The following is a 72,089-nucleotide window of genomic DNA, read 5'->3' as shown; positions in this document are numbered from 1 at the left end:
TGAGCAGATCTTGGGTGTCAGCTCTGCCCCCAATCTCTAAGAACTCAGAGGAAGCGGGGATCCCAGGCGCTCTAACTCAGGCAGTATCTTAGGCAAGCTGAGCATACCTGCTCAAACCTCTGATGTCCTGGAATTCCAGCCGGATGCAGTGAAGACACAGTGTCAGAGGCTTATAAATTTATTCTTCCCCCAACCCCTCTTCTAATATCTCAACACCCATAATCAGCTTGAAGAAGTTAATGAAGAGTTGGCGCCCCTATTCTTTGGGCTTGGGGACTGAGGTGGTTAATATTGGGCTGTCTTTCTAGAGAAAAGTAATGATTTTGGTGGATCAGGGAGGATTAGCTAGGATTTATTGCATAGCCATAACTTACTGGTAGAAATATGTATAATTGTTATTAAGATGAAGCTATAATTTCTTAAGTTGTATATAATTTACTTTGATTTCAAATTTAAGGTTTTTATTGGTACAAGCTTCTTATTAATATAAAAGTGAGTTGAATATTGTTACTATCATAGGCATTGCACCTGTATAACACATTTAGAAATACAAGGCTTAGACCCAGTCCTTCTTTAACTTTTTTAACTTATCTGAGATGGTTAGACTGTGAGTTAAGGGCCTATAGCAAATACATGGCTTTGGGTTTATTGTTAGGGAGTTTTCTATATTTTCTTTAGAAATAGCTGAGAGGAGTTAACAGACAACAGTCCAGATAGCCTTACATGGATAGTTGGTTTTCAAAACATCAGAAGTCCACAGAATCGACGTGAAAAACATTTCTGTATTAATGTTCATTTTGATTAGAGACCTGTCTGCTCCTGACAGCTTCCTGTCTTGGATTCTAAGAAGAAATTGAGCATCTTTGGAGTTACTCCAATTGTGGTGAGACAGCCACTAGGCAAGAATTGCCTCTTTCTATCTACAGACAAAATACTGTCCAGAAAAGCACACACTTGCAGAATAGTTGACTGATTATATCTGCCACGACAGAGTAATCAGCCCTTAATAATTCTGCATCACTAGGTCTGTCAGATGATCCTGGGCCAAAAGGCTGAATGAAGATCAGATGCTCCAACATTCTGTAGTATAGGGACTGTCCAGGTGGGTGTTTATCTGTCTCTACAAATTGGCTATGTTTTAGAAGCTATGCTTTGTGCTTTCCATAATCTCAGTTAACTCAGTCATTCTGGGTTTCTGATGGGGTTGAAAATTTATAGTCCCATAGCCAATTCTTGCTATTTACTTTCAGAGAAAAGATGTGAGAGGATAGTTTTCAGCTGACATTCATTCTAAAGCCAAGAAAAAAAGCCAGGTTAAAAACTAAGTCTTTTATTTAGGAAAGATGTCAGAGGTTCTGCTTAGTCAACAAAATGATGGACTGGGTATTGGGTCTATCTTGCACCTTACTGACATAAATTAGTATTGTTATGCTCTAACTGTATTTTGAGAGAAAAGTTTTATTTTAACAGGAAGTGTGATATGTAGGAAGAGCTAAGGTGGGAGGAGTACAGAGAGGAGGAGAAGGAAAGAAGGAGCTAGGTGATGAGAGAGAAAGAGAGAGGGGGGCCAGACATGGAGGCGGATGCTCATATGTCTCTGCCAGTCAAAGATAGTTGATATATCTTGATTGGGTGTTAGGTTACACTTCTGATTGATATTGAGCATTACCAAACTTATAAAGCCTTTGGTTGACATAAAAAAAATTGTATAAAAGCAAAAAGGAGAAGGGGGTATGGGATAGGGGTTTTCTAGGGAGGGGAAATGAGGAAAGGGGATGGCATCGGAAATGTAAATAAAGTATCCAATAAAAAAAGCACAAGTACCTAGCTTCCAAAATTATACAATTTGGAGAGACATATGACAGCCTGGTCAATCCCTCACTAAAAGCACTGATATTAAATCAGAATCTAATATAATCATGAGTTTACTATCTGGACCTCAAATTGTGTTAACTAATTATCCTAAACAGTTTGTAATAGCAGCTGTAGAATAGCTGGGGTTCAAGCCTTGTACTGTTAAAAATGTTGCATATTCACAATGCGTGTCTAAGAGTAACTATTAATTTCAAATTTTTGTCAATATACAAGTAAATATAAAAACTAAAATATACAAATTAAAATTTAAATCTATATCAACATAAATTCTGTTTGGATGTTAGAAATTATAACTTCTATTTTGTCTCAATTGTAAAGATTTGCATCAAGGTATGATTATGGATATACAATGCTTTGTTCAAGAGTCACTTTAGTAATATCTTCTGTTTATTTCTTCCCTGTTAAAAACTAAAACCATTTCTAAATTATCCCTTAAAATAACAACCTATCTATAAATTATAAATTATAACCAGACAACCAAGCCCAAGGAATTGGGATGATACTCTCCACAACTTCTTGCTGAATAGGGGTGAAGAAAATTTTAAAGTCGTGGGAATGGGTAGAAAGATTATAAAATTTTGTTAGACTTAAGGATTCTAGCTTTAGTATCAGCTATCCAGTCTCTGTATGCTTAGAAGGCTCAGGACTTGACTGAAATTTTGACTGGATCTGTCTGAAAGACTGAATGAAGTGAGGTCACATAGAATCACTAGCTATTCCTGAATCTGTATTACAAGCAATTATTGGAAACAGCTTCTGGTACAGCCAGCTGGAACAGCAGGCCTTATCAGCCTCCTTGCAGTTGAATCTTGTCAGAGGTTTATATTCTATGATATATATGAAATCTCACAACAAATATTTTGGTACTATAAAGATATTCATATGAATTGTGCATGATGCACATATTAGTTAAGAATGAATTTTTGCTCTTTGCTTTAGCTGGTGAAAGGCAAATGTGGTTTTCATGAGTTAACTTAATCAATAGCCAATTATAATAAATAATTCATGTCATGTGAAGGATGGCCTGAAGAATTTTAAAGATTCCATAACCAACAAAATTTATTTTTTAACATTAGCTGAAATTTGGGCTTCAAATATTTTTATGTCAAAGCCAGTTACTGAGCTATTCCTGTAGGGTTAGTGGTGTCCAATGTCTGCTCTGGCACAGGGCTCAGGCAGCTTGGTGAAGCAGGATGACTTAGTTTTTACTGAGCATACCTGACACCATCTTTATGCATATGTTGGTCTGTGGGGAGCACTCCAGTGGTTGGAGAAGCACATTCTGAGGTCATAGTGACAGCCAGAGCTGAGTTGGTGGTCTCTAGGCCTGCAGGGAGGACAGGGCCATTTGGTCCTCAGGCTCTTGGGAACCCATGCACCACTGGGAGCCATGGAATAGCTGGGAATGGAGTAGGGGCCAATGGACTGCATCTAGCCCTTTCTGAGGGGGAAAAGAGGGGCTCCGGCTGGATCCTGGGGGTTTAGTCCTTGGCTTATTTCTGGGCGGCTGGCTTGCCTTGGTGGTTGTGACTGGGAGCAGAGAGGCCTTGTACTGGAAATTAGAAGCAGCTCTATAGGCAAAGTCCTTCTCTATGGCTCCCCAATGAAGATTCCAGTGAAAAGAGACAGTCCATGTTTTATAGGCATTTATTGTCATGGTGGAAAGGGGATGTGAACAACCTTATACCTCTTCTCAGTGTGGGCCTGAGGTTAAATACCTTTTGCATGGAGGAGTGTTTGGGAATGAAAGCTTAATTAGCTAAGCCCTGAAGGCTTTTAGGTGCCTCATTAAAATGGAGCTGTCTTGACTCTTGTCAGGATCCTAGTGTCTGGGAACCAGACAAAATGTCTTCTGTCCCTTTAGGGTCACTGGGGTTTCTAATTTTAGTTCAACCAGGAACCAGTCTGCCTTTCATAGTCCTACAACTCCCATATGTAGGAATCATCAAATCAAGTTAACTGTCCTGTTTGATGTTTTCAAATTTTTCTTTTCTGTAGTCTCTATTTTCTACCTTTGTCTCCGTTCCCTTACAAGCAGCCTGTCTGTTTCAATAGCAGCCCTTATGATCATTTCCAAGTTCAAAGTCTCTGAGACAAATAGAGGCCTTTGACAAGAATCTCACATAAATGCCCACTAGTGGCTGTCTTCCTTTATTCTAGTTCTGAAGCTTGCACAACTTGGAGAGGAACCATGTGGAGGTAGAACTCAGATTCTCTGAGAAATCAGTTCTCCCTACCTCCTAATCTTACATCACAACACCTGAGTATTTCATTCATGAATCTTCAATTAATTTTAGAAAGTGAATTCTTGCCCCATGTTGGAAAACCATGCCGTTTGTAGTGGTAATTAATTAATCTGCGCTAAATTCCTATTGGGTAAGAACACCTCCTCTACAAACTCCCAAGTGCTTCTGATTCATGAATGAAAGACACACACATGCTAGCTTATTTTCAATATGCCTAAACTAGCTAAAGGTACTTCTCAACATACATGTGGCTAACTCATTCCCATCTGATATTTCTGACTTAATACTTACTAAATCTATATTTTATCTTTATTGCTCTAGACCCTGCTGGGAAGCCTCCTAGGACTGCTTTCCTATTGCAACTATATTTTGTATCTCTCTCTGTCCTGTACATTTCCTGTATAGTCCATCTCTTATGCTCTTGACATGGGGAAGTGCTTTTCAACTTTTCTTTGCATTGATAGATGAATTAATTGATTTTGTTTAAAGCAACTATATCAAATAAGTACTGCTCATATGAATGTGGGTAAGGCATTATTCACTGGTAAGTTCTCTGTCCTGTAAAAATGAAGGCAGACGCCCACAAATGGGCCTCCTACTCTCCAGCATCTATATAATATAGAGTTCTATATTTCTTAATTTTTAAAACTCAGTTAATTTTGTAAAATATTTGTGCATTTTTCCCTGTGAGTTCACTGTGTAATAACACATTCAAGTCCAGAAGCAATATTTGATATTTCTCCTCCATATTTCCTATCTCTAATATCCTCCACCTGTTCTTGTTCCTACTACCTTTTTATTGTTTTTCCAGAGGCATAGGTAGGTAGATGAAGTAAAAAATAATCTTGGTGGCATGGGAAATTCTTATAGATGTAATATATTTCTAGGAGAAATAAAAAGAAGACCAGAAATCTAAACAAAAACATTACAAAAAAAATAGGAGCTCCTAGGGAACTCATGAAGTGCGTAATCCAAAGTTCCACTGAAAAAAACATCTACTTGGGACAATTCCATTCCTGACTAATATTTTAATAACCCATTAATTTGTCTCTCTGTGATGCTCAACCTTTTGTCATTTTCAGAAAACATTTTCAGTGATTATCAGAAGGGAAAGCTCACACCCTGTGCCCATGAGCTCTGAATATTAAGTGTAACCAATTAAACCAAGCTGTCTAGCCAAGGGGAAATACTCAGATTTCTGTGTTTCTTCAGTCTGAATTTGCCTGGAAGTTTTGTGATAAACTAAAACTAAATAATCTAAAGTGTGCTTAAATAAAGTTTAGAAGAGCCTGTAGTTGAATAGTTGGTAGCTTAGTGGGTTGGAAGATTCTGATTTTGTGTAGGAAAACTTTGTAGTGGTATGAGAAATATAAGGATGCTTATGCCTTTGTTCATAAGTGACAAAGCTCTAAGATACCAGACCTTTGCTTTCATAGAGATCTCAGGAAGCTGCCAAGATCTGTACAGGAGAAGCTAAAAACTGTGATAGTACTGCAATGGACCAAAATCTATGACAAATTTGCTTTTTTATGCAAGGCCAAATGTAGGGCGGTGGGCTGTGAGAAGCAGCTGGGTGCTTGGTTGAGAATGAGCTTGGAACCCCAGACCATTATTGGATGGCAGGAAGGAGTTCCCTCTGCTCCCAAGCCCTGGTTCTTTTCACTTAGCTTCAGTCCTCCAACAACCCCTCCCACAGAGAAATTTAATGACCATCAGTCACTAGGAGTAGTCCCTCATGCTCTCCCATATGCAGATGAGGTATCTCCAAGCTCTCAGGTCAAGCCAATAGGCATTATCTGCTGCCAGATAATAACCCACCCCACCCCAAATAACCCACCCCAAAACTGTATATAAGGGCTCTATTTAGGGGAAGTAAAGTGCTCAAGAATCATCCTGGTGTCTGAGAGTTTCTCTCACAAGAGCTGTAACACTTGGAGAGAGATCTGCTCTTCTGGAACCTGCCTGAGACACCAAGATGCCTTCTAGCCTGCTTCTTTTTTTATTGGATTTATTATTTACACTTCAGATGCCATCCCCTTTCCCCATCCCCCCCTTAGAAAACCCCTATCCCATGCCCCCTTTTCATTTTTGCATTTATACACTTTTTAAAAAATGTTAATCAAAGGCTTTATAAGTTTGGTAATGCTCAATCAGAGGTGTAACCCACTACCAACCGGCTTCTTATCAGCTCAGCCCAGACATGGACAGGCTCTGCATGGAGAGATAGGTGCAGTACCTGGGAGATACCTGACAGAGACAGCAGAGGTGAGCGGGCAGAGGCAGCAGCGGGGTCAGGTTATCTATCTCCTCTCCTGCTCTCACTCTGTGTTCTTTGGCCTTCACCTCCCACATCAGGCCAGGCCAAGACCTACAGACAGTGGAGACACAGACAGGAGGCAGTGCAGAGACAGTAGCAAGCCCTCTCTGCTCTCACCCTGTCCCCAGTTGGGAGATTGTTGTGGAACAACCTCCAGAACAAGGGACCAACAGCCAAGGAGATTATATTTCAGGAAAAATTCTAGCCTTCAATATACTTTTCCTGTTGATATTAAATTTATAACACTCATTAGGGATTGACTGGCCCCTTTGAGCAGATTTCTGCAGACTTATGGAGATGTACTATATTTAATGATGGTATATATACAAATAAACAATTATTGTAAAGAATTCTAGATTTGATTCAAATAATTTTAGAAAGAAAGATTTTAAAGAAATAGTCTCAGTTGCTAGAAATATGTAATAATTTAGATTCAAGTATAGAATATAACTACTCCTCAAAATAATAAGCAAATGCTACATAGTGTGGGAAGCCATGGCAAGGCCTTACTCTTGGCACACACTCACCCTTGGCTTTCCTATCTACTATTCTTCTTTCTGCTTACCTTCCATGATTCACTTGTCAGTTCTCAGAACTTCAAACAAGGCCTCATAGCAACCCACCTTAGTAACCCCTCTTCCTGATCTCTAGATTTAGCCAATATCCTGCTACATAGATGTTTTTAGAACCCCTGGTAACAGAAAGGATTTGTGAAAGTAACTTAGTTAGACCCTCCAGCTGCAGCTAGCTTCCTCCACCTGCAAAGCCGCCTTTCCTTTCCTACCCCTCCCAATATACTGTTTTTAGAGTATATAACCTGTGTGAACAATAAAAATTTTGCCAGCTTGATCAGACTTCTTGACTTGCTGTGCCTCCTTATTTTCTCATGCATCTCAGTCCTCTCCACAGGGTCTACGGGTCTCACTTGATTGTCCAGCTGGCCTGGACAACATAGTAAGAAATACAGTGAGCTTTCATAATTACACTAAAAATGGAATTAGCCTTGGGCTATTTTGTGTTATAAAAAAAACATATAGATCCAAAGATAAAGTCACAGGCTTACACTATGATAAGGCAAGGCCATGTTAAAACTGTTGCTTTGAATGTATAATGAGTATGTTCTGCCTTTATCTTAATATCAACATCCTTCTCTAACTCCTATTCTATGTAATATTTCATCTCTGATGAAATTTTCTAAAGAGCTTTTTTTTGTATTAAAAAAGACCAGAGAATAGAAATAAAGATGGGGGCTGAATGGTTTGGCTTGGGGAGCTTTGCTCTGTCCATGCATCTATTCATCCATCCATGCAAATGTGTTTCTCTGTTTGTCTGTATGTATGTGGGTAAAAATATATGTATATGTGTAAGTTTGAATGAATACTTGTGACAGATTAAATGTTTGAATGTGCATGTGTCTGTGCATAGTTGCCTGTATTAAGCATCTTAATTCTTTTCATTTCCTTCCTTTTTGGATCACAAAGATTTACCCATTTTAGCCAGAGAGGCTTCTGGCTGATTTTCGAGAGAAAGGAGCATCAGCCATAAATCCTTTCACTTAATTCCCTGATACTAAAACAGTATGTGTTAATTGCAAGATATTAGTGCTTATTAAAGCACAAGAAAAAAAGAGTGAAGATAGAGTTAAATTTTGAGTCTATAATGAGGCATAGAACAGTTAAGAAGAGTTAAGTTCTTACTAGAGATCAGTATGAAAGAGTTAAGTTTCCCTAGTGCTTATTTAAAAATAAAAAAGTAAATAAATGACAAAGAGTTATGTTTAATAAGGCACAGTGTTAAAGAGAAAAGAAGCCAGGATTTTTTTAACCATAGAATTAACAGGACAGTTTTTAGAAATTTTAGAAGTTATCACCAAGCATTCAATATAGTTTCACAGCTAGAAGGCCAGAAACCATTAGTCTTTAAATTACACCTGGAGCCCATGAGTCTTTGAAGCAAAGTCAGATGATGTGTCCTACTTCAATCCCATTCCAAGCTGGCCAGACTTCTAGCAGAAAGAGAGGCATGACCATTCTTATTCAACACATCATCACATTGATGAAGCAAAATTGAGCATTTCTGCCTTTTCTCCCTATGGTCACTGTATGGAATTCAAAATATGACTTCTGAGAAAGAAAAATTATGCAGCAGGTACAGTACATGAAGTGCTTTACTGTCTTACAGATGACCCTCCTAGAAGCCTGTTCTGTAGATGTGTACCTTCTCCGTTATAGATTATTTCCTTCTCCAGTGTATGTGGAAATAATTCTACTAGCCTTGTGAAAGACATTAGGTAAGAGAATCCCATTGTGATGTTGGGAAAAAAGAAGAAAATGGTAATAAAAATAACTACAAAGACAAAAATGTGACTCAGATGTGCAAAGATACACTAGATGTATTAAACCCTGGGTTTTCACTGCAGCACTAGAAAATAAGTTTACTTTGACTAAAGAAGGCTTTATGATTTTCAAGCATCATGTCCCTATTTCTAATACAGAAAAAGCTTGGAAACATGTTTTAATCTTCAGTTGTCCATGGCCATTTGTTAGACAAGTTGTTGCCAGGAACAACTAGAGGAAAGAAAGAATTGCTGTCCTTCCATGGAATGTTAGAAACATTGGTCCCAGGGAGAGGATCTTAATGTATGCTCTGTCTGACAAACCAAATCACTCTACTCTTTGTAACATTTAAATGAAAGAAATAATTTTTTTTCTCCATGATGCTTGCATTTTTTGCTTCTGAACATATGCTAGGATTTGACACTTTTGTTTCTGTTTTCCAGTTAATTTTACACAAACATCTGGACACTACACTATCAATAGAATCTAGATAATGAGGTAAATTATGAAACCATTCCTTATATAGTTGCTTACAGCTTATAAATTTTAACAAAAAGTGTATCAATGCAATGAATTTCTTAAGAAAGATAATTGTATTGTGACTCTTACAAAAGGCATATATAATTGAGAATTATTTAACATTACTGGAAATGGAATTAAGGAATTATTTTCAGAATATCTTCTACAAACAACATAGAGCATTCCAAGTAGGTACAATCACTCCATATTGCATGATATGGAGAATAAGTGAAATTTAAACAGTGTGGCTCAGAAGTCAGATTACTCTGTTCTGAGCATCTGGGACAATTCTTGCTTCCCATTGTGTTTGTTAGGCACTATCCCTTAATATCATACTTTTCTGATTATCTATTTCAAGGGCTATGCTAGATAAAATAAATCACTCTTATCTTAATGGTAAATATTATTTTTGGAAATGTCTACATGTCATAACATGAATTGCTCTATCCTTATGATCCTTGTGACCATAATAATTTTCCCTCAAGTAGACCCCCATCACATTATAGTTATAGGTCTCTTCTTGTTGACATTTCACCATCTCTGGGATTGATTTCTGTGTCCTTGAGGCTTGACCTAATCTTAGACACTTGGCTTATGGCTGTGTAGTAAAATATAATATAAAAATTAAATAATAAAAAACAATTTAATTTGAAAACTGATAGCACTGGGCAAACTGTAGTGGTCTGAATGTTACTGACACTATTCAAAAGAAGCAATCCTGTACTAGAAGAAAATTCTTACTGTAAGCTGTGGCTGATAATGCTAGTTGTCACCCCGTGACTTCTGCAAACACTGTCTTGCACAGGATTATGCTTTCAGCATTACAATTGACATGTTGGAGTGATTAGCTATGGCTGCTAGTGAAAATCATCCCAGCTTGGCTTGATGACTTTCTTCAGGTTTATATAGAAAAGTAAGCAGAATCAAGATATTCTTCCCTGAGTATCCAGCCTCTTCCTCTCTGCATTGATAAGCAACTCTGTCCAAGGTAACATTGCCTCTTAGAAGTGTAGCATTCATATGTCTTAGTAGTATGATGGAGAAAGGCTTCATATATGTGGCTATGGAAAACATGTTCATTCCTCTTTGAAAAAAAACCTTCTGGTACAGTGTTGCGGCCCAGGCTGCCTCATGTTGCGTACCAAAAATGTTGCAGCCTGAGCTGCCCCACTCTTGGGGGCTAAAATGTCACGGACCGCTCTGTCAGTGTTGGAACCCGCACTGCCAAAATTCTTGGGGGTTAAACTGTTTACAGCCCACACTGCCCCAAGTTGCTCCAGTCTGCAGGTCAGGGTTCAGCAAGAGAGAGAGTGAGGATGGACTCAAAGAATGGAGACCAGACAGAGTGTGATTCAATCCTGTTTATTCTTCAGTCTCTCTTCCTAGTCCAAATCCCAAGTCTTGAGTTCCTAGTCCCTAGTACCTAGTCCCTAGTACCTCCAAGTTCCAAGTGGCTAATACTTCTTCCTCTGAGTTCTCTAGTCCAAGTGTCTTCTTCCTCAATGCCTAATTCCTACTCTAAGTTGTACTCCAAGATGTACTCTCTAACCTAATTCCTAGTTCCAAGTTGTACTGAACTCTTCTGTCTGCCTCTTGCCTTTTACATGTCTCACTTCTAAGCCATGCCTCTAAGTCATGCCTTTAAGTCATGCCATTAGGCCTTGTCTCTAAATCTGATCTCTAAGTCACGCCCTTAAGTCTAGGCTCTAAATCACAACTTTAAGTCTCACACACCCAAGGGAAGATCCTGGGTATCTAAAGCAAGATGTTATCAGAGTGTGCTCAGCTGTTGTAGGCTGATGTAATCAAGTCTCTTGCCAGGGTATATGGCTCAAGATGGCTGCAAGGATGATAGCCACCTTCTGTTGGCTCCCCAAAATACAGCCTTTTATAGCAGCTTCCACATTCCAGGAACTATCCCATCAATCATGATTTGCAAATAACCACACAGACTTCATTTGATTTTCAGAGTAATATCTACATATCAGTGAGTACATACCAGTCATGTCCTTTTTGGTCTGGGCTACCTTGATTATATTTTCTATTTTAATTTATTTGACTGTAAATTTAATGGGGTTCAAGTTTTTAATAGCTGAATTGTATTTTGTTATGTAAATGAACCACATTTTCTGTATCCATTCTTCAGTTGAGGAACATTTGGGTTGTGTTCCGCGCCTCTTTTCGAGTCCCCTTTGCCCGTGAAAGAGACACGTGAGGCAGTGTTTGGGTAGTTACTACAGTGAGGCTTTATTCTTGTATCAGCTGAAGCGGAAGACACCAAGCCCAGAAAAGGCACTGCTTATATACACCCTAGAGTGGCGTGTTCACTTCTGATTGGCTGTTCACTCATCACCCCATTTTATGCCCTGGGATGGGCAGTGGCTTGGCGTGCTTTTGCCTCTTGCACCTGCACAGTTTAGTTGTTTACTTGTGGGAGCACTGGATGCCCGCACCATCTTGTAATGGTGAATGTTGTCACGCTCACCGCGGCTCCTAACATCTCCCCCTATCAATTTTATTAAGATGGAACAGCCTTTTGCCTATCAAGCACGGCACCAACTCAGTGAGGGAAAGCAGAGGCCTGATCCCCTGTGCAAAATGAGATATTGTAATGGGTTTCTTCTCTTGTCGTCTTGCAATGAGTAATACTTCCCATACCCATCTCAATGCCTTTTGTCGGGAAAGGGAGCCTCCGCTCTGGAGTGCCCAGCGGCCGTCTGTGCACGGAGAGGAGGTTTTGGCATCAAACCTTTGTGCAATCAGGCATACTTTCAGGAAATCTATCCACACTCGTGGAACATTCCTTGTCGAGTACCCACTCACAAACACCTCTAAATATTCAGGTACCACAGTTATTCAGGCAAGGGCTGGCTAGACTTAGACCTTTCATCGACCCAGTGCAATGGGCTGAACCCTTGGGGTGCATCGACTGAGGGTCTCAGTCATCAGTTACTTTCTTAGCATAGATAGCCAAATTTCAGGGGAAGATCCTTGCTCCAGGCTATGAGTGCTTGGGCGATAGCGACCTTGTCAAGTTTTTGTTGGGCTCTGAGCTTGCAGACCAAGCATAACATGAACACTAATACACAACATAGGGCTGCACCAAACAGGCCTATCCCCACCCTTTAAGAAAGAAAGAAAAGGCAGATGTAAGCCAAGAAGTAAAATCACCAGGGGTAACAGGGTCCACTCGTGTTCCATCAAGGCTCAAGATCCGGATCTGCAATTGCTGCTGCATCTGGTCCAGCTCCCCAGTCCAATTCCCTTGTAAATAAGCAGAAAAATTATGGCTTTGAATAAATGTATCTTTCATAAATCTCAGAGGTGTAATACATAGATGTGGGTTTGCTGACATGCAGCTCATCTGAACCACATCTGTGAGTTGTTCCACATGGGCTTGGAGCAAATCAGCTCTCTGATTGACCAACAGAATGCCTGATGCCAAGTGTGCATCCACTTTCTGTAGAGTGGTCAAAGCCTCAGAAGTCTTTTCTGAAATTTGATTAACAACAGTAGCTGCTGTAACTTGATTAGCCATGGCTATGCTGGCTGTCACAGCTGCAGCTGCAGAGATGGTAATAGCAATTATAATGGCTGCAGTAATGCCAAAGTCTCTTTTATGTCTTATTAATGATGTAATAGGGAAAGTTTCAGGATCGGCTTCTACTGGGATGGGCACAAAGGTAGGCACGTGTACAACCAAGGCTAGGTCTAGTGATCCATTCCAGCATTGTGCTAAAAAGCATGTAACATTCTTACAATCCAAGATATCAGATTTATTTTGAAAGTTGGATAACATAAAGAAAAATGGGGGGTCCATACACACCGACACCGGTTGTGCAGATGCATTCCTAAACACCTTATTAATTTTAATGTTATCCAAATGGCTAGAGATATTAGATCATGTAGCTGAAACATTTTGTACCTCATGAAATATACCATTCAACAAGGCAAAGGCAGATACACTGGCACTAGCTCCAGCCTCATTACTCAACACCCAATGATAATAGGGCCAAATATTTTCTATGCCAGTGCTCTTACCTGTATTATTCAGCTGTAGCTGTCTCCGATCTCCTGGGCTGAGAAATGAATTAGAGATGCTGCCAGGGGCATAGGCCGGAGGCAAGGGCGGGGCTGAGGGACTCAAGGTCTTTCTTAGTCTTATCTCAGGATGGTTATTTTTTGCATAGGCGGCTGCCTCCTGCTCTAGGCTCTCTTCCTCTCCTTGCGTGAGGTCTTCCTCGGAGCTGCTAAGGTCTATGGCGGCAAGTTCCTTAATGGGGTAAAGGGGGGTCCTTTTGACCTCCACTCTCTCTTCACCAGCCGGTGAAGGGTCCTTAACCTTAACAGGCCCTGCAGTGGCCCCTGTTCCTTTTGAGTACTCTTTTCTTTGACCAGGCTCCTTGGCCTGTCTCTGTTGCCCAGGCTTTTTTGCCTGTTTCTCCTTTCCAGGCTCCTTGGCCTTGTCTTTTTCCCCAGGCTCCTTGGCCTGATGCCGGCTAACACGCTCTGTTTCTGATACCCTGGAGTGGACCTCTCCTGAAACCTCTTGACTTGCCCTAATAGCTGTGCTGCAAGCTGGATCTTCACAACACAAATAAGCTAAAAGCAAAAACAACACAAGCAAGAGGCCAACTAGCTCAGTGGAGGCAATGAGTGAAAATCCGCTCGCAACCAAGGCTTTCACCCCAAACATACCTCTCAGAGACATACCTCAATCCTGTAGTCTTTTAACCCGCCCCAAATCTCAGGGGTTCTCTGCGGCACCTTGAAATTCCTGGGTTTCGACACCAGATTGTTCCACACCCCTTTTCGAGTCCCCTTTGCCCGTGAAAGAGACATGTGAGGCAATGTTTGGGTAGTTACTACAACGAGGCTTTATTCTTGTATCAGCTGAAGCGGAAGACACCAAGCCCAGAAAAGGCACTGCTTATATGCGCCCTAGAGTGGTGTGTTCACTTCTGATTGGCTGTTCACTCATCACCCCATATTACGCCCCGGGATGGGCAGTGGCTTGGCGTGCTTTTGCCTCTTGCACCTGCACAGTTTAGTTGTTTACTTGTAGGAGCACTGGACGCCCGCGCCATCTTGTAAGGGAGAATGCTGTCAAGCTCACCTCGGCTCCTAACAGGGTTGCATACAGTTTCTGAATATTATGAATAAGGCTGCTGTGAACATAGAGGAGCACATGTCTTTGTGGTATGGTAGACTGTCTTTTGGGTATATTCCCAGGAGAGGTATAGGTAGGTCTTCATGTAAAAGTATTTCCAATTTTCTGAGGAACCAGCAGATTGATTCCAGAGGGGTTGTATCAGATTGCAATACCACGGGCAATGGAAGAATGTACCCACTGCTCTGCAAACTTGCCAACATGTGCTAATACTCAAGATTTAGGTCTTGGCCATTCTGATTGGTGTCAGGTAGAAACTCAGGGTTATTTAATTTGCATTTCCATGATGACTAAAAAACGTTGATCATTTCTTTAAGTTCTTGTTGACCCTTTTAGATCCCTCTGTTGTGAATTATCTATTTAGTTCTGTAACAATTTTTAATTGGGTAATATGGTGTTTTGGAGTCTATCCTCTTGGATTATTTTTATATTTTGGATATTAGTACTTTGTCAGATGTTGGGTAGTTAAAATTTTTTTTCTCATTGTTTTGGCTGCCTTTTTCTTTTATTTAGAATCTCCGCTGTCTTACAGAAGCTTTCAGTTTTATGAGGTCATAATTATAAACTATCAGTTTTAAAGCCTGAGCTACTTGTGTTCTCTCCAGGAAAATTGCTCTTGTACCAATATGTTAAAGGATATTTCTCACTTTCTCTTCTAATATATACAGTGTTCCTGTTGCCAGGTAAATGATTTTATTTTGAAGTCCTTGATCCACTTGGACTTGAGCTTTGTGAAAGTTAATAAATATGGATCTCATTATATTCTTCTACACGCAGACTCAAAAAGACTTACATGATATGTTCTCACTCATAAGTGGATATTGGCCAAAAAAGTACAGAAAGCACATTATATACTTCAGTGTTAAAGATAAAGAGTGAGGGATTATATTCTATGGAGGAGTGTTGAGGTGTGGGGGAACATGGTATTTCAGTGGGCCTATGCTGGGGCATCACTTCCCCCTAAGAGAACAGCCACAAGATAGTATAATATAAAATGGAGTTTATTCAGGGAACAGGGAGGGGTGTGAAGAGGGTAGTAGAAGCAAAGAAAGGGAGAGAGAGAGAGAGAGAGAGAGAGAGAGAGAGAGAGAGAGAAGAGAAGAGGAGAGGAGAGAAGAGAAGAGAAGAGAAGTAGAAGCTATCGATGAGCATGTGGAGGGGGGAGTAAATAGAAAAGTAGCAAGGGGACAGAGCAGGAGCGTCAGGCCTACCTGGCTGAGGCCTACCTGGCTGTTGCAAGGTAACTGTGGAATGAAACACAACAGGATGTTGCAAGGTAACAGTGGGGTGGAGTTTAGACAGAATGCTAGCATTCTATCATTTTGGTTTAATTAAAAAGAAAAAAATAGAAAATGCAATGGCATAGTAAGAATGGGGACATTGTGATATCTGACTACTTCTGCCTTGTTTTGGGGGCAATGTGTCTCTAGAGAACATAGAAAAATGAGTATGCGGGTGAGTTTGTTCAGTATTAGGAGAGTTAGCTGTTTCCTGCTGTCCAGCAACTGTGGAGCCATCTGAGTATACGTCAAAAAGAAAAGATCCAGTAGAAGCGTCTGTTTCTGAGAGGAGTGTGGAACATCTAGAAGTTCCTTTTCTGGAGCTGTCCTAGATGTAGTAAGCAACTGGACTTGATAAGATTCTGGAAACACATTATTATAGGTAGAAAATAAGATTAAGTACATTTGGGAGAAAGAATTTATTTTTCTTAAGATGCACAATTGAAACCCAGAGGAATACCGCCTTTTGGAATAGGTAGTATGTGGGAAATTTATGCAGATGTACTTAACTGGATGGAGCTTATTTGGTCCATGAGAGATAGATCTGAGTGGGTTTCCTGTAGCTTATAAATTTACAAAAGAGATAAGGTGAACAGTCTTTAGGATGAGCCTTTTGTTGAGCCAAAGGAATAGGAATTTGTGATTGAAAAGTTGGACCATATAGTGGAATGTTCCATTAGAGTTAGGCAAATTTATAGGAACTCAGAAAATATTAGGACAGTGGCATAGCAAGAAGAGGAAATGGGAAGCATTTAATCAATGGAAACCGAGTTTGTGTAATTAGGTAACAAATTATATCTGTGAAAGCTTTTTCCAGCTGGCGAGCTGTAGTTATCTTAGCTGTCAGTGTACTCAGAAGTCTGGGAAATGAACAATAATCTAGCAGTTATATTATGTAAAATAAGACAGAAACCACTAGCCAAGAGTTCCCTGTGGTCTCCATGGAAACATGGGCAGAGTCAGTCTGTCTTTCAAGCACAGAAGATGCAGGGCATTTTCTCTGTGGAATGGAAACACATGACAGGAGAATTGAATTACTTTGATTTAGCTAAGTCATTTGACTCAGGGTATCCAGTTTTGTCCACTGTGTTGTTCAGTGATTATCATATCACAGTCCAGACAATATCTTGAGACCTTGTGGGAGAAACTGTAAGAGGCTTCAGGAACTCTCTCTCTCTCTCATTATATTAATAATTATCAAACTTCTGACAAAATTTCAGAATATATCAATTGGTTATATCTGAATAGAGCACACTATGATTCAATGGCAGTAATAAAGACTATCATCTATGAAGACAGGATAGGAATAAGAATCTTAAGTAACTTTGACAAATTGTCTAAGTAGAGAAAAGTACTTATTTCTAAAAATGGTTTGAGAATAAATTAAAAGAGTGTTAAGGCACAGATTCATAGAGAGGAAGAACATGAAAAAAGGGAGAATGTGTGGTCCTTTTGGAAGAGCTAATTCATGTTTTAATTAGCACTATTTTATAATTGGGGTAACACTCTCTGTAATTAATACTAGATGAAACTTTCTCCAACACTTAACTTTCTATTATTCCCAGAGAATAATACATCTTACAAGTTAGCTATTCTTGAAAATGTCATTTCAGATTAGAAAGTAATACTACTACAGATAGACAATCCTGGAGAAAGTCGTGAATGTGACCATGGGAGTCATGCAGGTATAAATGCTCCTTCTGAGTGAGTGGACAGAAAGCACCATAAATAGTACAACTGGGACCCTAATAATTTTTGTGTCTCACAGCAATAAAGAGAGTAGGATGATTCTAACCCCATGAAGCTAGATACCAGGTTTGATCTGCTTTTCCTGTTTGGAGATTTCTCAATAATCCAGAAAAAAAGAAGGTGACTAAAAAGGAGTCAAAGGCTTCAATACTTTTATGTGTTGTGTAAAAGTGGGCTGACACTGCTAAATCAAATGTTCTCATTCTGGGGGGGTACCACCACACCAAATTTGGGGGTCAAATATAACTTCTTTACATGAACATCTGAAAACAGTGATATTTATATCACAATTCGTAGCAATAGCAAAATAATTGCACCAATTTAATATAATGAAAATATTTTTGTTTTGTAGTCACCAAGGGATTTTATAAAATGAGACATTAAGAAAGTTGAGAACCACTTTCCCTATCTATGCCTGAAAACAGTTAAAGAGGTTAGACTGTACCACTCAATTTCTTCTTGCCAAATACTTTGATTGACCAACCACAAGCTGTGACTATCTATCTAGGTTATCTGGTGTGAAATTAAGGTCATGTATTTCCTCTCAGTCCCACACTCCAAAAATAATAAGACTTAGACTCAATAATTTTATATATATATATATATATATATATATATATATATATATGTGTGTGTGTGTGTATTTACCTTGGCTATATACATAGGCTCATCTCTGACTAGATCATATCATAATAGAAATAATTTATTCTGATTTACATTCTGAAACATGGCTGGTCACCTATGCACAGGTGTCACACAGCCATCTTGTCAGAACTTACCAGGTGACTCTCCAAGGCCTGGATCTATCCCAAAATTGTTTCTGTCTCCTGGTTATCCCACATTCTACTCTGCCTCTTCCTGTAGGCCATAAGTTTTTAAATTTATAGTTGCCACATTCAATCCAAGACAAGATACTATTTCTACAGTCTGGGCAAAGGCAAACAATCTCAATTTTTTGTATTTTTTTTTCTGCCTGGAATAAACTTGTTGGTTTTTGATGTACTGAAAATAAACTTTAGTATGTTTGATTTGAGTTCAAGGCAGGCTGAGTCTGGAATCAAGATGTGATCAAGTGAGTTAGCATGGAAGGTTATAACTCTTTATAGAAAAAAATAGGGTAGTTAGTATCTAAGGGGATTTGAGTATTTGTTGAGAAGTCACAATTCTACTAGAAGCTCTTCTAGATATATCTGAAAGAGACCTCAGTAAAAGAGGCATGAACATGTTTAATCCACTGTGCTGATATACACTTCTGTACTTTACTTAGGTCTCTATATGGGATATACTAAAATACTTCTATATAATGAAAATAGAACTGCAAGACAGGAACTGTTAAGCTAGACTGTCTGGCAGATAACAGCTATGGATTTGCAGATGCCCTCCCTATATATGTGTGCCTTTTCCACTGCAGGTGCTTGTTGCGGTAATATTTTAAAATGGCGACACCCAATCTGGCTTGTGCTTAATCAGCCATCTTCCTGACTAGCCTAGGCCTGAGAATACGTCGCTGCTGCATGGCTCAGGCCACCATCTTGGCTCAGAGACACTGGCCCTGCCACCCATGAGATTCCAGCATGGGTGGAATCTTACATGCTGTCTCCACAAGGCTGGGGTGTGCCCAGTCCATCTCACCATCTATGCATTACCTGATAAAAATGAGACTCTAATGATTAAAAATTATCCAATAGCTGTATATATTTAGTAATGCTCAAATATCAAGATGCCCACATAATTGGAAGTGTTAACCAATTAACTAACCTAATTATAAGTTGTTACCCAGGACTCCTCTTGGTACATGCATGGTAATCCATGGCTCCTACATCTCTGTCTCCCCAGCTTCTGTCACTCTTCTTTCCCATTGTGTGTACAAAGAACTCATCTTGTTTTGCAAAAGCAACTATGTTTTAGAGTTTATTTGATAATATGGATGAAGGAAATTAAAATTTATAATAATAATAATAATTTCAGGGTCTAAAATGTTTGCCAATTGGGAGAATTGTTTCAGAATATTTAAAACTTTGAGCTTTCTCTGTAGCACCAGATCAATCAGTCCAGGGGGGAAATGAATTAACCCTTTCAAAGGAGACGTAACAGTTTTCCCAGAATTGTTACTCTAAACCTGAGTTGTCTAAAACTTGGGAGCTTATGTCAAATTGTAAAAGCTCAGATCCCAAAGTGAGACAAGCTGCCACAAACAACTAATAAGGGATAAGATTTAAAAAATATATTGATTTAAAAGTTGGTAAAATTAATCAAAAAGTACACATGGAGGAACACATGGCTCAAGCTAAATATGTAGCCTAAGATGGCCTTGTCAGACATGAATTGGAGGCCTTGGTCCTGTGAAGGCTCAATGCCACAGTGTAGTAAAATGCTGGGGCAGGGAGGCAGGTCTGGGTGAGTGAATGAGGCAGACACCCTCATAGAAGCAGGTGGGGTGGGATACAGGTTTTTTAGTGGTGAAAATGGTAAAGGAGATAGCATTTGTAATGTAAGTAGAGGAAATATTCAATAAAAATTATAAAAGATGCTAAAATCATGATATTTACCTTGATGTTATATATTACACTTAATTTCAGTGTTTGCATTAGCACATCAAGGTGTTAGTGAGCAAAAAGTGTAGCAATATTAATAACATTGGTGACTACCTATAGGACATTTATTTTATAAGAAACATATAAATGAAAGCTTTCCATAGAATGAGACTTATGAATACTATGACTGAACTCTGAAATTTTATTTGTGGGGTAGTACTCAGTGTAGCTCTAATTCCAAATATGTGATGATCAGAAAAGTAAAACACAGACACTTGCTTGTTTTCTAACATTTCAATCCTGTATTCAGAAAACACTATTGAAACTTGAGGAACAAAGGATAAAATGTAATAGAATAGATGGCCACATAGAATTAACATCACTGTGGTTCTTGTGTTATATTTATTTTGTTGATCTTTGCTTATATGAGTTTAATTGCACAGCTAAGTGTTGACTCAGTCACCTGCATGATGGCTTTGCCATATATGAGCACCTGGGATTTACTTATATGGTACACATATTAAAAAACAGGCATGCTTGTATTTGCATGAAATAATGGGGGGCTGTGGAAGGTTGTTGAATTCTACTGACCAGATTACCTAGAATGTAGGGAAAATTTTACATCTATGAGAAACACTATCTTAATCAGTCAGTACATGGTACACATAATGGATATTTAAGTTGAACTCTTAAATTCTGAAATGACTGGTTTGCATGCCTAATTCTTATATTATATCTAACAAGCTACATTTCTTCTATATACAGAAGTAAAACTATTAAGCACAAACACTTTCAGAGTGTCTAATATAGATTATTGAGCTGATGGAAGATGAAAGGTAGATTTTCTGAGATATGATTACTCTGTAAGGGCATTCTTTTTCTAGGAGATGTTCCCATATTCAAGAACACAGAGATCCCTTAATTAAACTCATAAAGTATAAGTATAAAAATATAGAATGGCATATTGATAATAGTGATTGAAAGGAGATTTGAGAGTAGACAATGATACTTTCTTTTTTCAAATGCTCAATATTCATATCATAATAATTTGAACATGAATTACACTGAAGAAACCAAATTGGTTGTGACCACAATGCAGACATGTGTTTAACCATATATAGAAAATTACATACAAACAAGAAATTACTGAGTATACACATATGTTTAAGCATTTATTTCTAAAGTAAATACCTCATAAAATATTTCAACATTGCTATGACATTGTGAGATTCTGTTTGCAAAGTGACTATATTTAAAGCAGGGCTTAAAAGTATTTTTTTTATATTCCAAGCTTCTCTTATGTAATGCTTTAATAGTCATAGACATATCATGTATTAATATAAATAGAACACATAACTATTGAAATTGGGGGGAATTGAAAAAGGTAAGTAACACAAAGTCAACTGCTAGCTCGCATGGCTGTCTGTAGTCTCAATCAGAAAATCCAAAAATTGGAAATTTTCTTTAGAAACAAGTGTTTCTCTAAAGGTCCAAGTAGCCAGATAGATGATCAGCCACCAGGTACAACTGGCTGGGTTTGTCTATGGAGGCAGAGCCCCAGTTAAATTACATTTTCTTCTGTTCTTCTCTTTGACTTATTTTAACATCCAAGGAGGAAGGAGGGACAGATGAATCACAGTCTTTGATGAAGATATCCAAATTTATAGCATGGTTTGACTTCCAAGCCTAGCTATTAGATCTCTCCTGATTTGTTCTTATTCCATTCTTTATTAGAATGCATATATTTCTTGAAGCAGAAATAAGGGGACCTAATAAAAGTGTCTGTAGCACACTATGTCTGTCAGATGATTCTGGGCCAGAAGGTTGCCGATCGGATGCTCCAACGTTTTGTAGTATAGGGACTGTCCAGGTGTTCAGTAGTCTCTATAAATTGGCTAAGTTTTAGAAGCTATACTTTGTGCTTCCCATAATTTCAGTTAACTCAATCATTCTGGATTCCTGATGGGGTTAAAGACTTATAGTCTCATTGCCAATCCTGGCTATTTACTTTGAGAGAAAAGATTTGAGAGGACGGTTTTCAGCTAACATTCATTCTAAAGCCAAGAAAAAAAGTCAGGTTCAGAACTACATCTTTTATTTTTTAGGAGGGATGACAGAGGTTATGGTTAGTCAACAAAATGATGGACTGGGTATTAGCTCTATCTTGTACTTTACTGACCCAAATTGGTATAGTTATGCTCTAATTGTATTTTAAGAGAAAAGTTTTATTTTAACAGGAAGGATGATATATAGGAGGAGCTAAGGTGGGAGGAGTAAAAAGAGGAAGAAGAGGAGGAAGGAGAGGAGGATGAGAAGGAGACGAGGAGCTAGGTAACAAGGGGGGGGACATGGAGGCAGATGTTTAAGTGTCTCTGCCAGTCAAAGGTAGTTGGTATATCTAGGGTTGGGTATTACGTTACACTTCTGATTGTATGGGCATCTTGTTATCGATCATTACCAAACTTATAAAGCCTTTAATTAACATTAAAATAGTATAAAAGCAAAAAGGGGGATGATATAGGAGTTTTCTAGGGAGAGGAAATGGGGAAAAGGGATGGCATCTGAAATGTAAATAAAATATCTAATGAAAAAAATGGGAAAAAGAACAGGAGTCAATAAACAGAAAAAAAAGTCACATCCTTGGTCAAAATATGACACACATCTCTTCTTGCTCAATTCCACACACAGTTCCTTGTCCACAGTGAACCATCCTAAGTCAGGTCTTAACTGTCCAGACCCCTTTAGCATTCCTCTCCTTCAAGCTTTGATTAGAACAGCAATTTAAACTCTACTTTTAGCATTCAACAACTTTTCTATGTTACATCTTCTCTGTCTAAGCTGGTATTTTAAAATGACATCAACTCTTACCTATAATATGAATTACATATTTATATCTTCTAGTAATCACAATTTTAATAATTTTAATTTTTCTAGTATAATAAATTGTTTCTATACATCATTTAAAATTTAATCTTAACATTATGAAGAAATTTAAAATGTCATTTGGGAAACTAAGAAGCCTTAATACTGTATTGAAATGTACAGCTATATACATATGAGTCTGAGTTCATAATTAAAGTATTGCTATTTGAAGAAAAAAAGTGTCTGCAGCAAGGGATTTTACATTCAGGCTATTGGCTGTAGTATAGGAATCAGCTGGACTTAGGTATAACCAAAGCCTGACTATAAATTGTCACAAAGAAAGATTGCTTATAAAACCAAAAAGAGACAGAAACCATGGAAGGTTGAAAAGGTAGAGATTGTTTGATTCTAGTTACTCTTGCTCTAAGTCACCTGTATATGATTTCTGTGAAGTAAATACAATATTTCCTCAAAAACTCTTGTTTATACATTCAGATGTATCATTCTTACATCAGTCATGAAATGCTTCTTTATCTGGAAGGCTAAAATATCTGATATATCTAAGTGATATATATATATATATATATATATATATATATATATATATATATATATATATATCTGATATATCTAAGTGCTAAATAATTGCATTGCTACTGTTTTTGGTTGAATCATCTCAACTTTATCTTAACTGACCATCATGTAAGACCCTAAATTATCTCATTCTCAAATGCCCCAAAACAATGGAAATATTTAGAGAACTAAATTAACCTAGGGCACAAAAGACCAGCAATTATAAGAACTATTATTTCCCAAAGAGCAATGAATATGTAAACCATGATTAAAACTTGAATCTCTGAGACATTCAATGTCCACAGGATGAAAACAGTATTATCACTAAAGATAACAATATTATTTTCCATAGAGAGCCTTGAGTAACAAGTAACAGTTCTGGCCTATGTTGCAGCTTGAAGCTTTCAGAGAATCGAAAGGTAACAAGTGAGAACTGCCATTGCCATAAGTCATTCTCCCAATGAATGTATTGCTTTATTTTCCTTATCTTTTGCAGGTAGTGACAAATTTAATTCTGGAATATTTATATGTATTTTATTTTTGTGTTAGTATTTGTGGGGTAGTGGGCTGTGAGAGGCATTTGGATACCTGGTCGAACACAGGCCTTGAATCCCGAATAATACCGTAATGGGACAGTAGGATTTGGCCTTGCCCCTGGTCCCTGGTTTCTTTTACTTATCCACAACCCCTCCCAAATAAACTTTTGTAGCCTTAGGTCACATAGCACAGGTAGAGAGTGAGCATAACTACAGGCTGCAGAGCCTCAAGAAATCTCCATGTTAATGAGATACCTAAAGGGCAGAGGGTGTAGCCAATTAAGCAGTCCTTTCCAGACCCTCCTCCTTGCAAAAAATATTTAACCTAAGGACTGCCCTGAGGACACAGGGTACAACTTCATCCACTTTCCACCATGACAATAAACCTTTTAAAACCATGGATCTCCTCTTGTCTTTTGGACCCACCATGGAGAACTGTAAAAAGGGCCTTCAACCAATGAGGCACTGCCTAATCTCCCACCAGAGGATCTCTCTGCATTCCAGCCATGGAGGCCCACCAACTCAAGCAAGATAGACGAACCAGCTATGACACAGCCAAGCCAGTCATCATGACCAATAGTCTCTACCCTGTGGAGCCCCACAAAAGCTTCTCTCCCTTTTCCCTCTCGGCTGGTCCAGCTTGTATGCCCCCATCTTAGTCTTTCTGTGGTCTCCCAGTGGGACCAGGGAGCCTAAGGGCAGAGACCACCAGTCTCCTATCAGCCACCTTGGTCTGGAGACTTCTGACCCAAAAGCCCTGCCCCCCCCCCCCCTTGCAGGACCTGAGACTGAGATCTCCTCATGCCCAGAGTGGAGCTCAGTGGCTTCTCATAGCCCAGCATTCGTCCAGCTCTGCCTGGAGTAAACTCAGTCAAATTCCCATGCTTCTGTCCCCCTGAGCTGCCTGAGCTATGGCAGACACTTGAGACCCACAACTCAGCCCAACAGGACCCATACATACACATGGGCACCACAGTTCCACAAGTATTACAACATACATAGTTACATTCATTCCATTGTTTCTTTAATGTACGTCCCTTGCTTCTCAAAGATGGTCTTACTGTTCTCCACCTTGATATGGCATACTAATCTTTGAAACTTTGCTTCCTCTCAGCATCATGGGCTCTTAGATACAGTGATTATGGGAGTGTACATGGAACTTTGTTTACTGCCTTGCTTGTTCTTTGCCTATTTGTGTTTAATGTCTTGCTTGTTCTTTGACTATTTGCATCTATTGTATTAGTTCCTCAACCTAGAACTGACCTTAATACTCATATGTAATTAAAACAGTATAAAAGCAAAAGGGAGATGGGGGGATGGGATAGGGCATTTCTTAGGAGGGAAAATGGGAAAACATGATGACATCTGAAATGTAAATACATAAAATATCCAATTTTTAAAAATGAAGCAGCAATTATGGATGTTGACATCAATACTCATATGAGGTTATTGTAAGTTCACCTTTATTATGCGTTTCTTTTTTGTACTGTGAGTACATGCGTATAAAATTCAATGGAAAACTTTATTTTCTGTTTTACTACTGCTTTTCAAAAATTGTATTTTATTATAAAATAATTTGAATAATTCATGTTCTCTATACAAAATTGTATATTCTTTAGAAAAATTTCAAGTTATTTTTTCCTCAAGCATAAGATGTTAATAAAACTAAAGTGCCCAGTATTTATTTTCTATATTGAATCCCTTTGGACAACTTCTGGAATAATTTCCATTGGATTTATGAATAGTTGATGTTCTTAGACTACTTTTGAAATCGCACATACACTAAGAAATGTAAAATCTGTACATGCGACAATTCCTCTTAAAGTTATGGCATTTATTTATTTATTTATTTATTTATTTATTTATTTATAAATACTGATTTTTTGAGACAGGGTTTCTCTGTGTAACTCTAGGTTTTCTCAAAAGAACTTTGTCAGTTAGGCAGGGATTCAACACACAGCCTGCCTATGCTTCCTAAGTATGGGGACTAAAAATGTACCCTATTATGCCCAGTGAAATTTAACTTTTGTAAGTAACATTTGAATGTGTTTTTCAAACCATGAAAATGGGTAGGGATTCTCAATGATTTTAAAATTTTTCTCATCCATTGTATTAATATACTACTGAACATGGAGCCTTTATTTATGTTAAACTAGTCCTGTATATTTAGGTCACATTTGCTCAACCATATTGTAATGAATGTCCCTTTTGTATTCAAGGTTCCTCTCTGCCTCTGTCTGTTAGGCTCTCTCCCAAAAACAATAAAGATTAACCACAAAATTTGGAAAATCAAACAACCATTTTTATTGCTCATTTTAACAGTCACCACTACAAAATTAGAAGACAAGATTACCAATGTCAAGTCAAACAAAAATTCAGAAAGCCACAGAAAATGAATACTTAATATACTTTGTAATATATGGTAATATTATATGTAATATATATATACTTTTCCCTGCACATGGGCTTAGTTTTAAGTTTGGCTTATATAAATATTGACTCTTTCTCAGTAGTACAATCAGGTTTTTTCCATTCTTCCTTGTAGATATTAATTGTACATTTCTTCTCCTCAATGGTTGGTATGTTTTGTATACTTCCCATTTTTTGTTCTAATATTTTTGCCTGCATGGAACTTTTGAACATTGTCTTTATGTGTTGATATAGTCTCTATGAATTCCTATGTCTGATAGTTTTGTTCTGTCTGGAAAGCTTTTTTTTATTTAAGCTTCAACCATCCCTGGTGGTACTAGCCTCTTTCTTTCTTCTTTTCAACAGATCAATAAGGATTTAAGATAGGGGTTAGATGAAAATATCCAATTTAGGACCCAATGTACCAATGTCTCTGGGTCTCCACTCATATTTTATCTGGATACCTCTATTTTTAAATATACTGCAAGAATAAATATTCCTGAAGAGCTACAGGTGATGCATATGTATATAGGGATATCAATATGTAACTAGTACTTCATATTGATAATCTTTTACTTTATATTGATAATCCTCTAGTAGAATATGAGGATACAAAAAAATGTTTGTATAGGATATTGCCCTATCTAGTCCTGGGCTCATGACTATTTTAGCAATGTTAGAAATGGCTACCATCTTATCATGTTAATTCTAATTATAATATTGTTTTCCACTCCCATTATTATGTGATTTTGGCAACTGTGTAGCTTGAAAACTAATAATTATTGTTTTATTTTTCCGGCTTATAACTTATGATAATGAGGAATTGTTTACTACTTGTTAAATATTATTCTTTCTTAAATAGAGAGTTATACATAAATAATCTGGTATTTATGCAATGTCTATTGATCATATGTAACTCTGCTTAAGACTTAACTTGTACTGATTAGCTTGCCATTAGGATTACTCAAGAAGAAGATTGGTTTTCTATATTTTTTGTGATAGCATTGTGTTAATTTGTGGTGTCATTGTGCCATTTTTGGTATCCAAGTTTTTAGTAAACACTTTGCTTAGAAGAGATGTCCTATTTCTTAGAATATAATAATGTGTCTTTCCATTGTTTGCTAGCTATTGAGTTTATATTAACACAATATGGTAGTAATTTGTAGGAGAATAACCAGTAGAAATGATATAGGAATTTTTCTCTAATGCTTTAATATTCAAAGAATTCCTTAATAAGACCATATTGTAAAGTAGAATGTAGAAAGATGAATTTTTGACAAAACACAAGGACTTTATAAGAGGAAAGTTCTCTGTGTTACTCTAGTCCCGATATATACGTGGGGATTGCAATTGAGCAATAGAGACACTTGCTTATTTCCTTGAATTTCAACACAATATACCAAAAACAAATTTTGAAAATGAAGAAACACAGGATAGAATCAGAAGTTGGGCAGAAATAAAACTTATTGTTATGAAGGGTGAACAATACCTTTGAGTTATATTCATTATGTCAATTTTTGTTTATATGATTGTAATATGCATATCCAGGTAGTTTGCTCAGTCACCAATGTTGGCTTTGAAACTTAAGTATGTGGGATTTATTTCTAGAATCCCCTTATTAAATCAGACATATTAGCAGAACATTATATAACATGTGTGAGAGTTTGTAACAATAATATTTCATGGATTTAGCAGCCAGATTTTTTTATTGGATATTATATTTATATTTAAGTTCATAAAATTTTATACATGTGACCAACATTATCTTCATTTCAAGTTATAATATATGTCTTTATGGAACTAGTAATGATGATTATTTAAGCACTGTCAAAACTTGTATTACAACTGTGGTATCAATCACAATTTTTAGGTGATATTAACAGAGCCAAAGTTTTAGTATTTCCTGAGGTAAGATTTGTGACGTCCATGCCATTTCATTATGGCTAATATTATTTAATGAGCTGATGAAGAAGAAGACGGAGACTTTTGCAGGTATGTATTCATTAAAAGGCTACCCATATTTTAATCCTTGTTTTCATATCTCTGTACACAGAGGTGCCTTAAAATAAATTATTGTTAGCAAATTGAAATTAATTGTTACTGAAAAGAGATTGTTGTGTTAGAAGGGTGCTAGATGTACCAGGTGTTCATGTGGATGGTAGGGGTTATGGAGTGTCCTGGATTCACAGAAAAAAAGGAGACCACCTAAGCTTGGGGATTCTTTCTAAGGTTGCAAGAGCCTCAAGGACAAGTTTTGAAAAACTCTTTCGAGAAGAAAGTCACCTAAGGTTCAAAGTCCTATTTTGTACATCTGCTGGAGAACTGGTCATAGGGAACATGAGATGCTCACCACTAAGCCCATCGAGCGTGTTCATACCTCTCTGGAAGAAGGGGACCTCCCTTCTGTCATGAAAGAAAAACCTACCAATCCTCCAATGCTTGTGCAAAGGCCAGAGGATCTGGTATCAGGAAGAGTTAGTACTGTGCTGCTGATGGACACGTGTGAATGAGGATCAGCCAATGGGGCTTAACCCACATAGCAGCAGGTAGCCCACATGATGGATGTCAGTGTGCCCTGATGAGGCAGTGGTAAGCAGCACCTGCTCTACTGGCCCATGTAAGCTGCAGAGGCCTATATGTTGGAGATCTGCATATGCCACAGCTGTGGCTTCTATGGGCACACCTGGGTGGATGCTAGCAATTCCTGAGTCTTGGCATCAATATTGTATAAGAAGGCAGCTCATAGGTTAGCAAGATTATGTCATACCAACACAGACACACAAGAAGAAATTTTATTAGGGAAAACCATGGAAGAGAAGAATGAGGAAATAATGGCAAGGAGTCAGAGGGCTCTGTGTTTTATTCAGTCTGTAATATAGATGCCAGGTAATCATTTGCACCACCAAAGACTGGTGAGGCACACACTGGAGAGTATGCAGTTTGCCCTGGCCACAGACACGAGAAGGTCCATGTCATTTAGTTGTATGCTATTGGTGGATTTGCGATATGACAGTAAAGCATCTTTTAATGCTAACAGAGATTATGTACATAAACTCTTAATTGGACTAAAAGATAGTCGATAAGTGAGGGGAAAATCTAGGATAAAAATGGAGTGGATTTATCCATACATTCAATATTCATATATTAATAATAAACATATGTGTACATGTATTGTACATGAGAACCCAAAAATGATGTCACCAGCATGCAAATGCCTTAGCAAGCATACAATAAATCAGAAAAACTAAGAAGAAATTGTGGTAATATATACATATTTTAAACATTACATTCTTAAAGAAATACATATTTCACTATTTCCTTACTACTAAGAAACACTACAGTTAAGTTGTGTAATTCTGATCAGGGCTTTAAAGGCATATTTTATTTTAAAATTCAACATATTTTTTGTGGTAAACTAATACATATATTTCTAGCATAAAATCAATGCACTTGAAGAAAATTAAAAATCAGATACCATAGATTCAGCAAAATCAGCAACAAGGTGCACATGTTAGCTGAGAGTCATAATTAGCAAGCTCCAGGCAAGACTTAAATTTTTCTTTGAGGTAGCCAAGATTTATTCCCAAAGATCCAGATACAGGGCAACTATAGATTTGAGCTAAGATTTCATGGTAGCAAGCACATATTTCCTAGAGTACACATTCAGCTTCATTGCTTCTAAAGGAAGAATTGGGAAGAGGTAAGTGATAGTTAAATCATCAGCTGAATCTTCATACTCTGAGTTACCTGCTCCTGATATGAATAAATATTTTGTCCCTATGTGAATCTCAGGCATTATCCTTAAAGTGTGCAGCATTGTCTTTCACATCTATTACTGGTTCTTCTACAAGGAATATACTTAATTTTAGGCTTTGTATTGAGACAGAGGTTAGGGATGTGCTTATTTATTCTAAAACTTGAATTATCAAACTGCTATATTAATAAATGTTATCATCAGGCATCCTCATAATCTATGAAAATTTATGCCTATAACAGACCCTAATGGACTTGGAAACCAAAGCTGTTTCTGGACAGAAAAGTTACCATTCTGTTACCATAAATGCCACTCATGGTCCACTATCCAACTTTGGTTTACACTGTTACTGTGCTTTGGCAAATACCAATTTCTGAAGCATGGTTTTTCATTCATTTCAGTTCTTTCCTTTTTGTAAAATAAGAAGAGACATGGCCTTGCTGGGAATAGCAATATATACTGATGGTGTCAGCTTGGGGATATAGACTCACAAAAGAGGAATTTGCACAGTAATTTTATATTTCTCATTTTAGTAGTGGATGGGTAGTGACGTATCAATATATCCTTATTGGCATGCTGTGTTTAAAAACAAGTACTAAGAGACATGTCATTGATACTTTTGTAAATATAATAATTTGCCTGTGGCACCCTGCATAATAAACACTTTGCATCTCTTTAGATTTCCAAAAATTCTGGTAGCCATTTGTGCAAATACACAATGCATGTACAAATACAGCAATCCCACATACAAATGAGGGATTGTTGAGAATGTAGATATACTCTAAAAATTTCTTTCAAAAATTAATATCTTAATATATATTAGTATTATGTAAACAGTATGAATTTAGTATGAGATATAGGTATATTCAGTAACAGTCCTGAAGAAATGTTCCAAATAGCCATCCAATCATATTTATTGGAACATACTAAAAGACATTGAAGTATTAAGAAACACTACAATGCTAGCATTCATTAAATAAACATATGGAAAGAGACATAGGAATATCATGAACATGGAGCAGGAAGAAACATTTCCAAGATCAGAGTCACAATCAGAAAGACTCAGACAGAAATGGAGGCTCCCACATTAAGTTGTTAGGATCTAGGATAAAGAACCAGAAATAGGATCAGCTCAAAGGTACCAAATATTTGCTTTACTCTATGTCAATGTAGACATAGGAACCTCACAAACAGTTAAAATGTAGCTGCATTTGAAAAATCAGTGTCAGAGTCTGGAAGTCACAGAGAGAAATAGAAGCTTCATGTTAAGTGGCAAGATACCAAGTACAGAGATCCAGGAAGAGATTTGGCTACCAGGTAACTTGGATTTGCTTTTCTGTGTGGCAAAGTAAACCGAGAAGGAGATAAAAGAATGTTTTTATTATAAAACATTCCCAGAAAACAAATGCCCTTGAGAAACTGATGCTGGCATCCTGTTGCTATTAATGGTCACAGAATTTTGACAATCTGATCTTTGTTTATACTGTTATTGTCCTTTGGAAACTACAAGATTCTCTAGCATGTTTATTCTTCTATGTTAGTACATCTCTTACTACAAGTTCATGGGTGATTGATATCCTTGGGGAAATTAATACATTGTGGCCAGATGGTGGCAAAGTAAACAGAGAAGGAGATAAAAGAATGTTTTATCATAAATCATTCCCAGAAAACTCCCTTCAAACACTGATGCTGGCAACTTATTATTAAATCCTGAAAAGAAAACATGTACACAGTGATTTTTCATTGTGTCTTTGTAACTGTGGATACCTAGAGACTGACCAAAATCTCTTTTCAACATTCTGTCTTTAGCAATTAGGTCTCCATGGTATTTCATGGATATTTAATAAACTATACTACTTTGTCTGAGGAACTTCTGTGAGTAGTAAAACCTTTCAACAATATATATTTCAGTATATCTCTGGGTCTTGTTGCAAGTACACATAAAATTTTCAATACACATGATGCACTATTGAAAAAATCCACAGTATATAAACTTTTTTTCAAAATTGAATTCTTAATAATACTGTGGTATTTTATGTAGTCACTACTGATACTTTATATAAAATGTTTGTTTGATGAATATGGCATGGACAGAATATTTTACATTAGAATCCAAGCATCTTATTGGTGATACACTATTAGACGTGAATGTACTGGGATTACTAAATAAGAGCATACAACATATTTCCTTAGAGAAGCAGACACAGGCACATCACTATCAGTCAGTAGGCAGGAAAAATTGCAAGATAAGATTCACTGTCAAAAAGCTACACAAAAATCAGAGGCAAATGACTGAGATCTAGGCAGATGTAGCTATAAATAGGATCAGAAATTTCATGTCACAGATTTGCTTTTCTCTTTGTCAACACAGACAGAAAAGAAGGTAAAACAGTTTACCTGCTATCCCCTTTTGATTTTTTGCCTCAGCCAGGGAACCAAGGGAGAAGGGGAAAGATGGGTCAGCAGCTGTAATGACCCTGCCTACATATTAGATCTCTCTTCAGATTGGATCTTATTCCACTCTCGATTCAAATATAAAACTTCGTTTAATCAGAAGCAAGGAGAGCAAAATAAATTTCTCTGCAAGGATTGATTTGATCAGTCGGGCTGCTGGCTATATTCCAGGACTTATTTGTTCCTGATATAGCCTAGCCTGACTGTATGGTGCTAAAGATAAGGAAGAGTGCTTCTGTAACTGACAGCAGACACATTCATAGGAAACCTACAAACACAAGGATTGTTTGTTTCTGATTCCTTGACTCCTGTAAAGGAACTGCAGTCAAGGTATTTGATTTCTTTGTGGAAATAAATGCTTCTTGCCCTGATTATCTACAGCTTGGTATTGCATACTGATAAGAAAGAAATGTACACAGTAATTATCATTATGTCTATTTACTAGTGGATACCAAGTAACTTAGGCTTTTAGCAAGCAAGTCTCTGGGGTAGATCATGGATATTTTTGAAATATTACTACTTTGACTGCAGTATTCCTGAAAGTAGTAAACAACTAACAATTGTTTGTGTTTCTGAAAATATCATAGTTTAATTGCAACCACACATTAAATATGCCACATACACCATGTACTGTTAGGACTATGCAAAGTATATAAACATTGCATTCAACAGTGCATTTTTCTTTTTTTGTCCAGATTTATGTTCCAACATTTCATGAAGGCTATACTACTAGATATGAATATATAAGCAAAAGCTATATTATGAGCACAAAATAGAAGCAATTGTGGAAGCCTACACAGTCACATCACAATTAGCAGGCTGTATCAATTGCAAGATAAGATTCATATTCAGAAATGCTCAGAGAAACATCATAGGAACTCCAGCAAATTCCTTGAACCTTGGCAGAAGGAGACAGAAATAGGAACAGTTGTAGCAATCGACTAACATATTTTTCTGTTTGTGTGTGAGAAAGAACAAAAGGTAAAATAGCTTTTCCTTTCATTCGTTTTCTATTTTTCATAGTCAGTCAGGGAACAAAGGTAGGAAGGGAAGAGAGATGAATTAGCAGCGCTGATTGAGATCTCCAAGGTTACAGCAGGCTTTAATGACCATACCTAAATATGAGATCTCACTCCTGATTTAATCACATTCTATTCTTTATTAGAATACACAAATCCTATCAATCATTAAAAAAGGACAGTAAATAAATTTGTCTTTAGGGATGGATTTGATCAGTGAAGCTGCTAGCTATATTCTAGGACTTATCTGATCCTGGGTAAAAACCAAAGCCTGATTATATGGTGCTAAAGAGAAGGGAGAGTGCTTCTGTAACTGACAGGAGAAAAAGCAAGTGTAATCCTGCAAAGAAAGTGATTGTTTATTTCATAGCCTCATGCTCTGATTCCTTGCTTTCTAGTACATTGACATCAGCACATGTCAGGTATCAGATTTTTTGTGTGCATTCTTTTCCTCATTCATGCTGGGCTATGTCTTCTGCAAAGAAGACACAAGATTCAAGCTTCAGCTTGTGGCAGAGACTAGGAATGTTCTGACATTTTCTTCTCCTTAGATCAACCACTGTGAGAATTACTATGGCAGCAAATGTCCTCAACATACCACCTTGGAGTTTCTGAAAAATCCAAATGTAACTGACAGAGATCCTAATATACCCAGAAACCAAAAGTTCTTGGGACTGTGATGCTTTTAGCTTATTACATTTATAGCAAAAGACATCCAACACAAAAACCTGTGTTTATTCAGTTATTGTCTTTTGGCAATTACTAGATTCCCTAGTATGTTTGTTCTTCAATGTCAGTCATTTTCTGAATCAGGAAAGTCATGAGCCCCATGAGGGGAGAGGCTCTCTTGTTGGCATCTATCTTTTTTTTACACACTGAAATAAAGCATACAGTGATTTTTATGATGTTTTTGTACTATTCAACAACTAGAGACTGACAATATTTTCTCATTGTATGCATTCTCAAATTTGTTAAAAGTTCTCTGTTTCACATCGTGCATATTTATGAAACATTACTTACATTGATTAATATATTCTTCATAGACATAAACACCTTGAAAATATAGTGATCTCTTTGAAAAACATTTTAAATGTTCCATATACATCATGTACTGTTGGTAATTCCCGCATATCAAATTCAACACTGAATTATACTTAATTATTGTACTAAGAAAGACTATAATCAGAGCATATATCATAAGAATTTGTGAAAGTGACATTAGCACATCACAAATATAAAGCAGCAAACATTACAAGATTACAGTCACAGGAAGAAAGGCACAAAAAGAAACTGAGGAACTCTGTCAATCTGCTTGGATCTAGGTTGAAGGAGCAGGAAATAGGAATACCTCAAAGGTTACACTGACTTGTTTTCCTGTTGGTTAATGTATTGAGAAGAATGTAAAAACAGCTTTTGCTGCCATTTACTTTTGATTTTCTGCTTCCATAAAGAAACCCAGTGAGAAGGGGGTGAGAGATGAATCAGCAGCACTGATGGAGATTTCCTAGGTAACCACAGGATTTAATGTCCACGTCAAGATATGAGATCCCTCTCCTGATTGGATCTGATTCCATTCTCCCTGTTTGAATTCATATTCTTTATCAATCAGAAGCAAGGAGAGCAAATCAATTGTCTGCAGGGAGAGATTTAATCAGTCAGGCTGCTGGCTATATTTCAGGACTTCTCTGGTCCTGGATATAACCAGAGCCAGACTGAGTGGTGCTAAAGAGAAGGGAGCATCCTTCTGTAACTGACAGGAGACAGAGCCAGTGGAAAGTTGCAAAGAATTTGCGTGTTTGTTTCATAGTTTCCATTCTCTGATTACTTCTATCCTTGTCTTTTATAGTGACTATCACCCTATAGTAAATTCAGGTATATGCTTTGGAGTGTGATTTCTTTGTTTTAGCCATGCAGGGCTGTGTCTTCTACAAAGAAGATACAAGATTCAACTTTTAGCTTGTGACAGAGACTAGGGACTTTATGCCATTTTTATACCTTAGATCAGCCACTGTAAGAACTGCTATTGCAGCAAAGGTCTTCAACATATCACCTTGAATTCTAAAATAATTAGATGCAACTATTAAACACAGATACTACCATACCCAAAAAGAAAGCACTGTTGTGACAGTGATACTGGTAGCATGTTACCATTAATGGCAAAATGCATCCAACAGTACATCCCTTATTTATTCTGTTATTCTCCTTGCATTTTACTAGGCATTCTAGCATGTTTGTACTTGGAGGACAGTCTTTTGCTACCTAATACCTCATGATCCCTTTAGGGAATTTAGTATATCATGCCCTGTCCATCTCTACCTTTGTATTACACTATGTAAAAGGAAGAAATGGACTAAGTAATTTTTGTTGTGACATTGTTCTTGTGGATATCTAGATATTAATTAATATTAATATCTTAATATTACATGTTGTTTTCATTCTCTCAGTAGAGATAAGATTTCTGTCATATATCCTGGATATTATAAAACTGTGTTACTATGATTAATACACTTCTGACAGTAGAAATCACATTACAAATGTATATCCATTAGAAAATGCCATGGCATCTTTAAAACAAGACATTAAATGTTGCACATGCAGCAACTTTTGTGGTGAATATTCATAGCATATAAACATTGTTATAAGCACTAAATTCCACTTAATATTGTGCTGATGCATGAGACACTCTAGCATTTTTTTGCAAATGGAATATGCATGGATCAGAGCATAGGCAGAATATTACCTTTAGTAGTCTAGCATCTCTTTTAAAGATATACTATTAAACATTTTTCTAAGAAAGGATATAATCAAAATGTACAACAGAAGCAATTGTGAAAGGTTGTGGGGTGGTGGGCTGTGAGAGGCAGGTGGGTGCTTGGTGGAGCACGAGCTTGGAACCCCAGAACCTTATTGGACATCAGATGTTCAGCTCTGCTTCCAGGCTGGTTCTTTTCATTTAGCTTCAGCCCTCCAACAACCACTCCCACAGAGAGGTCTATGGCAAACAGTCAAGAGGAACAGGCCTCAGGCCCTAGAGAGATTTACATATTAATGAGGTACCTGAAGGCCAGAGGGTGGAGACAATTAAGCATTTTTCCCCAGCCCCTATTTAACTCAGGCCTGCCCTGGGTTTGGGGGTGGGGGGGGGTGCATCCAGATCCATCCACCATCCACCATGACATTAAAGCCTGTAAAAACCCATGGACTTTCTCATGTCATTTGGACCGTGCCATGAGGAACCATGGAGAATACTTTAATGAGCCACTGTAGCCACAGCAGCCATGTTTAACTTCCAGCCTGGTGGAAGCCCCTGTGTTCCCAGTCAATTACCCACAGAAGGTGACACAACCAACCCCAATTAGTCAGCATGCATCAAAACTTCAAGTGTCACAGTCATTGGCTCAAAAAGAAAAAGATCGTTTCTGGAAAAATGCTTGGATCTAAGCAAAAGAAGTCAGGAATAGGAACAGCTCCAGGGATCCACTGACTTGTTTTGTGGTCAGTGTAGAGAGAAGAAGGTAAAAACAATTTTCCTACCATCAATATAGTTATTTATTCTTCATTCAGGGAACTAAGAGAGGGAGGGTTGAGAAATAAATAAATCAGCAAAACTGCTGGAGATCTCCAAAGTTACAGCAGGTTTTGATGCCCATGACTGGGTATGAGATCTCACTCCTAATTGGATCTCATGCCATTCTCAATTTGAATGCACAAAAATCCATCAGTCGGAAGCAAGGAGAGTAAATAAATTTGTCTGCAGTGAGAGATTGGATCAGTCTGGCTGCTGGACATATTCCAGGACATACCTGGTCCTGGATATAACCAGAGCCAGACTGAATGGTGATAAAGAGAAGGAAGAGTATTTGTGAAACTGTGAGGAGACAGAGCCAGTAGAAAGCTGCAAGGAAAATGGTTGTGAATTCTCTGAAAATCTAGATGTAACTAACAGACACATATACCTCTTTGCCCAGAAACTAAGCACTCTTGGTCTAGTGATTCTGGCTGCATGTTACCACTAATGGCAAAAGATATTTAATAACTTAAACATTGTTTATAGTGTTATTTTATTTTTAATTTACTAGAATCTCTAGTGTTGTGAGCCGACTTTTAGCAGAAAGCGGCTATCAGCTTTGCAGCCATCTTGAGCCATATACCCTGACATGAGACTTGGATTACAATAGCCTACAACAGCTGAGCACACTCCGATAACATCTTGCTTTAGATACCCAGGACTTTCCTTGAGTATGTGAGATTAAAGGTGTGTGACTTAAAGGTGTGACTTAGAGATCAGATTTAGAGACAAGACCAAAGGGCATGACTTAAAGGCATGACCAAAAGGCACAGCTTACAAGTGAGACATATAAAGGTGAGAGGCAGACAGAAGAGAGATCAGAGAATCAGACACTTTAGAGAGTACAACTGAGAGAACAATTTGGAGTAACAGAGACTGAGTACAACTAGGAACTAGGAGGAATACAACTAGAAACTAGGAACTAGGAACTAGGAACTCAAGACTTGGGACTTGGACTAGGAAGAGAGACTGAAGAATAAATGGGATTGAAACACACTCTGTCTGGTCTCCATTCTTCGAGTCTGTCCTCACTCTCTCTCTTGCTGAACCCCGACCCGCGGACCAGAGCAGCAGCTTGGGCCAGGATACAGTGGCCACCAAGCGTGGAGTGGAGAGGGCCTCAACATTTTAGGCCACCCAAAGTGGGGCAGCCTAGGCCCCACTAGCATATTTTTCTTACATGTCAGTTCATTGCTAAACTACCTGTTCAGAAGAGTCATTGATCCCTTTAGAAATATCAGTCCAATTTCTCACAAAGATTTCCACCTTGATATTGCATACTGCATAAAAAAGAAATATACACAGTAACTTTTATTGTGACCTTGTAGTAATAGATACCTAGATGCCTACACTTTTCTTGTCATTTGTATTCTGTCTTTAGAGTTTTTTGTGTCTGTGTTATATCGTGGATGTTTATGAAACTGTGTAATTTTGATTCAGGTATTCATGACAGTTGTAAACACATTATAACTATATATGAGTCAGAAAATGTTCTGGTCTCTTTACTACCTCAGGTTAAATTTTTCCACACATAATGTAATGTATAGAATATTCACAGCATATAATCTTTGTTTTTAACACTGAATGCTACTTAGTATTGTGCATATGTATGAGACATTCCAGCATCACATGCAAACTCAGTACAGGTAGAGAATGGTATGGGCAGAATATGTCACATAATATTTCTACATATCTTTGAGCATACTTAATTAAATATTATTGTACTAGGAAATGTTATAATCAGAGCAAATAACAGAAGCAACTGAGGAGGGAGATTCATGCACATCACATGTCATCAGCAAAAAAGCAACAAGTGCAATGATGAGTCACAGAGTGTTCAAAAATAAATATCACATCTCTGGCAACTTGCTTGAATCTAGGTCTCCAAGGTTACAGCAGCATTTGATGTCCATGTAAGGATATGAGATCTCGCTCCTGATTAGATCTGAATCCATTCTCTATTTGAATGCAAAACCTGAATTAATCAGAAGGTAGGAGAGCAAATAAATTTGTCTGTATGGGGGGTGGGGTTGATCTGTCATGCTGCTGATTACATTCCAGAACTTATCTTGTCCTGGATATAACCAAAGCAAGACTGAATGGTGCTAAAGAAAAAGAAGAGTGTTTCTATATCTGACAGGAACACTTCTGAGCAGTGGAAAGCTTTAAGGACAGTGATTGTTTATTTCAGAGGCTCCATGCTCTGAATCATTGGCTCCTAGTTCCTCTACATAGACTGTTACCACATGTGAAATTTAGGTATAATATTTTGGAATTTTTTGCCTTATTCATGATGGACTGGACTGTGTCTTCTGCAAAGAATATACAAGATTCAAGCTTCAGCTTGTGACAGACACTGGGGAATTCCTGATATTTTCACATGTTTAGATCAGCCACTGTGAAAGCAACTGTGGCAGCAAATATCCTAAACATACCACCATGGAGTCTCAGAAAAATCAAGATGTAACTGACAGACAGAGATCCTATCACACCCAGAAACCAAACCTTCTTTGTGCAATGATGCTAAAAGCCTGTTGACTTAATGGCAAAAGACATTCTACAATTTAAACATTGTTTATAATGTTGTATTTATAATTTCCAAGAATGTCTAGCATTTTTTTCTTCCATTTCAGGTCATTACTAACTACCTTTCAGGGTAGTCATTAGCACTTTAGGGAAATCAATACATCATCTGATGAAGATTTCTATCTTTGTGTTACATACTGTATAAAAATAAAGAAATGGACCCAGTAATTTTTTATTGTGACATTGTACTAGTGAATACATAGATACCTAAGATTTTCCAATTATTTGCTTTCTGTCTTTAGAGATCTGGTCTCTGTATTATATCCTGGATATTTAAAAACTGTATGCCTGAAAGTAGTAACCTACTTACAATTGTATATGCATTAGAAAATGTTGTGACCTCTTTACAACAAGTTAAATTTTCCCATACACCATATATCAAATGCTTCATTACTCTATTGGTATTATGAAAATATTTTACAAATATACTTTTTTACATTTCAATATGACCATTGAATCCTACAGATTTCTCAAGATCCTAGACCCTCGTGGTCTATAATGTATATTTCAAAATTATTTCTGTTATATTGATTGAAGTAAATCTTGATTATATATATTAATAAAATAATCTTTCTGTTACACAGTTCATCAATTTGTAATATAACTCTACCATATGTAGAGTTCAAACTGGAGAGTTAAATTAGTTTATAGTCTACATGCTGTGAAGTGCAAGACTAATGTTCAGGTGAATAAAAACACCATATAAATGAAAATAATAAATCAGCATGGCTTTGTTTATCTGTAATTCCAGTATGAGATAACAAATTTACATTGATTTGTGATATATGTTTAATGTAATATATGATACAGTTTAATAATAAACTGTATCAAAAATACCTTGGAGATCAGATGTGTGAAAGATGGGTTGATGTTGAATATATGTGCGAAAGTAGAGACAGCAAATTGCCAAGATGCTAAGACTTTATTTTCTGAAGTATCAGAGGGGTTTAGCATTATTAAAAAAAAAAAAAAACCCTGACACTCCATAAGCTTGTAAGCTTACTCCAATTACTTTATTCAAATATTATACAAGGTTATTTGGTGACTGGGGAAAAATACAATTATGAAAATTATCTGGATATGAGAGCTGACCACCCACATAAAGCTCAGCCACATTTGACCGTGGCTAGTCATATTCAAAAGTAACTATTTCAAGTTTTCCAAGAGCAAGATTGGAGTAGCTACAAGTTTGCATAGAGCACTCAGTGCAGATTCTCTATAGACAGACAGTATTTCTTCAAGGTCCAAACAGTCTTAAAACAATTTCTAAGACTCTACTAATTGACCCAAATATAGCCAAGGTCTTGGTGAAACGTTTCACTCAAAGCCAGACATAAAAGCTTTACTACATTTTGACTAATAGCTAGACATAAAGGCTTTACTACACATATCACTACAGGGATATATGGGAAGTTGATTTTTGCCCCTTCATGCCTATGTACACATGTAACTTCCATGCACATATTAACTAAAACATACAGTTTCTACATCCCAACATAATGATGTGTCTATGTTTTTTGAGATAAGGTACTACTTTTGTTGGCTTCAGTGGACTGAAACTTTCCCTAAAGAATGGTTTGGCTCCAGTTGACTTGGGCCCCTCTGTACTGAGATTCAATGAAGCTTGACTTTTATTTATTATTTTAAAGAACAAAATTTTATTCCATCAAAGTATTCTTTAACCTTAAAAAGTGAGAGTATACCTTGCTTATAATACTTTGTATACAGAAAATGTTTATCAAACTGTGAATGTTTACAGTTTTCTTCTGTTAGTTGGGTCAGTATTGGCTATTTAGGAGTTTCTTATGAATTGGAGATGTCTATAACTATAGGAACAAAAGTAAAATATAAAGATTTTGGAATGGCATGGACTTAATATGTAACAGATTTGGAAATTTAGGAATTTCATGATAGTGAGATTCTAACCAATGAATTTGAATATTTTAAATGTTTGGAAGTGATATCTATAGTTTAAAATTTTTGTTTATGGCTACTTTTAGATTATTTTGGTATTATTTTCTGAAAAAATTTATATGTAAAGGAATTTCATACTGAATTCATCTAAAAATTAATGACTCACATTAATCAGAGTTCTTGCTTCCTAACAGCCCAACATCTATAAAAATTCTGGTGTATTATATTAATTGATATTAGTTTTCTCAGTATGATTAAGTGATTTTATAACAGAGTTACTAGTGAGTCTATGCTATCTAAATATGCTATCTAAATAAAGTTAGGACAAGAAATTAACCCGAATTTTCATTTTAACAATTACTTATGTATTTATATTGATGTTCAATTAAGGAATAGGATCTTTCTAAGCTATTCATATTCCAACTAAAGCAGTATTACACTGCATTAATAAACACAGATACTATAATAAAGATTTGAAAGGAATATGTTTTTTATTATAAGCCATTATTTTATATAAAAAGTTGAAAATAAAATTAAAAATGCAAATATACTGCTTTTTATTGGATATTTTATTTACATTTCAGATGTAATCCACTTTCACTCGTCTCCCAGGAACCCCCATTCCATCCCTCCTCCTCCTGCTTCTATGAGGATATGCCACCACCCATCCTTACACTCCCACCTTCCCACCCATGGGGCGTCCAGCACTGGACCAAGGACTTCCTCACCCCCCTATGCCTGACACTGTCATTCTCCCCTACATATATAGCGGGAGCCATGGGTCCTTTCCTATGTGCTCCCAATCTGGTGGTTTAGACCTTGAGAGCTCTGGTTGGTTGGTATTATTGCTCTCCTCATGGGGCCAAAAACCCTTTCAACTCCTTCAATCTTCTCTCTAACTCCCCCATTGGGAACCCCATGATCAGCTCAATGGTTAGCTGTGAACGTCCACCTCTGTATATTTCAGGCTCTGGCAGACCTCTGAGGAGATAACTATATCAGGCTCCTGTCAGCATGCACTTCCTGGCATCCACATTAGTGTCTACCTTTGGTGACTGCACAAGGGATGATTGTTCATGAGCTTCATGTGGTCTTTGAGTTGTATCTTTGTTATTGTGATCTTTGGGGCTAATACCCAATTTTCAGTGAGTGTATACCATGTGTGTTCTTTCCAGGTTCTGGCTGTTATAAGTAAGGCTGCTATGAACATAATGGAGCATATGTCCTTGTTATATATTGGAGCATCTTCTGGGTATATTTCCAGAAATTGTATAGCTGGGTCCTCAGGTAATGCTATGTCCAATTTTCTGAGGAACCACCAGACTGATTTCCAGATCAGCTATACCAATTTGCAATCCCACCAACAATGAAGGAGTGTTCCTCTTTCTCCACATTCTCACCAGCATCTGCTATAACCTGAGTTTTTTGATCTTGGCCATTCTGACTGGTGTGAGGTGGTGTCTCAGGGTTGCTTTTATTGGCATTTCCCTGATGACTAAGGATATTGAACATTTCCTTTTGTGCTTTTAGGTCATTCGAGTTTCCTCAGTTGAGAATTCTTTGTTTAGCTCTGTACCCCATCTTTACTAGGGTTATTTGGTTGTCTCAAGTCTAATTTCTTGAGTTTTTGTATATATTAGATATTAGTCCTCTATCAAATGTAGGATTGGTAAAATCTTTTCCCAATCTCTTGATTGCTGTTTAGTCCTATTGACCGTATCATTTGCCTTACAGAAGCTTTGCAGTTTTATGAGGTCCCATTTGTCAATTCTTGATTTTACAACAGAAGCCACTGGTGTTCTTTCTGTTCAGGAACTTTTCCCCTGTGACTAGGTTTTCAAGGGTCTTTCCCCCCTTTCTTCTATTAGTTTCAGTGTATCTGGTTTTATGTTAAGATCCTTTATCCACTTGGACTTTATCACAAAAAGAAAACATACAGTTTTCAAAAAGTCAGCTATGACTAATTTTATGTTATCTCAAAGATTAAAAATTCATTTGGAATTTTATACTTATGGTAATCTGTAAGAGGGTGCTTCACAATTTTGTGGGTTTTTTTTTACATAGACAATAGCATTCTCCTGTCTTTCATATGTCCTATATTTTGTATAAGAACTGCCTTGCTTTCTTTCTGTATTATTCTGCAGTTATTGCTTAGTTTAGTTCTTCAATATATATAAGCATATTACTTTTGTGTTTGTGGTTTAAATCACATGTTAGGTTGCATTTTTTGTATTGTTGTTCATTTAATATATCTCCTGTACTTCTGAATCAGAGTCTCACTGTGCTGCTCCTTGGGGTCTCAAATTTTTTACTGGAACCAAAATGTTTCTCCACATCCTGTGAAACTCACAACAGACTCAAATAACCATGTTCTGCTGATGTATTGGAAACCACCTGATTTTTGTCTTTAAGTTTGATTTCCATTTCTTATGTATAAAATTCAGTTAAAATTATATTTTTGCATTTACTACATGTGTGTTTGTTATGTTTAAATCTCGGTATACCCTTATAACTTTTCTATACAAGTATACAGAATATATATATATATACATATATATACATATATATATGTATATATATATATATATATATATATATTCTATACAGAATATATATGTCTCAAAAAACTTCTAAATGTTCTTCTTAGGCTTAAGCATCACATATATAAGAAAATCAATGCTTCATATTCATATTTTTATATCTTTCCCAAGGATGTGATCTATTAACATTTCAAATGGAAGTATCAATAGAAGTCATTGTTGAATTTTGTTTAAAACTGCATGGCACAGTCTTGGAGTAATTCAGGATGGCTATTCTGATCTTTGTTGATAAGGATAATGAAGAGCCAGGCAGCTGTATGGCATCTAAGGATGTGTTGAAGCTGAGTTATGGTGCCAAGGCCTTGGATAGGAAATTGCAGGTTCCAATGCCTCGAGTTGGCAAAGTGTTCAATGCCCCAGCCTTGCCTAAATCCAGCAGAAAGGCTTTTGGTTGTATCAACAGAGTTACCAAAAAGCCAGTGAAGACTAGTAAACACCTCCAACCCAAACATCCAATCTTGACTATGACAAAGATCACTGAGAAGTCTACTAACTATGTTCCTGCTCCTGATGATGCCTACCTAGAAATAAAAAAGTTCTTTCCCTTCAATCCTCTAGATTTTGAGAGTTTTGATGTGCCCAAGGAGTACCAGATCTCACTTCTTCCCTTGAATGGAGTGCCTCTCCTGATCCTGAATGAAGAGAGAGGGCTTGAGCAGCTGCTGCACCTGGACCTCCCTACCCCTCTGAAGACACCCTTTCTACCATGGGAGTCTGATCTGCCACAGGTTCCTTCCAGTGCCTTTTCCAGTCTGGATATTGAATTGCCACCTGTTTGTTATGGTGCAGATATTTAAACCTCTTACTCCTTTATAGTTTATATATGTTGTATTAATAAAGCATTTGTGCAGAAAAACTGCAGATAATCTAAGGCATTTAGTAACTGAACATGTTGTATTTTCAAATAAATTTTGGGAACATTATTTCTACAATTAAAGACTGACAAGACATTCATAGTAGACATCCATAATAACAAATATGTATGCATTCAGTTTATTCCTAGTTTGGGAATTTAGCCAATGCTATTTACTCACTATGCAACCAATTTTTCAGTGTGAAATATCAATTAATTTACACCTTCTCTATTACTTAAACATGCAATTCACTGTTCATGTTTGGACAAGTAAGACCTCTTGAAATAAAATTGTGTAGCTTGAATGAGTAGAGGCTGTAAGGCATCCTTAGTAGGGAGTTGTATCTAATTGCTACAAAGAGTGACACTAGTTTCAAGTATTGCCCAGACAAATAGATTAGTTGCCTATATATAGATATTTGCAAGGACACTCTCTGTCCTAGGATAATAATTATGTATAACCTTGGAGAAATCACACTCTATAGGCTTAACAAGAAGTTCATGAAGGGGAAGGTGCCTAAGGTGGAAAGTAGTGTGAGGAACAGGAGAGAAGCAGGAGTGTGACCATCAAAGTAATCAGTGTGGGAACATGAAGGAGAGCTTCACTACAGACTTCTGGGGGATGAAATACACATGGCTCAGGGAGAATAAATGTTGATTTGCAATTTTAAATAATTTAGTCCCTCATGTTCATTTTATAATATTAAAAGTGATATGAATATAAAATAATTAATATTAGTAGATGAAATCTACCAAAGTTTTAGTAAATATTGCCCATACTGGATGCTAGTATCTCATTGGTTGTGACATTCCTGACATTTGCTCAGAACAGTAATGGACTTTCACAGTGCTTCACAATTGTTATCTTCCCAGGAATGCTATTGTTAATTATAGTGTATTAACAATTGAATTTGGTTCATTTTGTCCATGTTCTGTCAAAAAATATTTTTTAGCTTCCATGTATGTAATATAAGGCTAATTCCTCAGAATTTTCAACATTTTTTTCAGAGACTGAGTTGTGTAAAAATGGCTTCACATTTCAATAAACTGCTATAGGTAGAAAATTAAAAAAAATATAAAGCACATTTCAGACCCCAGACAGTTTGAGGAAGATTGAGGTTGAAAAATTGGGAAGATTAAGAGATGAATGAAAGTGTTGTAAAGTCCTATATTCTAAGCTAAATAACTCTGATCTCTGCGCAGTCATCTATTCTGACTTGGAAACTGCCATACTGAGTAGGTTAGGAAATTGTTTAGTCTTCTCACTAAATACAGTACACATCAGGAAACCCTCCCTTGAATATCCATATTATCTTAAAACTTACTGTATGTAAATCTAAATGCAGCCATTAGAGAGATAGGCCAAAGAATTCTAGTAGAAGTTGACTCCATCACTGGAGCCTTTTAAGTAAGCTCTCAATTTATTGCAGGGTAACAAGACTCAGGTTTAGCCTTTGTTCAGAGAACATAAAACACAGAATAGCTGTGTCAAATAGCCAATCCTCAGTAGTCTTAAGCTAAGCTAATAATCCAATTAGATCCTTAGGGTGTAAACAAACCCTGATAGAATTCAGTGTCAACTTAATTGCTGGATGTTGAAGGAGGAAGTGTAGGGGATAATAGTGTTCCCATATGTACTTTATGAAATATATATTTATAATCATTTCCTATATTTTGAAATTATACTGTAATTAACATCTCTCCATTTCTTTCCTTCATCCCTTTGTTATATTCTCAATGGGAAGGGAATAGCCAACAACATTTAAAATTTCCTCCCTTTTACAATATCATTGTAATTAAAACAAAATATTGTCATAAATGTTTTCATGTAATATCAAAAATAAGCAAAGTTTGAATGTCTGATGAATGAATATTTTTTACAGAATTTGTATAATATTACTTGAGATGTTTCCTTTTTAGAGGGGCATGAATATATATATATTCATATATATATATTCATATAATATATAATATATAATTCATATAATATATAATATATATTATATTGACATATATATATATATATATATATGTCAATATAAAAATCCAGAAAATATTCTCATATTTGGAAAGTAAATCAAAAGAAAGGTATATGTTTACTTATAATTTCAGACATAAGCATACCTGTTGTAGTTTTTCAATCAAAGTGTCCCTTCAAATATAACTGTGAAATGTTCAATGTAAGTTATTGTAAAGTTGTTATTAAAGCTATCTTTATTTTCTTGATTTTATGTGTTTATTTACAATCACATGATTGTCAGAAATGTATAGCATGACATATGTAAGAATCATGATTTTTATTACATAGCAATCATATTCCCAAAGCATGGCCAAATAAATTGTAATAATCTTAAAGATTTTATACTGATTACACTATGGACATTTGTCTGTGTATTTGCAGTTGTCATTAAGTCAACTGAAAATATCCCAAGTAAATTAAAATACTGTGTTGAATTTTATAGAACAACTGGTTCTTTTCATATAAAAAATAATCATATGTTATTTGAATACATATGGAAGTAGCATATATAAATAAGGTAACCCAAAATTCAATATCAAAACTTTTGTTTGAAAATGTACAGGGAATTTCTCTTTTCTCTGAAATGCTTTAACATTCTACTCACAGACAGTCATCAAACAGACAAAACATTCAATAGATAAAGACATTGTGAATATTATATCTATAAAGTATACAAAACCAGAAAACAGAAAATTTATAGCATTACTTTTTTCTGACTGATATTTGCATGCACTTAAAAACACAATAATGACCTTTATATCACTCTGTGCTTTATAAAAAGATTGCCTTTTGTTGAGTGAATTACTAAAAGCCACAATTTCTATGACTTTAATAATTTCCCTATGTATGCTTTCATATAATATCATGTTGCCTCCCTACTTAAATTTTGCTGAAACTTAACCTTTATGAAATATGTACCGTATGTATTTCTACTCTTTACCTTTGTCTTAATTATGGCTCCTGCAAGCCAACAAGTCCAGATCTCACAGAACTGTATTTCTTATACTTATAGAGACAATTTTTGAAATAGTCCTCTGCTTGGAGGAGGTCATAATGCATTCACTGGTGTTTGACATTCTGTCTCATATTTCTATTGTAAATAAATGTGGTTTTGTCCCATTGTCATCTATTTTGTTATCACAAATATTTTACTATCAATGGAAGCTCTGAGAGATCAAGTACACAGGATCCAAGTGTTGGTAATATAAGAAGCAGAATAGCTCACCAAATCGGGAGACTTTTAAATATTTTATGACTTACAGACAAAGGAACCATGGATATAGCAAAATAATAGTTATGGAATAGTGGGATAGATAGAAGCACTTGACAAAAGATACTGACATAGTCACCTGTCAATCCTACCTTACCTGAGCCCCTGAAAATAATTTCAACCCCTGCCTGACATTATAAACAAAATATAAAAAAAAAAACAGATACACTAAAACGGTGTTCATAACATGCATAACAGTGGTTAAATTTAGATAAAATTTGGAGAGATGTAGAAAATAGGTGTCTGCTATCCCTGCTTTTACAGAAATTCACTGGGATAGACATTTATGTCTTTTCTGTTATCATACAAACTTGATTCAGTAGGCTTAAAAGGGTGGAGGTATGTGTATATTTGTGTGTGTGTTAGTGAGTGTATGTGGGTGTGTCTGTGTGTGTGTGTGTGTGTGTGTGTGTGTGTCTGTGCGTGTGTACTTACCTGTGTATGTGGAGATATGGAAACAGGAATGTGTGAGATAAGATGGAGAAAATGATGAATAAAGAGAGAGGATTGAAGGGAATGGAAGTGAAAATTGAATGTAATTGGAGGATGTGTTGGTTTGGTATTTTTAAGTTCATGAACACAGGGTGAACAGGATAGATGGTTTTTAAATTAATGAACAGCCTCTGTCTGCTTATCTGAAGTAAATAACTATTGTATTTCAGATTGATGATCCATGTGGGAGATACAGCCATGTGTGTGGTGCTCCTCTTGTCATTGTGTCATTGTGGGGTTTATAATAAAGTAAACTACAGGAAACTTGCTATGATATTTACTTCAGTTCCTGCCTCCCAGGCACATGTCTGTAGTTGAAATTTGCTTTGCATATATAGTAAATTTGAAGTTTTACCAAGAATTTATTCTATACTACTTAGGTTGCTATTGCTTAGTACATTATGGCAACATCAATAAAGCAGTCAAGGACAAAGAGACAATTTCTGTACAGGATGCATATTAGAGCTTTTTTGAGGGTAATTTCCCCTTGTATTAAATAGGTTTGAAGGAATAACAACTTATAGCAGTTTACACTTTAACTAAGAAGAACCTGATTTTTGTAAATTTATTCACGGACAAGTTTGCTAAGAGAAATGACACAAATTTTATACTTCATAGTTTTCTAGGTGATTATCAGGATGCAAATGTTGAATAACTTGAATAGCTAAGTGGACATTTTCAAAAAAGTTACAGTAGTCAGAGATCTGGAAAAAGGTAGAGCGTGACTGTATCTTCATGTATCACTGTTAAATTCATATCAAAATAAATGCCAACACAAGGTCAGATGGCAAAAGTTCACCACATCATTCACAATTTTTTGTTACAGTCTGATAACTGTAGTTAGTATACCTACATGATAGAGGGCAAATCCATTTTTAATGATATACATTTCAACAAGATTGTGGCTTTAGCTTCTCAAAAATAAATTGATTTGAACCTATGCAAATCTTATGTGTGCTGCCTTAGTCTCTTTAATGCCTGTGTGTGCCTCTAATATTGTGTATAGAAAATATTGCTTCCGTGAAGTCATCTTCAACCTTACACCCCTTGCAATCTTTCTGCTACATTTTTCACACAAAACTGTGAGACTCGAGGGTAGACCTTTGACAAAAACATCCCACTTAGGAACTAGTACTTCAATGTCTCTCTTTCAGTACATATAGGACATTGAATATTCTTCTGGTATTTTATTTGTAGTGCAAGAAAAAACTTTGATATGGTTTATGCAATTCACTTATATATAGGTATAGTATTTTGTCATCAGGACATTACTTCTCTGTGGCCTTTACAAAATTAGAGAAGTTGGTTTTTAGCCCATGACCTATCCAGTCTATGGTTCTTAGTTATATTAGTAATGTCTAGTAGGTCTTCATTCCCATGGAGGAATTTATACATCCATTAAGAATATAGGCAGTTAATCCCATAATATTTGTGCCAGTTTGTATATTGTTTTTAATTTTTCCCAATCTGATTTTATACCATTTTAATAACATGGAAATATTTAGGTCAGTTCTAGGTTTGAGGAACTAGCAATAAAATAGATAGAAATAGTCATGGAACAAGCAAGAAAATAAACACAATAGTCATAAAACAAGCAAGGCAATAAACAAAGTCCTGTGATCACTGTTTCTAAGGGCTTATCAGGATAACCAAAATATCTGATCCTAATTTCCTGTCGTAGCTTAATGTCATTTGCATTCCTGAAGCCTACTTTTTTGTTCTAGCCTAAAATTTAGACTCCTTCCTGAAATTACTTTTTGTTCAAGCCAAAAATTTAGGTTCCAATCTGAAATTACTTCTTTGTTCCAGCTTAATGTCAGATTCCTACCTGAAGTCCATTTCCTTGACTTTGGCCAATGTCAGATTCCTGACAAGCAGCCCCAAGAGCTTTCCATATCCCTCCTTTTTTATTTTATAAACAAGACTGAGCCTGTCTTAGGTTGTTCTGAACAGTTTGCAGATTTTGATCTCATTATTTTCCCATACTCCAATAACATACATCATACCTTCAAGCGTAGTCTATAATGAGAAAATGTCTGTTTAGACAGCAGACTGTTTTTTCTTGTTCAATGATATAACTAAGTAATTTATTCAGTAATTGTACTTTATTATCAGATCGTTGAGATTTAATGGTGGATGTCTGTATGGTTTTGGTGGTTCTGTCAGGTAATATAATACCACTTTAGCAAATGACTCAAAAAAGTAGCTCCTTCCTTGCAAGAAACTTTAGTTTGTGTAAGAAGAGATAATTTATCTTTCAAAATATCCATATCAGAATTCTGTTATTCACCTTGAGTAAAATATTTCAGTCCCTGGAGCATTGGTATAGACACTTCTGCTTCTAAAATTACTGTAGAGGCCATGCAAACACTGAGACCCTACATCTTCTAAAATTAAATTACTCAGTTACATATTATAGCAGGCTGGCTCTTTTCTTTCCCTACTATCTGTATCTTTAGGAAATTTAAGCAGTTATTAAAATTATACCTTTATTTTGGTACATGTTATATTTTCTATTTTAAAACTAATTAATTAATTAATTATAAACTCCAAAATTTATTTCTTTCCATGTATACACTCTGACTGTTCCACATCCCATACTTTCTCCTCAACCCAACATGTCTTTATGAGGATGTCCCACCCACCCCACCAAACTTCTAAACTCCCTGAACTTGTAGTCTCCTGAGGGTTAAGTGCATCTTCTCTGATTAAACCCACACCCATCCCTCCTTTGCTGTATATGTGTTGGGGTCCTCATATCAGCTAGTGTGTGCTGCCTGGTTGGTGGTCCAGAGTTTAAAAGATCTCAGGGATCCAGGTTAATTAAGACTGCTGGTCTTCCTACAGGGTCACCCTCCTCCTTAGCTTCTTCCAGCTTTTTCTTTATTTAACCATTGGGGTCAGTAGCTTCTGTTCATTGTTGGGTGCACATGTCTGCTTCTAACTTTTTCAGCAGCCTGTTGGGTTCTTTGGAGAGCAGTCATGATAGGTTTCTATAGCCTGTGTCAAGCCTTAAGACATCCCCTTGAGCTGGATCCCACTTTGGGTCTATTGCTAAAACTTCTTTTCCTCAGGTACCTCTCCATTTCCGTTCCTGCAGTTCTTTCAGACAGGAACAATTATGGGTCAAATTTTGAATGTGGAATGCCAAACCCCCTTCCTCACTTGATGCTGTGTCTTCCTGTTGGAGGTGGGCTCTATAACTTTACTCTCCCTACTGTTGGACATTTCATACACTATGAAATACTACTCAGCTATTAAGAATGAGAACATCATGAGTTTTGTGGGCAAAAATGAAACTAGTAAATATCATCCTGAGTGAGGTAACTCAGGCCCAAAAATACCAGCATAGAATAAACTCATTAATATGTGGTTATTAGCCAATAAGAAAGTACAAAATATCTAAGATACAGTCCACAGAACTCAAAACAACAACACTACTCACATTGAGTCAAATGCTGTACAAGCTGAGAAAGTGCAAGTAAATTTAGTTCCTGATGAACTGATTCACATGAGTCATTAAAACATTTGGGATTCACCAGAGAGTGACTGTAGGGGGAAGAATCTAGATAAGAATACAGCTAGAATAGGCATGACTGAGAAAAACAGGAATAAGGAAACAATTGTATGATTCTACAATCTCTCAGTCTCATAGTATAGTCAGCAGCAGAGAATTAAGAAAAAATGTGCTGCCCTTCTGGCCCTCTCCTGGATCTGAGGCCTGGACCAGACCTCTGCCAGGTCTGCTGTTGTGTGGACCCTGGATTCAGTCTGAGACATTCTGGAGGCTCCATGGATCCCACAGCCAGCATTAGGTAGGAAGACCCGCATACTGTCCTAAGCCCATAGCTGGGTGCTGTGAGCTCTCAGATTTCAGCAGATACCCCCCTCCTTGCCACTGCGGAGTAGCACTCCCCTTCTGGCCCTCTCCCGGATCTGAGGCCTGGACCAGACCTCTGTGAGTCTGCTGTTGTGTGGACCCCGGATTCTGACTGAGACATACTGGAAGGCCCACTCAACTCAGAGCCACAGAGGAACAACTGAACTCAGAGCGTCAGACAACATATCCTGAGATATCCTAGAGGAGACACTGCACCCAGAACAGCAGACACCTAGTCAAACTGATACCTTGGAGGCACCAAATCCTGAGGCAAACTAGAGGTACCACTGTAATCAGTACAGCTGGAAAAGATCACAGAGATATCTGGACCCCTAGGAGATCAGACACAATTGAGATAACTGGAAAGGCAGGCTTCAGTCAGAGACAGCAAGTACAGGCAGCACTAGAGTTAACCAGATGGCAAAAGGCAGGTACAAGAACATAAGCAACAGAAACCAAAGTTACATGGCATCATCAGAACTCAGTTCGCCCATCATAGCAAGCCCTGAACACCCCATCACACCAGAAAAGCAGGATTCAGAATTAAAATCACTTCTCATGATGATGATAGAGGACTTTAAGAAAGACATAAATAACACTCTCAAAGAACAGATAGAAACCCTTAAAGAGGAAACACAAAAATCCCTTAAGGAATTGCAAGAAAATGCAACCAAACGGGAGAAGGAATTAAACAAAACCATGCAGGATCTAAAAATGGAAGTAGAAACAATAAAGAAATCACAAAGGGAGAATACCCTGGTGTTCCAAGCTCCTTCCGTGTCCCCTTTGCCCTCGAAAGAGACACGTGAGGCAGTGTTTGGGTGGTTACCACAGCGAGGCTTTATTCTTGTATCAGCTGAAGCGGAAAGACGCCAAGCCCAGAAAAGGCACTGCTTATATACACCCTAGAGTGGCGTGTTCACTTCTGATTGGCTGCTTACTCATTACCCATAATACGCCCCAGGATGGGCAGTGACTTTGGTGCGCTTTTTGCCTTTTGCACCTGCTCAGTTAGTGTTTACTTGTGGGAGCACAGGATGCCCGCGCCATCTTGTAATGGCGAATGTTGTCACGGTCACATGGCTCCTAACATCTCCCCCTATCAATTTTATTAAAATGGAACAGCCTTTTGCCTATCAAGCATAGCACCAACTCAGTGAGGGAAAGCAGAGGCCTGATCCCCTGTGCAAAATGAGATATTGTAATGGGTTTCTTCTCTTGTCATCGTGCAATAAGTAATACTTCCCATACCCATCTCGATGCCTTTTGATGGGGAAAGGGAGCCTCCACCCTGGGGCGCCACCAGGGGAGGAGGTTTCTTGGCATCAAACCTTTGTGCAATCAGGCATACTTTCGGGAAATCTATCCACACTCCTGGAACATTCCCTGTCGAGTACCCACTCGCAACACCTCTAAATATTTAGATACCACAGTTATTTAGGCAAGGGCTGGCTAGACTTAGATCTCTCATCGACCCAGTGCAATGGGCTGAACCCTTGGGGTGCATCAACTGAGGGTCTCAGTCATCAGCTACTTTCTTTGCCTAGGTAGCCAAATTTCAGGAAAAGATGCTTGCTCAAGGCTGTGAGTGCTTGGGCGATAGCGACCTTGTCACGTTTTTGTTGGGCTCTGAGCTTGCAGACCAATCATAACATGAACACTAATACACAACATAGGGCTGCACCAAACAGGCCTATCCCCACCCTTTAAGAAAGAAAGAAAAGGCAGAGGTAAGCCAAGAAGTAAAATCGCCAGGGGTAACAGGGTCCACTCGTGTTCCATCAAGGCTTGAAATCCGGATCTGCAATTGTTGTTGCATCTGGTCCAGCTCCCTAGTCCACTTCCCTTGTAAATAAGCAGAAAAATTATGGCTTTGAATAAATGTATCATTCATAAATCTCAGAGGTGTAATACATAGATGTGGGGTTGCTGACACACAGCTCATTTGAACCACATCTGTGAGTTGTTCTACATGGGCTTGGAGCAAATCAACTCTCTGATTGACCAACGGAATGTCTGATGCCAGGTGTGCGTCCACTTTCTGTAGACTGGTCAAAGCCTCAGAGGTCTTTTCTGAAATTTGATTAACAACAGTAGCTGCTGTAACTTGATTAGCCAACGCTGTGCCAGCTGTCACAGCTGCAGCTGCAGAGATGGTAATAGCAGTGATGATGGCTGTAGTTATATCAAAATCTCTCTTCTGTCTAAATAAAGTCAAGGTCCCAGATGTCTGAACGGGGATAGGGATCCATAGTGGTATACTGGCTATTAGGGCCTGCTTATAGACAAGAGCAGACCAGCACTGGGACATAAAGCAAGTTACATTGGTACAAGTTAGCAGAAGTGGCGCCTTTTAAGAAGGCAAGGGCATAGGTTTTGGAAAAGCAGATAGGATAGCCATCTAAATTCACTATATATACTAGGAACCTGATTGTGGAGAGTCCAAATGAGAACTGAGAGCATCTACAGATGAATCCTTCGGGGTGTCATTTTCAGGAACCGCGAGTCGCCGTGTCAGTCACTCTGGCAGTCAAAATGGGTTGTCTTCTTCCTGTGAAAAAACACAAACTGCTCCCTGGGATCTTATTAAAATAGGATCCGGGCTTTTTCATTGACCAGTCAAAACATCTTTCCATTTTATCATTTCTTTTGGCCTAGTTGGTTCCAGGCAATGGCGATCAGCCGCAGTGTTGCCCTGACTGCCCAAATTAAAAAACTTGAGGGTAAAAAGTGTCAAAGAAACGGTAGCTCATGGCACCGTGGGCAGAGCTTCCTCAACTTCTCCTTTTTGTTTTATCAAATAAGTTTTAAGGGTGCAATGAGCATGCTCAATGATGCCCTGTCCCTGAGGGTTGTAAGGAAGACACGTCAGGTGTGTCACCTCGATATGGCGACAAAATTGTTGAAATTTTTGAGAAGTGTAGGCTGGTCTGTTGTCAGTTTTAAGGATTTTAGGCTTTCCCCAGGCACTCCAAGCCTTGAGACAATGTTGAATAACATGGGCCGCCTTTTCTCCAGTCAATGGAGAGGCGAACATAACTCCAGAACTGGTATCAATGGAGACATGCAAATATTGTAATCTGCCAAAGGATGCAATGTGAGTAACATCCATTTGCCAGATCTGTAATGGCCTAATTCCCCGAGGGTTAATTCCTGTATGGGGAACAGGTAGGAATTGACAGCAGTTTTGGCATTGAGTCACGATATCTCTGGCCTCCTTTCTAGAGATGTTAAATCAACATTGTAGTGTCTCAGCTGTCACATGAAACCTTTTATGAAAAGCTTTAGCCAAATCTAATTTTGGCAAAAGGGCAATTGCAATCAGCTTTGTGGCTCGATCTGCCAGGTCATTTCCACGGGACATAGGTCCCGGTAAGCCTGAGTGAGCCCTGATATGAGTTATAAAAACAGGGAATCTTCTCTTAGCCAAAGTAAACTGAATCTTTTGAAAAACTTTTACAAGTCTGGTAGATGTCTTAATTAACCCAGCAACTTCTAATGCTTTTACTGCATTAACCACATAGAAGGAATCTGAAACAATATTTAAGGGACCTGGAAAGATTTCCAGAACTTCTGACACCTCTAAACATTCCACAATTTGAGGTGAGGATGTAACATTATCATTAACCACATAGGCACCCACTCCTGTTTTTGACCTCTCCATATAAACTACTATTCCATCTTGGAGTGGCCCCTGACATACAATATGTGGAAAAATGACAGCTTGAGTTAAGACAAATTGTAAAATGGGATGTTTAGAATAATGATTATCTATTTGACCATTGAAGGAAGTAACCAGCACTGCCCAAACATCAGAGGTCGCTGTTAATATTTGGACTTGATGGGCAGTATAAGGCACTATCAAAACCTTAGGCTCCCTTCCAAAATGAGTAATGGCTGTTTTTAGTCCATGAAGGGCAAGCTGAGCGACTGAATCTAGATACCTTTCAATAGTCTTTGTGGGAGAGGCATTGGGATGAATCCATAACAAAGGCCCCTCCTGCCATAATACAGCAGTTGGTAAGTGTCTAGTTTTAAAAACACATAAATCAAAGGTTTTGGTTTCATCTATGTGTTTCAACTGGGCATCTTATAAAGTGTTTTTTACTACTTGCAGAGCACGGCTCGCAGTCGGTGTTAAGGTCCTCGGTTAGGAAATATGAACATCCCCTTCCAAAATATCAAATAAAGGTTTCAGCTCGGCCGAGGGAATTTTTAAAAATGGTCTTAACCAATTTATATCACCTAATAATTTCTGAAAATCATTTAAAGTATGTAAATGGTCTCTACGAATCTCCAATTTCTGAGGAATTATCGTTTCTGGATAGATAACCGTCCCTAAAAAGGAGCCAATTTCTGAAAATTGAACTTTCTCAGTAGCAACATGCAGCATATGTCCCGCCTTCCCACAGGCAAAGCATTCCACGATTCTGACCTTTAAGGAGGACTGCAGCCATTTCTAAGTTTGCTGCTGCAAGTCCCGCACCAGCAAGGGGACCTCCCAAGCCGCGCCAGACTCCCAACCAGTCCTGCAGCCCCCCGGCTCTCCGAGGAGCAATGGCTGCACGGGATTCAGCCGTGGCATCCTCAAAGACCATCTGTTCAATCAATGGCATCGCTTGCTCTGGTTCCCCAAAGATTCTGCCAGCTGCCTCAGTCATGCGGGCCACAAAGTCAGAGAAAGACTCATTAGATGTCTGAATTATCTTGGACAAATAAAGGTTACTGCCTTCCTTCCTAGGGAGGGACTTCCATGCCTTTATTGCAGCTGATGCTATCTGTGCATAGACCTGCCTGGGATGAGTGGTCTGGTCGTTCGCGTGTACGCCAACTCCAGCCAGCATGTCAAAAGTCCATAATTGCTGTCCCTCAGTGTTTGCATTAATCCTGGCTTGTGCTTGTAGTGCCTCGTGCCACAAGGCCTTCCACTCTAGGTATTGGCCCATATTGTTAAGTACCGCCTTCACTGTGTCCTGCCAGTCTCCTGGCATCATAGCAGCTGTACTTAATCTCTCCACTTGGGATATAGTAAAATTAGCCCTAATTCCATATGCACTCTCTTCATCAGCCGGTGAAGGGTCCTTAACCTTAACAGGCCCTGCAGTGGCCCCTGTTCCTTTTGAGTACTCTTTCCTATGACCATGCTCCTTGGCCTGCTTCTGTTGCCCAGGCTTTTTTGCCTGCTTCTCCTTTCTATGCTCTTTGGCCTTATCTTTTTCTCTAGGCTCCTTGGCCTGATGCCGGCTAACACGCCCTGTTTCTGATACTCTGGAGTGGACCTCTCCTGAAATCTCTTGACTTGCACTACTAGCTGTGTTGCGAGCTGGATCTTTACATCACAAATAAGCTAAAAGAGAAAGCAACACAAGCAAGAGGCCAACTATTGCAGCGGTGGCAATGGGTGAGAATCCGCCCGCAACAAAGGCTTCCACCCCAAACATATCTCTCAGAGACGTACCTCGATCCTGTAGTCTTTTAACCCGCCCTGAATTTCGGGGGGTCTCTTGTGGTGCCATGAAATTCCCGGGTTTCGATGCCAGATGTTCTGAGCCCCTTCCGTGTCCCCTTCGCCCGCGAAAGAGACACGTGAGGCAGTGTTCGGGTGGTTACCACAGTGAGGATTTATTCTTGTATCAGCTGAAGCGGAAAGACGCCAAGCCCGGAAAAGGCACTGCTTATACACACCCTAGAGTGGCGTGTTCACTTCTGATTGGCTACTTACTCATTACCCATAATACGCCCCAGGATGGGCAGTGACTTTGGCGCACTTTTTGCCTTTTGCACCTGCGCAGTTAGTGTTTACTTGTGGGAGCACAGGATGCCCGCGCCATCTTGTAATGGCGAATGCTATCACGGTCATACAGCTCCTAACACCCTGGAGATACAAAACTTAAAAAAAAAGGATCAGGAGTCATAGACATAAGTATTACCAACAGAATACAAGAGATGGAAGAGGGAATCTCATGTGCAGAAGATACAATGGAAAACATTGACACAACTGTCAAAGAAAATGCAAAATACAAAAAGCTACTTACCCCAAATATACAAGAAATCCAAGACACAATGAGAAGGCCAAACCTAAGGATAATAGGAATAGATGAGGGGGAAGGCTCCCAAATTAAAAGACCAGTAAATATCCTCAACAAAATTATAGAGGAAAACTTCCCTAACCTAAAGAAAGAGATGTCCATAAATATACAAGAAGCATACAGAACTCCAAATAGTTTAGACCAGAAAAGAAATACTTCCTGCCACATAATAGTCAAAACATCAAATGTAGAAAACAAAGAAAAAATACCAAAAGCAGTAAGGGAAAAAGGCAAAGTAACATATAAAAGCAGACCTATAAGAATTACACCAGATTTCTCACCAGAGACCATAAAAGCCAGAAGATCTTTACCAATATCATACAGACCCTAAGAGAACACAAATGCCAGCACAGACTATTATACCCAGCAAAACTGTCAATCATTATTGATGGAGAAAACAAAATATTCCATGACAAATCCAAATTTACACAGTATCTCAACACAAATCCAGCATTTCAAAGGATAATTGGTGCAAAACTCCATCACAAGGAGGGAAACTATAACCTAGAAAAAGCAAGAAAGTAATCTTCCAAAAGCCATAAAAGAAGGTAGCTACACAAACATATCTCCACTGCCAATAACAAAAATAACAGGAAACAACACTCATTTTTCCTTAATATCTCTTAATATCAGTGGACTCAATTCTCCAGTAAAAAGACATAGACTATCAGATTGGATACATAAGCAGGACCCAACATTTTGCTGCATTCAGGAAACACACCTCTGTGGAAAAGACAGACACTACCTCAGAGTAAAAGGTTGGAAAACCATCTTCCAAGCAAATGGTCCCAAGAAACAAGTGGGAGTAGTGATTCTAATATCAAATAAAATCATTTTTCAACCAGAAGTAATCAAAAAAGATAAAGAAGGACACTTCATATTCATGAAAGGAAAAATGTACCAAGAGGAACTTGTAATTCTCAACATCTATGCCCCAAATGTAAGGGCACCCATATACATAAAAGAGACTTTACTAAAACTTAAAACATACATTGCACCCTACACAATAATAGTGGGAGATTTCAATACCCCACTCTCAGCTATGGACAGATCATGGAAACGGAAACTAAACCGAGACACAATGAAACTAACAGAAGTTATGAACCAATTGGACTTAACTGACATCTATAGAACATTTCATCCTAAAACAAAAGAATATAACTTCTTCTCAGCACCTCATGGTACCTTCTCTAAAATAGACCATATAATTGGTCACAAAACAGGCCTCAACAGATACAAAATATTGAAATAATCCCTAGTACCTCATCAGACCACCATGGATTAAGACTTGTCTTTGACATGGACAAAAACAACAGAAAGCCCACATACACTTGGCAACTGAACAATGCTCTACTCAACGATAACTTGGTCAAGGGAGAAATTAATGACTTTTTATATTTAAATGAAAATGAGGAATCATCATATCAAAACATTGGGGACTCACTGAAAGCAGTACTAAGAGGAAAATCATAGCTCTAAGTGCTCACAAAAAGAAATTGGAAAGAGCATACATTAACAACTTGACAGCAAACCTGAAAGCATTAGAACAAAGAGAAGCTAGTATACCCAAGAGGAGTAGATGGCAGGAAATAATCAAACTCAGGGCGGAAATCAACCAAATTGAACCAAAAAGAACTATACAAAATATCAACAAAACCAGGAGCTGGTTCTTTGAGAAAATCAACAAGATAGACAAACCCTTAGCCAGACTAACCAAAGGGCACAGAGACAGCATTCAAATAATTAAAATCAGAAATGAAAAGGGAGACATAACAACAGAAACAGAGGAAATTAAAAAAAATCATCAGATCCTACTACAAAGGCGTATACTCAACAAAATTGGAAAATCTGGAGGAAATGAACAATTTTCTAGGTAGATACCAGGTACCAAAGTTAAACGAGGAGCAGATAAACCATCTAAACAGTCGCCTAATGCCTAAAGAATTAGACACAGTCATTAAAAATCTTCCCACCAAAAAATGTCCGGGGCCAGATGGTTTCAGTGCAGAATTCTTTCTGACCTTCAAGGAAGACCTAATACCAATCCTCTTCAAGCTATTCCATCGAATAGAAACAGAAGGAACACTACCCAATTTGTTCTATGAAGCTACCATTACACTCATACCTAAACCACAGAAAGACCCAACAAAGAAAGAGAACTACAGACTAATCTCTCTTATGAAAATTGATGCAAAAATACTCAATAAAATTCTGGCAAACTGAATCCAACAACACATCAAAACAATTATCCATCAAGATCAAGTAGGCTTTATCCCAGGAATGCAGGGATGGTTCACTATTCGGAAATCCATCAATGTAATCCACTACATAAATAAACTCCAAGAAAAAAACCATATGGTCATCTCACTAGACACTGAGAAAGCATTTGACAAAATTCAACATCCCTTCATGTTAAAAGTCTTGGAAAGATCAGGAATTCAAAGCCCATACCTAAACATAGTAAAAGCAATATACAGCAAGCCAGTAGCCAACATCAAACTAAATGGAGAGAAACTTGAAGCAATCCCATTAAGATCAGGGACTAGGCAAGGCTGCCCACTCTCACCTTATCTATTCAATACAGTACTGGAAGTCCTAGCTAGAGCAATTAGACAACAAAAGGAAGTCAAATGGATACAGATAGGAAAGGAAGAAGTCAAAATTTCACTATTTGCAGATGATATGATAGTATACTTAAGTGACCCTAAAACTTCCACCAGAGAACTCCTAAACCTGATAAACAACTTTAGCAATGTGGCTGGATACAAAATCAACTCAAACAAATCAGTATCCTTCCTCTATTCAAAGGATAAACAGGCTGAGAAAGAAGTTAGGGAAATGACACCCTTCACAATAGCCACAAATAAAATAAAATATCTTGGAGTGAATCTAACCAAGCAAGTGAAAGATCTGTATGACAAGAACTTCAAGTCTCTGAAGAAAGAAATTGAAGATCTCAGAAGATGGAAAGATCTCCCATGCTCCTGGATTGGCAGGATTAACTTAGTAGAAATATCTATCCTGCCAAAGCAATCTACAGATTCAATGCAATACCCATCAAAATTCCAAATCAATTCTTCATAGAGTTAGAAAGAGCAATTTACAAATTCATTTGGAATAACAAAAAACCTAGGATAGTGAGAACTATTCTTAACAATAAAAGAACTTCTGGGGGAATCACCATTCCGGATCTCAAACTGTATTACAGAGCAGTAGTGATAAAATCTGCATGTTATTGGTACAGAGACAGACAGGATGATCAATGGAATAGAATTGAAGACCCAGAAATGAACCCGCACACCTACGGCCACTTGATCTTTGACAAGGGTGCTAAATCCATCCAGTGGAAAAAGGACAGCATTTTCAACAAGTGGTGATGGCTCAACTGGAGGTCAACATGTAGAAGAATACAAATTAATCCATTCTTATCCCCTCAAGTACAAAGCTCAACTCCAAGTGGATAAAGGACCTTCACATAAAGCTAGATACACTGAAACTAATAGAAGAGAAGTTGGGGAAGACCCTAGAATACCTAGGCACAGGGCAAGAGTTCCTGAACAGAATACCAATGGCTTATGCTCTAAGATCAAGAATCGACAAATGGGACCTCATCAAATTGCAAAGCTTCTGTAAGGCAAAGGACACTGTCAACAAGACAAAACGGCAACCAACAGATTGGGAAAAGATCATTACCAATCCTACATCCAATAGGGGGCTAATATCGAATATATACAAAGAACTCAAGAAATTAGACGCCAAACAACAAAATAACCCCCTTAAAAAATAGGGTATAGAGCTAAACAAAGAATTCTCAACTGAGGAAACTCGAATGGCCGAGAAGCACCTTAAGAAATGCTCAACATCCTTAGTCATCAGGGAAATGTAAATCAAAACAACACTGAGATACCAACTCACACCAGTCAGAATGGCTAAGAACAAAAACTCAGGTGATAGTAGATGCTGGCGAGGATGTGAAGAAAGAGGACCACTACTTCATTGTTGGTGAGGTTGCAAGCTGGTACAACCACTCTGGAAGCCAGTCTGGCGGTTCCTTAGAAAATTGGACATAGCACTACCTGAGGACCCAGCTATACCACTTCTTGGCATATACCCAGAAAATGCCCCAACAAATAACAAAGACATATGCTCCACTATGTTCATAGCAGCCTTATTTATAATAGCCAGAAGCTGGAAATAACCCAGATGCCCTTCAACAGAGGAACGGATACAAAAAATGTGGTACATTTACACAATGGAATATTACTCAGCTATTAAAAATAATGAATTTGAGAAATTCTTAGGTAAATGGATGGAACTAGAAAATATCATCCTGAGTGAGATAACCCAATCACAAAAGAACACATATGGTATTTACTCACTGATAAGCGGAGATTAGCCCAAAATTTGAAACAACAAATATTCGATTACCAGATGATATGAAGCTCATGAAGAAGAAAGAACAAGTGAGGATGCCTAGGTCTTTCTTAGAAGGAGTAACTAAATACCCAAGGGAGCAAATATGGAGACAAAGTGTGGAACAGAATCTGAAGGGGGGGAGTTGTAGGGAGACCATTCCACCTGGGTATTCATTCCATGGGCAGTCACCAAAAATAGATGCTGATATGGATGTCGGGATGGGAAAGCTGACAGCAGCCTGATAAGGCTGTCTCCTTAGAGGTCGCCCAGAGTCCAATATACCCAGAGACAGATACTCGTAGCTATCCATTAATCTGATCAAAGGTTCCTAATGGAGGAGTTAGAGAGTAAACTTAAGGAGCCTTAAGGGCTGGTGGCCACATGAGGAGAGCAGCAATACCAACCAGCCAGAGCTCCCCAGGGTCTGAACCACCAGCCTAGGAGCACATATGGAGAGCCATATGACTCCAGCTGTATATGTAGGAGAGGATGGCCTTGTTGGGCATAGGTGGGAGACAAGGTCATTGGTACCCTGAAGGCTGAGCACTGATGGGGGGAATCTGGGGTTGGGGAGGGGGGCTGGGGGTAGGTGGGTAAACACCCTTATAGAAGCAAGGGGAGGGGGTATGGGATAAGGGGTTCCTGGGTGGTGGGGGAAAGGTGGTAAGGGGATAAAATTTGAAATGTAAATATTATATCCAATAAAAGAGGGGGAAAAAAGAAAAGCGGTTAGAACCAACATTCTTAATAAAATGTCAGCCCTCTTAAAAAACTATCTTGATACTCAAATTTGTTTTGAGAACTGTATATTGCAGAATGATCAGCCTTGGTGTATCTACTCAACAAACAAGCTGGGCAGACCTGCTCAAACCTCTGAGGTCTGGGAATTCCATCTGGAGGCAGTAAAGACACAGCATCAGAATATTGTCAATTTGCTCTTCCCCCCACTCCTCTTCTAATATCTCAAGGCCCATAATCAGCTTGAAGAAGCTAATGAAGAGTCAGTGCCCCTATTCCCTGGGCTTGGGGACTAAGGTGGTAAATGTTGGACTGTCTTTCTAGGGAAAAGTAGTGGTTTTGTGGGAATAGAGAGGATTAGCTAGGGGTTAATTGCATAGCCATAACCTATTAGTAGAAATCTGTATAATTAATATCAAGATGAAGATATAAATTCTTAAATGGCACCAATTTACTTTGATTACAAATTTTAAGGTTTTCATTGGCATGAGCTTCTTAGTGATATAAGAGTGAGATGAATATTGTTACTCTCATAGGCATTGTACCAGTATAACACATTTAGGAATACAAAGCTTAGACCCAGTCCTTCTTTAACTTTTTAAAACTGAATTGAGATGGTCAGCCTGTGAGTTAAGGGACTATAGCAAATTCATGGCTTGGAGTTTATTATAAGGGTGTACTCTATGTTTTATTTATAAATAGCTGAGTGGAGTTAACAGGCAACAGTCCAGATTACCTTACATGGATAGTTGGTTTTCAAAACATCAGAAATCCTTAGAATTGACATGACAAACATTTCTGTATTAATGTTCATTTTCATTAGAGACCTGTCTGCTCTGGACAGCTTCCTATATTGAATTCCAAGAAGAAATTGAGCATCCTTGGAGTTACTCCAGTTGTGGTGAGACAGCCACTAGGCAAGAATTGCCTCTTTTCTTCTACAGACAAATTACTGTCCAGAAAAGGACACACTTGCAGAATAGTCGACTGATTATATCTGCCTAGACAGAGTAATCAGGCCTTAATAATTCTGCAGCACTAAGGTCTGTCAGATGATCCTAGGCCAGAAGGCAGAAGAAGAGATGCTCAATCATTTTGAAGTAGAGTGAGTGTCCAGGTGTCCAGAGGTCTCTATAATTTGGCTAAGTTTTAGAAGCTATGCTTTGTGCTTCCCACAATTATAGTTAACTCAGTCATTCTGGATTTCTGATGAGGTTGAAAACTTATAGATATTTACCTTAAGGGAAAAGATTTGAGTGGATGGTCTGCAGCTGACATTCATCCTAAAGCCAGGTTCAGAACTAAATGTTTTAGTCAGGATAAATGACAGAAGTTCTGGTTAGTCAACAAAAGGATGGACTGGGTATAAGGCTATCTTTTACCTCATGGGTAAAAATTGGCATAATTATGCTGTAATTGTATTTTGAGAGAAAAGTTTCATTTTAACAGGAAGGATGATGTGTAGGAGGAGCTAAGGTGGGAGGAGTACTGAGAGGAAGAAAAGGAGTAAGAAGAGGAGAAGAAGGAGAGGAGAAGCTAGGTGATGAAAGAGAGAAAGAGGGGGGGAGACAGGGAGGCAGATGTTCATGTATCTCCACCAGTCAAAGATAGTTGATATATCTAGTTTGGGTAGTGGGTTACACCTCTGATTGATTGTTGTGGGTAATAAATATGGATCTCATTACATTCTTCTACATGCAGGCTTGAAATGATATACATGGTATGTTTTCATTGATAAGTGGATATTATCTAAAAACATACAAAACAATGAATGAATGAAGACCCTGAAGATGAGGGCAATCCTTTAGGAAAACCAATAGTGTCAATTCACCTGATCAGCTGGGAGCTGCTAAAAACTGAACCACTAACCAAAATGCATATATGGGCTAGCTGTGGCAGAGGTACATATGTAGCAGAGTACTACCATGTCTGGCTTCAGTGAGAGATTATGTGCCTAATCCTCCAGAGACTTGCTGCACCAGGGTGGGGGAATACCCAGCAGAGGGCTACCCTGTCAGAGCTGAAGGGTATGTAGATGGAGGAAGAACACTGTGAGGGGGAGTTGAAAGTGTGGGTAGGCATCAGGATATAAATTAATTAATTAATTAATTAATTAATAAAAGGGTAAAATTATGAGAAAAGGGTTAATTAACCAACATTGTTTTTTAATAATCGGTTGGGCAAGAATGTCCACTGCAATTTGCCTAAATATACAGTGTGTATTAGTCATCATTCCATATAGGAAGAGAATTAACAAAATGTTTGTTGGAAACAGATCTACCTCTATGTCCTCTTCAAACCTTTCTACTTTAAATTTGTGGACAGAGCCTATGGCTTTACATATGATATGGTACAGGAGTTTCATAAATCCATATATTCAGCCAGAACCAAATCAATCAAGGATACACCAATATATTATTCTGTTAGACTTCAAGCTCACATTTGTTTGTTTGCTTTAAGCCCACATAGGTCAGTTAGCGCTTGTCTTATAAAGAGGTGTGTCAGGTCATATTTTCAGATAGTATTATGCCACAAATAGTAGTATAGGTTCCAAGAACTGTGCCTTTATACCTTGTATATAAACACTGCACAAGACCCCCCCACACACATGTAAAAAGGACTCTATACCTCAAGTTACTTGCTAAAAATTTTTAACTAATTATATTTTGTGATGCTTGTATGTAATTTTTCTGTGAGTTCAATGTGCAATAGTCATGCCAAGTCTAGAGGACATTATCTCCTACCACTCTGACACATTTTCTTCCTTTTGCATCTATACTTTTTTCTTAATCATACTTTCTTTCTCCATTGCATTTTCTGCTTGAAATAGATAGACAAGGATACTTGAAGTGAGCACACTGACAGGGCAATGGGAGAAGGCAAAGGTGCTTATTCCTTAAAAAATATTTTTAGAATAAATTAAGGGAAAGCTAAGGGGCAGATGCATAGAGAGAAACAACAGGGAAGATGGGAGGACCTGGAGTCCTTTTGAAACATCTAATTCACGCTTTACATAGCAGTACTTTATACTTGGTGTGATTCTAACCATTACTAATACTGGAACAAAAACTTTCTCCAACACTGATTCTTCTATCATTCTCAGGAAATAATCCATCCTATAAGTTAGCTATTCTGGAAAATCCCATTTCAGGGTAAAGAGTAATACAACTATAGTTAATTAACCAGATAGATAGTACTGAAGAAAGAATTGGATATGACCATGTCTATCATGTCATGTAGTTTCAAATGTTTCTTCTGAATGAGTGGACAGAAAGCACCATGAGTAGTACAGTTGGACCCCTAATAATTTTTTTATGTATATCAACAGTAGAGAGAGTGGGATAAGTCTAATCCCTAGAACTTTGAGGTTTAATATGATATCCCTGTTTGGAGATTTCTTCTCAATAATCAAGAAAAAAGAAGGTGCCCAAATGGACTAAAAATTTTCAATGCCTTTCATTTGTTGGGTAAGAGTGGGTAGACTCTGACAGATCAATTGTTCTAACTTTATGGGTAGTACTATACCCCCTTTGGGGGTCAAATGTAACCTCTTTACAGGAACATATCTCAACAGAGTTACTTATATTAGAGTTCATAACAATAGCAGAATAATTGTACCTGTGAAGTAGAATGAAAGTAATTTTATTGTTCGTAGTCATGAAGGGATTATAAAAAATGACACAACATTAAGATGGTTGTGAACAAGTTTTTCTACCTATGACTGAAAACAGTCAAAGTGGTTAGACTGTACCACTAAATCCCTTCTTATCAAACTCTCTAGTTGAGGGACCATATGCTGTGAATTTCTCAGTGCAACCACTATTTCTAGGTTATCTGGTGTGTAAATGAAATGTTGAGATCATGGATTTTACTGTTATATGTGAGTTTGGCATCCCATGATAAAAATGGAACAAAAAGTAATTATTATTATTTTCTATTTCCTAGTCGTGTTCTCAGGATTTTAGTCTATGCAGAAAATTTATACTCTGATTTATGTAGGCAGCTACAAGGTGACAGCATACTTCCCCAAAATGTTTTATCCCTTTAGATTATTCTAATTATTTTTCTCTGAAATCTGGGGTCCAAATAACCACAGTCATACCTAACAGATGGTTTACTAGGTAGTAGAGAACCAAATATCCTATGTTCTCAGTAAGTCTAACACAAAGACTACATTGCACTGGAACACCTGTGTTGATGGTATCCCATTAAGATAAATTTATGACATATATAATACTATATATATTTGCTCTGAGGAACAGAAAAGGTTCCTGGGCTTATATGTAAAGCAAAGGTGATGTGTTGTTTACTAGAGTTTGAAAGCCCAAACAAAATGGCTACCACAGAAACTATTATCTCAGATGAGATGATGGTTTCCCAAGCCAAGTATATAGAATCTCCCACCATTTGTCTTCTCTGATATGTGTGTGTGTGTGTGTGTGTGTGTGTGTGTGTGTGTGTGTGTGTGTGTGTATGGTGTTACATCTCTCTGAAGAGAATCTTAATTTATGGAAGAGTTGTATGTAAAATGTGGAAAGGAGAGGTTGGACATTCATACTGTCATAAGAGTCTCTGGCCCTTCAGTGCTATCATATGTGACCATGAAATCATTCAGCAAGGTATACTCTGTTGATCTTTCACAAACTAGTAGAGGTAAGCATTCTAAGATGTAATTTGTATGGCTTCAAGTACAGTCCTGAAATTAAAATAATTTGCAGCATCACCAAGGAAACAATGATAATCAGTCACAGATATCAGAAAGGGTTAATGCTCCACCACATATTTGTGCTCATAACATTAGTGTTTAGTCCTCTGATAAACAGCTTAGAAGTCTTTCTGCTAGTTTTTAAGCTTCACATCTATTTCTTTTCTCTGAGTGTAGAATCTGTCAAAAGAATCTAGTAGCAAGAAGGTCAATAGTCCTTTCAATTTCTGGTACCAATGCTAAAACTATATTTAACTATAAAAATAATTTGAATAATGTGTGTTCTGTATACAAATGAGGTACATCCTTTAGAAAAATTTCAAATTATTTTTTCCTGAAGTATAAGATATTAATAAAATTTAAGTTCCCAGTATTTAGTTTCTGTATTGAATCACTTTGGAAAACTTCTAGAATTATTTCCACTGCAGTTGGGAACAGTTGTTGTTCATAGACTAATTTTATAAATGCAGATTCACTAAGGTGTTTAAGATCTGCACTTGTGACAATTCCTTTTAATGGTATGACATTTATTTGTTTTTTATTTACTTATTTATATTCATTTTTGAAAATGGGTTTTTCTGTATACCTCTAGCTCTTCTGGAAAAGGCTTTGTAGATTAGACTGGGCTTCAACATACCGCCTGCCTATGCCTTCCAAGTATGGGAACTAAAGATGTGTCCTACTATGTCCATTGAAATTTAACTTCTGTAAGTAACATTTGAATGTTTTTCTTCAAATCATGAAGATGTGTAGGGATTCTCAAAGATTTTTTAACTTTTATCATGCACTGAAATAATGTACTACTGGACATGAATCTTTTATGTATGTTAAACTAGTCCTGCATATTCAAGTCACTTATGCTCAACTATACAATAATGAATGTCTCTTTGCATTTAAGATCCCTATCTGCCTCTGACTGACAGGCTCTCTTCCCAAAATAATAAGGAATACACAACAAAATTTAGAAAAACAGTACATCCTTGTTTTATTGGTTATTTTAACAACCACCATTACAAAAATCATGAGATGAGATTACCAATGGCAAGTCAAACAAAAATCTCAAAACACACACAGAATGAATATTTTATATACTTTATAATATTCTTCAATATCATATGTATATAAACAACACACACATATGCACATACATACACATGCACATGTGTGTATATGTATATATGCATGTATATATACATATCATTTTGTTAATTTTTCCCTGCACATGGTCTTACTTTGAGTATGGTTTTTATAACTGTAGACACTTCCTCAGTAGTACAATCTGATTTTCCCATTCTTCCTTGTAGATATTCATTGTACATGTCTTCTGCTCAATGGGTGGTATGACTTGTCTACTTTCCATTTCCCTTCTGGTATTTTTGTCTGCATTGAAACTTTGAACACTGTGTCTATGTGTTGACACAAACTCTATGAGTCTCTATGCCTGATAGTATAGTTCTGTCTTTAAAACATTGTTTCTTGTATCCTTCAACCATCCCTAGCTATATTAGCCTCTTTATCCCTTCTTTTTAAATAGCTGTATGTGGATTTAGGAGAGGGCTTTGAGGAAGATATCTCATTTAGGAACCATTGTAACACTGTCTTTGTGTCTTCATTCATATTTTATCCGAATACCTCTGTTTTCAAATCTACTGGAAGAATAAATATTGCTGAAGTGGTACAAGTGATTCACATGTCTGTGGCGATATCTATATATAATTAGTACTTACATTATATTGATAATCCTCTAGCAGAATAAGAGACAAAGAAGTTTGTATTGGTTTTTGACCTGTTTGTCCTGAATTTATAAGTATTTTATCAATGAAAGGAATGGCTTCCATCTTATCAACTTAATCCTAATTATAATAAGTAATTAACTACTTTTATTATTATATGATTTTGGCAAATGTATAGCTTGACAACCGATTACTATTTTATGTTCCATGCTTTATAACTTATGCTACTGATGAATTTTTACTACTTATTTATTATTCTTCTTTCTTTATTCTTCTTTCTTAAATATATATATAAATAATCTAGAATTTATACATTGTTGGTCATATGTAACTCTGCTTAGGGCTTTTCTTTTGTATTGAGTAGCTTGGCATTGAGATTACTCTAGATGAACACTGGTTCTCTCTCTTTTTTGTGATATCATTGTGGTCATTTGTGGTGTCATTTTGCTAATTTTGGTATTCATGTTATTTAGTAGTCCCTTTCCTTTAGAAGAGATGTCCTATTTCTTAGAAATTTATAATTAGCCTGTATATTGTGCATTAGCAATAGTGTTTCATTAACACACTATGATAGTAACTTATAGAAAAATTACAAATATGAATGACATAGGGGATTTTCTATAATACATTAATATTGAAAGAAATCCGTAATAAAACCTTATTGTAAAGTGAAACATAGAAAGCTACATTTTGTGACAAATTTAAGGAATTTTATAAGAGGAAAGTTCTCTGTGTTTCTGTTGTCCCATTACATGAGTGGAGATTGCAAGTGAGCAGCACAGACACTTGCTTATTTCCTTGGATTTTAATCCCCAATACAGAAAACAAAATTTGAATATAAAGGAACACAGAATAAAACTGGACTAGAAAAAAGGAGAATATATTATTAAGAAAAATGAACAATACTATAGCCCTCAAGATATATTCATTATGTTGATTTTTGCTTATGTGATGGTAGTATACATAGCCAGATACTTGGCTCAGTCACCCCTTGTTGGCTTTGAAACTTGAGTATGTTTGATTCATTTCTAGAATTCCCAAATTAAAACCATACTGCTATTAGCAGATTATCATAGAACATTTGGGAGTGTTTATAACAATAAAGTTATATACATTTAGTAGCCAGCTTGTATACATGTTTAGAAAATACCATACATGTTAGAAACAATATCTTCATAGCACGTTATAATATAGATTTGCATGGAACCAGTAACAATGGCTATTTAAGCACCATCAAACTCTTTTATTACAACTGGTAAGATTACAATCACAATTTTAAAGCTACATTAACAAAGCCAAAGTTCTAGTATGACCTGAGGTATAATTCATAAAACTCCCATCATTTCACAATGGCTAATAGTATTTGATGAGCTGAAGAAAAAGTAGACAGAGAATTTTGCAGTTATGTATTTTTTAAATGACTACCCATATTCCAATAGTGGATTCCATATTTGTGTACACAGAGGTACATTAAATGATCTCATTGTTACTAAATTGAAATTAATTGTTACAAAAACAAGATTGTTGTGTTAAAAGGAGAGAAATTTCAGGTCTTCAAATGGATAGTTGGGGCTTGGATGTGTCCTTGATTA

General features: G+C 37.4%; 1 pseudogene; it reads left to right on the top strand.

The window, feature by feature from the left end:
* Positions 1 to 44,448: 44,448 nt before the first annotated feature.
* LOC117697369 (securin pseudogene) lies at positions 44,449 to 46,589 on the top strand (annotated as a pseudogene).
* Positions 46,590 to 72,089: the final 25,500 nt, after the last annotated feature.

This window comes from Arvicanthis niloticus, chromosome 1, assembly GCF_011762505.2.
Source record: "Arvicanthis niloticus isolate mArvNil1 chromosome 1, mArvNil1.pat.X, whole genome shotgun sequence".
Lineage (NCBI taxonomy): Eukaryota > Metazoa > Chordata > Mammalia > Rodentia > Muridae > Arvicanthis > Arvicanthis niloticus.
Note: the sequence above shows the minus strand (reverse complement) of the source record. Positions and strands in the feature narration are given on the sequence as shown.